The sequence below is a fragment of the Pteropus medius genome, unplaced genomic scaffold, assembly GCF_902729225.1.
Source record: "Pteropus medius unplaced genomic scaffold, Ma_sr-lr_union100, whole genome shotgun sequence".
Classification (NCBI taxonomy): Eukaryota; Metazoa; Chordata; class Mammalia; order Chiroptera; family Pteropodidae; genus Pteropus; species Pteropus medius.
In genome coordinates, this window is record NW_024349796.1 from 8,857,570 (window position 1) to 8,928,324 (window position 70,755).

The 70,755-nt window shown below is 38.8% G+C and overlaps 1 long non-coding RNA gene and 1 pseudogene across 1 annotated transcript; both read right to left on the reverse strand.

Moving 5' to 3' along the window:
• Positions 1 to 20,367: 20,367 nt before the first annotated feature.
• LOC120619312 (40S ribosomal protein S2-like) lies at positions 20,368 to 25,061 on the reverse strand (annotated as a pseudogene).
• A 5,648-nt stretch (positions 25,062 to 30,709) lies between these two features.
• On the reverse strand, positions 30,710 to 58,325 carry LOC120619153 (uncharacterized). Its single transcript, XR_005657380.1, has 3 exons — positions 57,400 to 58,325; positions 49,310 to 49,478; positions 30,710 to 34,358 (listed from the first exon to the last, which is right to left on the reverse strand). It is a non-coding gene; the product is annotated as an uncharacterized LOC120619153 (long non-coding RNA).
• Positions 58,326 to 70,755: the final 12,430 nt, after the last annotated feature.

A 70,755-nucleotide genomic window follows, 5' to 3' on the forward strand; every position in this document is an offset into this window, starting at 1 on the left:
TCTAGGTGGTTTCATAATGCAGTAATAAGTCTAATGTTAAATATATAAACATAATTGACCATTCTCTTCCATAACTGTCAAATTACTTAGAGCACGTAATGTTTTATGTAACAATGCAAAGAATGACTTCTTGAAGGCATCTGAAAGCAACAACCCATAGAAGCCTTTGCAGAAATAAAGGCAGACTTTGTCAGGATTACATGAGTCTAGATGCAGAAAAACTTGCTACACCTGACTGATTACAAGTAATCTGAGCAAATAACAGGTAATTGGGATCAATTTTTCTCTAAACAGACCAGCAGATACCCAAAAAGAAAGTAAATCTGACTCATAATTATAGGCTGTGTTTATCCGACTGTCCATAACAATAAGGATATTTATAACACTCAACTACAAAACTACAAACCAGTTATCATTAGGGTTAATTCTGGCCCTAGCAAATAATTTTCTATCTTGATCAGTTGTATTGATCAACCAAGAGTTGAAATTTAAGACCAATCAACACTTGATTCTTTTGTTAACAGGACTCACAATAGGAGTCATTGAAATTAGCGGAAGTTTTCTCTTAAATTCTTTCTCCTCCACTGACCCTTTTTATCAGAACAGCCAATACGACAAACCACAGAATAACCCAAGCTTGCCTCCTGCTTCTGCTTGAAATGTTTAATTAGAGTGCCCTAAAAACAGAAGCAGAAGCAAAAGAATCTGTACCATCCAAAAAGTGCCCTTAAGCTAACCGCTAAATTATTTAGAATTCATCAGAATATGAAAACCACAATACTTTAACAGAATAACTTCAAACCAGAGCCATCAAACTTGCAGAAAACCATTAAGTTAGACCTGGAATAAAGGCAAACAGAAAAGACCACTAAATTTCATTTAGTTTCTCTGGCAAAGTGAGTTAACTCAATAAACTTCAGCCTGACTTTTCTTTCATACTTCCTCACCTGGACATATTATTCTCAAGTTGCAAGAAGAAGATACAGCAAACTCCTAACAGTGCACATGTAACTGACATAGTATCTTCAATTGCATTCTCCAGAATTATACTGACCCACAAGATGCTTTCTAAATTACAAATTACTTAGGGCGAGGGGAAGCAGTGAAAAATTTATATCATGTAAGTTCAAAGAAAATTTTCTTTAACGATTTCCATCTGGCATACTGCATGTGACAGTAGCAATCCTCACTGCCTTGTATGATGTAACGCATCATGACTGGTGTGATCCAGGCAGAGCATCTCAAAGGGGCATCCTGCCAGGAATTGGCCCATGGGAAGTGACTTTTTTCATGGGTAATGAATGTATTAAAAATATATGCTATAGTTCATGTTCCTTGACATGACATAGCCTGGAGCTATGGCATGCATAGCATTTGTGTCAAATTATTTTATTTTTGTCACTTGGCTAGTAAGTAATTATATGAAAAGAAATAGTCCACTGTCATAGTTATATTACCATACGTAAATAAGTAGGACATGAAGCTTGGGCTGGGTGTGGAGTGGAAGGAGGGAGAATAATTAGAAAAATGGTGTCTTAAAAATGTTGTAAAATTCTTTTTAACTCTTTAGAGACCTTTTATATAATGTGTAAGATAAGTGGAATCAAATGAACCAAACTGTATGCCTCCATGACTCAAATTCATCAATAAATATTCATATTTTCAATTTGTCCATTGGTGGCTTAAAATGATGTTCATTATCTCACAATTTCCCTGGATCAGCGTAGCTGGGTGTTGTGGCTCTGAGCACCATTCAAGACTTCGGTCACCTCAAGATGCAAGCTGGTTTATGTGGTGGCTGGCAGGATGCAGATCCCAGCAAGGTGTCAGACTCCGGACTGTTTCTCATGAGTTGTTGGCTGAGGGCTCCCTCATGTCCTTGCCACACGGGCCTCTCCACAGAGCATCTCAAGCTCGGCAGTAAGCAAGAGAGTGCACAAGGGAGTGAATGCTAGCAACCCAAACAGAAGCAAAAGCCCACCACTTTTGCCTTTTTCTGTTCATTAGAAGCAAGTCATTAGGTCCAGCTCAGATTCTAGGGGATGGAGTGACATAAAAATGTGAACACCAGGAACTGGGGTTCGCTGGGAGTCATGTCAGAGGCTGCTTACCACATCCACAAACACCTTCATTTTTAAAATGAAAAGGTCAAATAATATTTCTATCTCTGTAAGTAATGCATATTAAATCACGACCCCTTGCTAGAGAGTCACACTCAAAAGGAAAATGGTTCATTTTACAATAAAGCCAATCAATGCAATGAGCAAAGTGTCTAAACTTATGTTAAAGGAAAAAGTAAATTTAGCAGTTGGTAGTATAAAACAGGTATCATGTTCGTAGGATTGTTCTTTCTGGTTCTTTTACCTCCATCATTCAGGTCACGATTCTTCTTTTCCCTGGCAAGATGGTGTCAAAATTAACATTCAGTGCTGAGAGAATCCGTGACCTTTCAGCATTTAATGGTTCTCAGCCACTCACCCATTGAAATGGGCAGTACAAGAGTCAAAAGCCCAGACTGACAAACAGCTACCTCCACTTATAACTAACAGAGCAGGATTTTTCTCTACTTATTTAATTAATATAAGCCAAATAATATACAGATAAACCACTAATATGTCCATATGATAAATACTAATTAATATCGAGTCCTTACTATGATCCGATCACTTAACTACTTAATACGTGCATTCACACATATACTTATTAATGTATGGGCATCTACATGTAAACTCAAGAAAATCCTATTAATTGATGGCTATTAATATTATTAATGCATTTATAGTACAATTAGATGTAAACTACTCAACTTTTTAAAGCCTATAATTTCTGCCATTCTTCTTCAATTAGCACTGAAACCCATCAAGTAATAAAAAATGTCACGAAAATTACATAGTAAATATAAAATGACTCTGGCTACTTTATACTCAGCTAGACTAGTTTACACACACTTTGAATTTGCTTCCTGGAATTGAATAAAATGGTATGCTTGGAGACTTGGTTATTTTATTTCTACTCAAGGAAATCGTTTTTAAATTCACAGAATTGCTTTTTCAACCCCAAGGTTATTTATTTTGCTCTCCTTTAAATACATACACATCTTACAGAATATGTAAATACTTTTTCATTTGCTTTTTCTGATGCAAAAATTTATATTGATATTATATAAAAATATACTATGTGTATCAAAATTTAAAAAAAAAACTTCTAAAACGTAAAATAAATGCTGTATCATCAGCTCTAAAAGTTGATTGAATGCCTACTACATTTAAGGTGCTCTGCTCACGCTGAAACGTGCCTTAAATTTTTCCAATTTTTAAAGTTCTGCACTTGGTTAAAAACTTCGATACTAATAAATTCACGTGTTGATTTTTTTAAGTAGCAGCAATATAAGAAAAACAAAAGTTAGCCTCCTATAGCTTACTGAGACTCTTACGGGCACAACCCATGACTTGCCTTAAAGACAGGCTAGCTAGTGATCGCCAGGCAACCATAGTATCACTCTTTCTCCTGCCTCTCATAACTGGTTATGTTACACACACACCTTTTCTTCACAAAAGGAGCCATTTTAGTCTGAACACCATCTATGTTTATAACAGAAACCAATTTCTACCACGACTTTCTTTCACAAAAATGAAAATAATATATATTATTGTATTTGACATCACCATTCACTTTCAGATTACTGAGACAAGAAATTCCTGTTCAGAATGGGGATAATCCTAGTTTTGTCCTGCTCTTCCCAGTGAAACCCCTGGAGATTCGCTTTAACAGATAAGCTTTAAAGCTCACATAACGTTAAAGCCCATGTTAAAGGACAAAAGCAGAAAAGATCATTTCAGAGAATGGAGAGAAATGGTTCTCCAGAGAAGTCGGAGATGTTTCTAGAGAATGCAGGATTAAGAGGATAAAGGAAACAGCTTTTCAAGATCTTCTGGGGAATTTTATTGCAGAAATATTTCACTTAAACACAGTCTCTGCTGAAATGAGTTAACAGTGAAAGAAGTTAGCCTCTCTGGGTTCTGACTGCCCATTTAATAACAATTAAAAAGAGTCGTCAATTAAAAAATTGAACTAGAAGTACAAACTGACTATTGAGTTTGTTCACAAACTAACAGTACTAGAAATTAGAATCAATTATTTACAAACTAGATGATTTTAAAATAGCATAATTTTAATGAAAAGCTCACTAGCCATTTAAAATGTCATTTTTACTCTTATTAACCATTCTCCTCATATGCATTTACATCTTTTCCAAAAAAAAAAAAAAGACTCTTCTGTTCCTATTTATTGAATGTATAGTTTCCATGAGTAGGAAAGGGGCCATCACTACTGTTTGGAGCTATATACAAAACCCTCTTAGGATTGATTCAAATTCCTAATCCCCTAGTCTTCAATTTCTGAGATTTCTGGATCAAAGTGTGATCACATACTTAGTTCCTGTAACTAATCTTCAGCAGTTCTAAAGTCCTTCCCTAAAAAGTTAAGATTCAGAGAAAAAGAAGGCTCTAATCCCAACAACTTGAGTAAGACATAAACACAAATGATGTCTTCATAATCAGGTACTCAGGGAATGCTGATGTTATCTCAATGGGACTTCATCACTTTCTGAAAGGCAGCAAACAAAAAAGGCTAGATGAGAAATTCCTTTATTTTATAGAGTGGATATCACATCTCTACCTGTATCTACTTACCAATATTCAATAATCAGAGGGTAGTAACAATACTTGACATTCATCTGGCAATTTGCAGTTTCACATACAATATCTCATCTGCTCCTTATAAGTTTATTTCTAAATAAACAATAGTTTATTGACAAATTATACATAATTACATATTTTAGTTCCTCTCCCTTCATTAAAACCTGTAAAACAAAGTACCACTATGTAGTTTAAAGTATATATATTTTCAAAGTATGCATTCCTTATTTACTAATCTTTTGATATTAACAGTAAAAATTTAAAAATGGCCACTTTCAACCTAGAGCAATTTTCTTCTGTGTTGGTATAAGTGGTCTTCCTTCTTCCAGCTGGAGATGTGAGTGAATTGCTTTAAGGATCTTAAAAATATTCCCATCAGAAGAATATACATCTAACTGATGTACAGGAGAACTCATGCCCCAAACTGCTTACTCTGATTTTTAATGATGAATTCCAAATTTTCTACATGTAGTTTCTTTTTTATTTTCCTCACTTGCATTTTGTAATTGGCTTCCCATCTGATTTACACTTCAAAATATACCAAGAATTCTCATCAGCTCATAGTTCAACTTTACTGTTTGAAGGGATCAAGCAGAAATTCTCTAGGTTCCTTAGTTTTTATAGATATGACTATTTCTACACTAACTCTATCCTGTTCAGAGGCACCTGATCACAGAGGCACCCTCTGTCTGGCACGTACGAAGTTTCCAGACTTCTAGGAGGCAAACAGGTATTCAGCAATAAACCACAGTTTAGGTACGGTGAGCCCCTCTTATCAGTCAGAGTGGAGGGATCTTTCCTGAAATCCAAGTTCCCAGATGCCAGTGAAGCGTGTGCCCTGCAAGCAGCTTTTTAAGGAGAGCTGTCTCAGACCAGCTATGTTAACTCTTTTCTGAACACGTTTGTCAACCGAGGGTCTGCCCCTTCTTTCTCTATTTCTGTCTAGAGAGTTGGTGGGCATAGATATAGAACCGTATTGACTAGCAATGCTCTAGAATCCAGTACCCTGGGTTTGAATGCTAACTCTTGACATGCATTTTTTATAGTATCATTTACTTAACTACTGTGGACATCCATTTCATGTAAAATGTAGAGGTAACAATCATACCATTTTCATATTGTTATTGTGATAATCCATACACAGTAATGTGCTTCTTAAGGACCTAGACACATCATTAGGCCATTTTATCATTGTACAAACAACAGAGGGTGAATGTACTTACATAAACCTAGATGGTATCACCTGTTACAGTATTTTCTCTACTTTTATACGACTGGCAGTGCAGTAGATTTGTTGACTCCACAAACATGTGACTGACGTGTGGCACTATGATGTCACAATGGCTACAGCATCACTAGGCAATAGGAATTTTTCAGCTCCATTATAAGCTTACAGGACCACTGTCGTGTACATGTCATTATGCTAGGCATGACTGTAAAGTGCTCTGAAGAGTGGAGAGTGCTCAATTATTTCAGCCACTAGTTTTTTACATATGCTAATGAGATACTCCAAAGCCCTGCAGAGGGTAGCAAGCCCCTGTGAGTTGCTCTTTCTTCAGCCACTGTCACTGCTCTGCCAGCCTGCACCACCAGGGCCAAAGCTGCAAAGGGGTCTATGGCAAGAGACAAAGTGACTAGGAAACTCATATAGAAATGTAAAGGGCTTAGAATAGCCAAGACAATTCTGAAAAAGAACATTGATGACTTACACTATCTGGTTTCAAAACTTACTGTAAAGCTACAGTAATCAAGACAGTGTGATATAGATCAATAGAACAAAATGGAAACTCCAGAAATAAGCCCTCACACATTTATGGTCAATTGATTTTCGATAAAGGTGTCAAGGCAATTCAATGGGAAAAAAGGGATAATCTTTTCAACAAATAGTGCTGGGATAACTGGATATTCAAATGGAAAAGGTGAACCTGGACTTTGACTTCGCACCATGCACAAAAATCAACCCGCAATGGATCACAGACTTAAGTATAAGAGGTAAAACTATAAAACTTCCAGAAAAAAAAAAATAAGGAAAAAATCTTTGCAACCTTGAGTTAAGCAGTGTTCTTAGATATGATACCAAAAGTATAACCCATAAAAGAAAAAGTTGATAAATTGAACTTCATCAAAATTAAAAACTCTTGCACTTCAAAAGATATAATTAAGAAAATAAAACATAAACACAGACTGAGAGAACAATTCCAAGAGGTGAATTATATGGCATGCAAATACTTCAATAAAATTCTTAAAAAAAAAAAAAAAAATCTTAATCAGTGCTCCTTAAACCAGGACTTACAAACACCCAGGGATACAAGACTAAACACAGTGCCACTCTAAAACATTCATTTACTCACTTCACTTTAATGTTTTTAATTCAAAACATTAAAAATTATTATTTCATGAAAACAAACATATTCGTTATAGAATGTGGTGAGAGATGAAAATGGCCCAGACGAGAGCAGAGGCGATTGATTCAGAGCATGTAATAACAAGGGAGTGGGCCTCATCACTAGGGTTTGGCAGAGAGTTAAAGGCTGGCAGGGAAGTGAGAAAGCTGTCATGACAAAAAGAGAAGGCTTCAGGTGTACTCCGATCTAGGAGCTTACTGCCACGAGGAAGCTGGGGCGGACTGACCAGAGGCAGACCATCTTACGTGACTGGTGTGGAGGGCACACAGTATTCGGCTTTCTCTGGTTGGTCCTGAATTGAAAGTTGGGGCAAAAAGAAGGAACTTGCCAGTCACTAACCAAGGCTTCACTATTGGGAGTTGTTTATTGCATGGCTTGAGGTTTGGCTTCTGGGACTGGTTGCTAAAAAATTACGGTTTAGCAGCCGGGTCTCTGATGTGGGTCAGAGTTCAACTGTCATATATGCTTCAGCCATTGACTATTTCTATAATAGGTCTCACAAGAGTAAAATGCAAAATCTGACAAGCAAAAGACAAAGGTCAGATGAACCACACTTTCCTCCTTTTCCCTCTGGAGACCCCCACCTCCATGCAAACATATCCCCAACAGTTGGCTATACCAGTTTGCCAGATAATCTGAAGGTGTCTTAGTTTCAAGATGACATTACCACTTCACCCAAATTTGGCATGTACATTTGATGGGGGACAACAGGTTATCTTTGGAGAAAGGCTTCCTCTTGTCCCTGGCTTCTTACATTTCCTCCCTCTAAACAATTCATCCAGCATAATGATGGAGGTCACATCTGTGTCTTGTGACTTCATACATTTCAGAAGCTTTATATTATTCTGCATGTCGTTTGGGTTATTATTCATAACAATGAGAATAAGAAGAGTTACACACAAACTTGCAAGCATTTGTTATTTACTCCTCATCTTGTGAGAAAATTATCATTATTATGCCATTTTACATAGAAGGGGAGTAAGACTTTGCAAGGTTAAATAATTTATTCAAGGTCACCAGGTGGCTAACCAATCAGGAATTCAACCCCAGCTTGACTGTATGACTGTAAAGCCAGATCAATAGCCAAATATTGGTTTCCTTAAGGAAAGTCTTTTTTCTTGATTCGAAAATAGTAAATATCTTCTCACCTCACCCCTTCGGTATGGCCCGGGAAGGCTCTAAAGTTCAGAGGTCAGCTCTTTTGTGTCCTTTGAGGCACATGCCGCACTTGGTAAAACATGTCTGGGGCAATTTTCCTCAAACTCTGAAGCAAAATTCCTGTGATGGTCTTGTGATCCCTGTTAGCAATGTCAGTGGCTCATGATTTCTCAACTCATAATCATTCCTCTAGAACCAGTATTGATTTATAAAGACACAGAGAAGAGTGTTACCATGTCTAATTTCATTGGATTCATTATTTGGCCTTGTGCCATTGCAAGGAACAACGTAAAAAGTTTTCAGAAACCCTAATTGTGAAGAAAAGAGGCCTTTTCTCTCTTAAACATTCTGCCTCTTAACTGTTTGCTTCAAGGGTCCCTCCATACCCACCCCCCATCCAGCCCAACCACACCAACCCACTAGTAAATAAAGGGACATGGCTCAGGATCCTGAGGGGTCCTCACTGTGACATCATCTGCAGACCTCAGCCACACTCACCGCTGGCACACATGAATCCATGAGTTATTGCTGAAGAGAACATGTATGGCCATGGCCTACTGTTCCTGCATGAGTACAGGTTACCTTCTTCGTTATACTTCTATCAGAAATCCCGCCTTTTTTCCAGGTCTAACTATACCACAAAACTCTAATTTGAGGAGTGTGTGGTCAGATGAATGATATTTGGTTTTATCTCAATTAATTCATCAATCTGGCCTCACGCACTCACTCTTACTGGCCACACTGGGCTGTGCCTCCTTGCTTTCACCCCCGCGGACTAAGGAATTCTTCCCGTGAGCATCATTCCAGGGCACTCACGGGACCCTCGCACATCCTGTGTGCAGGATCGATCACTCACCATCCTCCAAGGATGTTTTCTCTCTTGCTACATTAACTGTCCTCTATTGGGATTATGATAAAAAAGAAAAAAGAAAAAAATGTAGAAGAGCTGCGACACCTCAAAAATCTAAGGTGTCCTCAACAGAATGCACCCCTTGCAATCCAAAAATTTCATATTTTAAAATCAGTGCAATGACTTCCTACTCTCAGCTCCTTATCCTAGAAAATCCGCCACCAGTGTGATGTCATTAGTAGTGAGGGTGTTGAAATCATTTTAATAGTAATAATTAGAATGTCAGTCATACAGATGATTTACTTTCTGTTGTGAATTAGAACAGATTCAAGGTTATCTCCGAATAGTATCACTCTCTCACTCACTTGCTTTCCTGCCTGCTTTCTAAAATTGGAAGGAACAGTTGAAGTTCCAGGCAGAGACAATTAGACATAACCTGCAATTTATTTTTCCTTTGCCACATCCCTTGGTGGGCCATCACTAATGATATGCCATTAATAACTATAATAATTATAAATCATTATAGTGCTTTTGGTGCTGATTTTGTATTTGCTTCCATTTTCATTTTAGCTTTACCCATGGGTGAATTTTTATTAAGAAAAGAGATATAAAGAGAGAATAGCACTCCATCTGTATCATGGGTTTTCAAATGTCTTCTTTATAAAAGAAAAAGGAAAAATTTGTTTCAAAGGAAAACTTTTACAGAATCCCAATACATAAAACAGATAAATGTGGACTCATTCTAATTTGAACCTAAGCAGGGGGTCAGGCTGCCCCCTAAGTCTCCAGCCATGCCCCTTTGGTGACTCCTGCAGCACATTTCCAGAACCCAGGATCCCGCTGACCGTCATTTGAAAACCAGTGACCTCCACTGACCTGATGTATGAGCCACAATGATGCCGCTGACACTGACCAACAGTACAATGACCAAATCAAAAGGAGACCAAGTGACAATGCTGGTGATACTAGCCATAATGCTCTTTATGCGATGGGTTAGAATCCATAAATATTTTTAATTGGCCAAAAGCTTTCCTCAGTAATTGTACCTTCATGAAGAGAAATCTGCACTCCCATGTTTACTGCATTGTTAGTCCAAACAACCAATATATGGACGCCACCTAGATGGCCATCAACAGATGAACGGAGTAAAAAAAAAAGCGATATTTCACAATTACATATATATATAGAGAGAGTATTATGTATTACACATACACACACACACACACACACACACACACACACACGCACATGCACACACAATGTAATATCCAGCCTTAAAAAAGAAAGAAATCCTGTCATTTGCAATCACATAGATAAACCTAGACGACATTATGCTAAGTGAAATAAACCAGACACAGAAAGACAAATACTGCATAATTTCACTTACACGTCGAATCTAAAAACGTCAGACTCATAGAAGCAGAGAGCAGAAGGGTGATTGCAGGGGCAGGAGAAAATGGGGAGATGTTGGTCAAAGGTACAACAGCGTAATTGTCCATAGTGCTTGTTACTGTATTTCTGCATAACTTTTTAAGGGTCAACATCCAGATATGCCCATTTGAATTTGCTGTGGCAGGAAAAGGACATGTTGAAATAACCCATTTCCATCACTTGAGGTATTTATTCTTAGTCTACCCTATCTTTATTATCCTTTTATTCAAGGCTTTGATTCAATCATTATGAATTGATTCAACGAGCTACCAAAATAGAAAGAAGTTACATTTAAAGCAATTTATAAAACTAACCACATACCAAAATGTCTCAGGAAAGAAAATTTGTCAGAGAAGGATCTGTTCTAAAATAGAATCTTTAGCATTTAGAAGTTAGCAGATTAGAAAAACCGTACTGATTTCAGTATTCGTCATTATTCTTCTAAGATCTTTTTTTTCCTTCAAACTATATGTTCAAAAACTTGGAAACAATATACACATGCTTCTCAGTATGCTTCTTTCCTTCTGCAGTATATCTTTCCTGCAGGCACTATCTGGAATGCATATGCAAGCCCCACAGAAAGTAAAAGTGCAGCTATGCTTTGTATTTTTCGATTTTATAATACAACTGTTTTAATACACATAAGAGAAAAGAAGAAACGTATTTCTCTTTTTGTTAAAACCCTGCTTGGAAAGTGGGCAGGGATAGCAATCATAAATTATGAATAGCATTTTAAACGTTTTTAAAATGCAGATGGCGATTCTGTGAAGGTACACCCAAGCCTCCCTAAAGGGCATCTCGCTCAGACTAGGGCTCGTTACCCTTCTTCCACATTCACTTTTCAAATGGCGAAAGCAAGAATTATTCATGGTATGAAAGAAAATCTTTGAGAAGTGCCTTGTATTCTAATTTGATTCATCCTTGTTGGGGTTTATCTTCTTGACCCCAAAGAAAAATTCCACTTAAGAGGAAAGAGACTACCACCAGTTAGTAAACACCTACAAAGTAGATCCTGAATTTTGCTAGCCAAGTGATAACTCTCTCTCTCCATATATATGTATTTGTTCAATAAACTAATTAATATGCTAGGCTCTTAAGGGTGTCCCTCTCTCACTGGCTTCATGATAATACACTGGATGGAAAAGAAGGCACAAAACATGCAAGCTTAAGCTTTTTTCCTCTTCCTTCTGAGAAGCCAAAAGGCAAAACTTTTCCATCCTTGGAGTTACTGGAGAGATTCCTTTTTCCATTTTATTCATGTCACTCTCTGTTTGTTTTTGCTGATCCATAGACACATTACTAAACTCTACATGCACAGAGATAAAATTTAGACTAAGATGTAGACTATCTGTCTTGCTGTAATATTGGACGGTTAGCCTTTTCAATATTGGTATTTTAAATTATGTATTTATTTATATCCCTAGTCATCCAAAAAGAGTTTGAAATTTCTTACATTCCTAAGTCCTTTGTGTATCTGCTTTAATTAATCAAACTCAATACTTACCCAGGTACTGTGAGGTTTAAAACCATGAAGAACAGGGTGTCCCTGCCTTTCAGAAACTAAAAACTCAGTAGAATAAAGAAGTATGAACATAGATCACTCTGAGGAGTCAGACTCTGATAACTGATAGAAGAGGTCTACAGATTAAACATGCACTTCTAGAGTACCAGGAAGAAAAGAGTCTTTCTATCCGGAAGCCAACTAACATGCATGGCCCTTCTACTTCTGTAACCCTGAGAGTATTCGCCAGTAAAGTTTCATCTCGATGTCTCATATCTTCTACATAAGACTACAAATATTCGTGTTTGAAAGGATGGTTTTGAATCACCAAGATGAGGTTAAATTATTTAATTTTATTCCTTATGCTAAACTTAGGAAGTATGTAATACAGTTTTCAGTATTTCAGTATAATTACATTGAAATCAAATTATTCTTTTAGCTCAATTTTTACCTTACAGGTGCCCAGAAATGACATTTCTCCAGAATACCTAATTCTTCTACAACTCTGGGTAAAATGAATGTGGCTGTGTATTCCTATTTTTTCACTTTTTGCTTTATCCTTTGAATATCATATCTTTAAATAAGAATTCTCAATAAGATTATATACATTGCCTAATACAAGTCTGGCCATGTAAGAGGCATTCAATTTTTCCGATATGTACACAATTTTAAATATCTCAATAAGTATTCACTGAATATGCAAAATTCAGTGCAATTCAGATAATACTGAGAAGGACATGTATTATATCTCATTTATAAAGAAAAAATGAAACAACCTAAATATCCTTCAATAAGAGAGTAGCTGAATAAATTATGGCACATAAATACAAAATATAGGGCTTCGTTTAATAAAAATTGAGATACATTAATACATACTTATATGAGAATATATCTGCACTTTTTAACTTCTAGGCAAGATGGAGTAACAGAAATCAGTTTGCAATGCCCTTCTTCCCAAAAGAAAACAACTCAAAAAGCAAACAAAACATATGAAACAATAGTTTTCAAGGAATTGAACATAAGGCAATGAAGGATCCCTGATGGACAGGCAACAAATCCTACGACCTGACTACAGAACACTTCCAGGCCATGGTACAGGGAGAATCAAGATGGAGCCTATTAGTTCCCCTGAGATAAGAACACAAATCTGGGAGCCTGGGAGGCCAAGCAATCTAGAGTCTGTAAGGTAGAGTACCATTAACCAGCAAGATGCACAGAAGGATGGCTCTGAAGATTGCAGAGTGTCCCCCACCCCCTGCCAAGTCTTCATCAATACCAACATGATTGTCTATGTAGAAAATCCAATGATTCCACAAAAAAGTTACTAAAACTAATAGATCAGTTTAAGATGATTACGGGATCAACATACAAGGTCAACATACAAGAATCAAATTTGTTTTTATATACCATCAATAAACAATTAGAAACTGAAATTTATAGTTGAAAAAAACAGTACCATGCTCTTTGAACAAATGAGATTTATGTCAGGCACACAAGGCTGGTTCAATATTCAAAAATCAATTAAAGTCAATAAAGAACATGCAGCCAAAGTAAAAATCAAAATGTGGGACTAAATCAAACTAAAGTACTTCTGCGCAGCAAAAAAAATAATCAGCAAAATAAAAAACCTACATAATGAAAGAAAATATTTGCAAACCATGTATCATATAAGGAGTTAATATCCAAAATATATAAAAAACTCATAAAACTCAATAGCAAAAATAAAACCTGATTTAAATATGTGAAAATGACATAAACAGATAATTTTCCAAAGAAGACATACAAAGACATACAAATAGGAATGGGCAGATGAAAAGGGAAATGCAAATCAAAACCACAATGAGATACCACCTCACACCTATTAGGATGGCTATAATGAAAAAGACAAGAGATAAAAAGTGTTGACAAGGATGTGGAGAAAAGAGAACCCTTGTCCACTGTCAGTGAGAATGTAAATTGGTGTAGTGTAGCCACTATGGAAAATAGTATGGAGGTTCCTCAAAAAATTAAAAATAGAACTACCCTATGATCCAGCAGTTCCACGTCTGGGTGTACATCCAAAATAACTGAAATCAGGATCTCAAAGATTTATCTGCACTGCCATGTTCACTGCAACATTATCCACAATAGCCAAAATATGGAAACAACCCCAGAGCTCATTGACAGATGAATGAAGAAACACAGTATACACAAATAATGGTGTATTATTCAGCTTTAAAAATGAACAAAATCCTGCCATTTCTGACAATATTCATAAACCTGAAGGACACTATGCTAAGTGAAAAACGCAGGTCACAAAAGGACAAATACTGCATGATTCTATTTATATGAGGTATCTAATACTCAAACTCATAGAAGCATAGAATATAACAGGGGTTGCTCGAGGCTGGGAGGAGTGGAAAACAGAGATGAATATGTTGTAGAAACTGCTCTACGACACATGCCTACACTGAACAGCACAGCGCTGTGCACTTTGAAATCTGTTGAAGGTTAATCTCATGTTAAGTGATCTTACCACGTAAACAAGGGTGGAGTGGTGCAAGGAGGCATAGAGAAGCTCTGGGAGGCACTGGGTATGTCTGTTATTTTAATTGTGGTGATGTTTGCATGTGTCCAAACTCATCAAATTAAACATATTAAATATGTGTAACTCTTTGTATATCAATTATAACTTAATAAAGCTGCTTTAAAAAAACAAACTGATGAATTTAAGTGATCAGAATTACAAACATCAGCTCTTTGAAAGACACTGTTAAGACAATGAAGAGTCACAAACCAGAATAAAATTATTTGTAAATCACCTGTCTGATAAAAGACTTATACCTAGAATATGTAAAGACCTCCTAAAACTCAATACTAACGAAGGACTTAATTTTTTTAATGGGCAACAGATTTGAACGGACACATCAATAAAGAAAATATGTGAATGGCTATCAGCAAATGAAAAGATGTTCCACATCATTAGTCATTAAGAAAATTCAAGGTAGAACGACAATGAGTTACCAGTACACATCTATTATAATGGCTGAAATTGTTTAAAAGACGAACCACAATGAGTGTTGGCAAGGAGACAGAGAGAAGTGAAACTCTCATGCAATTCTAATAGGAATGGAAACTGGTACAACCACTTGGGAAAACAACTTGGCAGTTTCTTTAAAAACCGAGCTTATGCATACCACGTGATCTCGTCAGTCCACTTCTAGGTGTTCATCCAAGAGAAATGAAAGCCCTTGCAAAAGCTTGTACAAAATATTCACAACTTTAGGTTCAATAGCCAAAAACTAGAAACAACCCAAATGTCCATCAACAGGTAAATGGATAAACACTGTGTGCCATGTCTGTACAGTGGAATACTACTAAGGAAAGAAGGAAGGCAGGCAGGAAGGAAGGGAGGGAGGGACGGAGGCATAGAGGGAGAAGGAGGAAGGGAGAAAAGAAATGAAATGCTGATACACAGAATGACATGAATGAATATCAAAATAATTATGGTGAATGAAAAAGTCAAATGAAAAATTAGTATATACTGCATGATTCCCTTTATGTGAAATTCTAGAAAATACAAACTAATCTAAAGTGATAGAAAGCAGATCTGTGTTACTTTAGAAGGGGAAGAAAATGGACAAAGGGGAGGATTACAAAGACACATAAGGTGAATTTTTAGGTGGTGAGTATGTTTATTACCCTGACTGTGGTGATGATTTGACATAAATATGTCAAAACAGATTTAGATATGTGCAGTTATTGTATGTTAATTTTACCCCAATCAAGCTGTATAAAAAATAATAAAGATTAAAGCCCAAAAACAAAAACACAGCAGACAAGAGGCAAGAGTAGTAGAGTCAAGATAGAGAAAAAAAATGTGTTCTTCATCCAGAAAGATTTGGGGTCAAATGGCCGGTAAGCAAGTAGACCAATGACAGATAAAGAAAAGTGAAGCTCCAGGACGTCAGAAATTTCCTAAAGTCAAACAACTAATAGAAAACACACCTAGGACCACAACCCAAATTTCCCAGCAGCCAGTCTATTAATGTAGTTTTTACTCTATCTAGTTTCCAAGATAATTTATTGGCATAAAATTATAGTTCATTATGTTTCCTAGATTTAAAAAAAAAAAAAAAGGACCTGAAAGAAAAACAACACAGAATATGCAAAAGTCCTCTTGTCTGATACTACTACATCCAATAATTAGTTATTTGGAAAAGATATCAATATTCAGTAAATATACGAATTTCAGTTTAGCATCTTCAAAGTGGAGAACGGATTTTTTAGTCAACAGTGTTTCCCTACCTGTCTGCACTGTTCTAAGTGCTTTTCACAAATTAACTCAATTAACCACTATATAATGAGGAATTCAGCTGGCTTTTGTCCCTGGTTTCTGGGAGGTAACTTCTAAACCCTCTCCATTTCTCAAGTAAGAGGAGTGTCTTTATTCTTTATGTGGGCTAATATGGTGACTCAACAATTTATGCTAATACGGTGACTCATGGTGGACCCCTCAATAGGTTAATGCTAAGGATATGACTCAGGATGGGTACTGTCCAGGTCACAAAGATCAACTTTGAAATTAGAGGGTTGGGCTTTGGGCCAGGTGACAGCCCAATGTCCAGGAAGCTGAAAGGCCTAGAGACTGAGTCTAACTGTGTGGCCAGTTAATCAGTGATGCCTGCACAACGAAACCCCAGTTTAAACCTGGGCATCAAAGCAGCTCGGGTGAACTGTACCTGGCAGAAGTAACAGTGCCCAGTACCCCACAGGGAAGGACGATTGAAGCCTTGAATTTGGGCTTCTCCCAGACCCCATCTCTATCTCTCTCTTCAGCTGGTTCTCACGTGTATCTTTTTTGCTCTAATAAAACTGCAGTCATACGTATAGAACTTTCTGGAGTTCTGTGAGTCATTTTAGAGATCATGAAACTTGAGAGAATAATGGAAACACTCAATTTGTAGCCAGCTGCCCAGAGGTGAGGATGGCACGGACACCCCAAATGTGTGGCTGGTGTCTGAAGTGAGAGGAGCCTTCAGAAGGACTATGCCATTAACCCGTGAAGTTCAGCCTAACTCCAAATGGTGTCTAAAGTCACTGAAGCCACAGAACAACCTAAGGAGAGTAGGGCTATTTATTATCCCTATTCTACAGATGAGGAAACAGGCACTGGTAGTCACGCAGCTCCTAGTGAGTAGAGCAGAATTCGGCTCAGGCAGGTCTGGCTTCAGAGTCCATAGTTTTATCCTCCCCATGACAGGGCACCATGAAAAAAAAAATAAAATACAAAATCTCTCAGCATTTTTTTTCAATTCTCTATTTTTCTCTTTCCCACGTCTACTTGCAGAGCAATCTACTCTTAGCAACTAAATTATATTGCATCTATACACATCATTCCACTTAAATTTTCACGGAAACAATTATTCTCATCTTTTTGCATCTTTATTTCATCCGTTTATGTAATATTTAAATAACTTACATCATTTCAGGTGCAACTGACATAAACGGATTTGGAAACACAATACTCTCTGTACGCAGACGGTTCAAATGGGTTAGGCGAGTGCGTCACAGCTTCCAGAACACCGTCTTCTCACCGTGAGTGGGCACTGTGTCCAGGCAAGGGATTTATGCACAATGTGAATTATGGACAAAATGAAAAGCATTAGTGAAACAGGAGGCACTAGGTTAAGAGAAGCCCTAATGTGTATGGAGAAAAGTCTGAACAGACCACGACCTTCCACTGGTCCCTCCCACTGTCCTCACTCACGATGGTACTTGTGCCTCTGGTTCTTCTTATTCCCCTCTATCACCCGCTCCCAGATTCACATGCGCCAACATTGAGAGCCTTTTCTTTATTTATTTATGCACTATTCCATCATTAGGCACCACAGTTTGACCAACAGTATGCCAGATGCTTTCACATATATCGCCTTCATCAGACCCATCTGACAGGTGAGGCACTGCAGAGGTTAACTAGCTTGCTGAGTGTGCATCCTCTCATTTTCCATCTACCATTTACGTCCCTGAGATTGCTTACCTCTCTACCCACTGTGGACTGCAACCATTTCAGTGAGGTTGTCCCTAGCTCTCTGGACTCTGCAGCCTTCTAACCATTCACCAAACTGACCTTAGCCAACCCTAGGGAATATCTTGGGTTCAAAAGGGCAGGGATTCATCATCCCCCCTAGTCACCTCGAAAAGCCAACTGCCAGTTTTTAGCTACCGAGCATTTCTGGAGAAAGGTTCAATGTGCCCAAGTCATATGAATCATTTCCAGATGTCTCCAACGGAAAGAAATTATTTTTTTCTAGGAATTATCTTAAAGTTTTATAATTATCTTTTAACATAAGAATTTTTGCACATCTTATTTGCCTTTTTTTAGACAACAGTCCTCTTAAAGCTACTGTCTTATCCATTCAATCAGCAAATATTTAACTCATAAAGTTCTTGTCTATTAGTATATATGACCTTAATTAAATTACCTGTAGCTACGGATGAGAGAGCTCTTGCCAACCACTTTTTTACTTTATCAATATACTCAAAGGATCAGCAAGGTTATCTGGGAATTGTGCAAATATCCAACGCAGAAAACTGGGTAGTAAATTCTTTAAAGAGGGAGTCGGGTTCCCATTAGGATTTAAGAGGCATATTTGCATTATTTTATCAATAAACGGATAAAACCAGGTATGAATTTCTGTGTAATAACTTAAAGTCGAAATGAATTTAGTTGCACCTCTGCTTTCCAGAATCAATACAAGCAGAGTCGCTGGAGTGTTAGTGCTTTAGTTAAGCTTACTATTTCCCTGCCGATAGCCCATTTTTACATTTTCCATTCTTCTTAATTTATTCCTCAGGTGGTAAAATCAAACTGTTCTAAAACATAACCAGCCTTAAGTCCTCTGACAGAACAAAAAGCTACAATTAGACCATAACCAAGAAAACTTTCTAAATTTCAAGAGTGCTACTTAATCCCAGTAGCATAATGGCTAGTGACGACCTCAGAAAACACCTTGAGAGAATAATGGAAACCTTCTCTTCCTGTACACACTTGTGTTGATTAATTTATTTCTCTGAATCCAGAAGGATGGAATCCACCCTGTTTGAAAGCTCTCCATACATGCCCAGAGTTCCTGACAGTGACTCTCATGTTGACGAAATGGAGTAACTCTCTTTTACGTGATAAAACAGAGCTGCAGGAAGAGACTGTAGAATGAGGTCCAACCCTGACTTACATAACATTTATTTTAAGTTTCACTTATGAACTTCCCATCTTTATTAACCACAAAGGGGATATTTTAAAAGACATCTTGTTAAGTTCACAATCTACATTAATTCTAAGTTTATAATTTGGCACACGTGATCTTAGAATTCAATCATATTTGAATAAGGAATAACATTTTGGAGGCCAGAAAAGAAAGGAAGAGAAACAGGGAAGACTTTTTAAAGGGTTATGAAACTCCTTGGACAACACTGTTCACAGACTAACCTTTTATAGAATGTACAGATTAGGACGAAATGGAGTAATTATTTTCCATGAAACAAAGTTTTAATCCTCATGGGGAGAAAATCTTGACTAAAAGCAACTGATACCTTGCCAAATTCAATCTACTGAAAATATATCCATTAACTATTCTGCCTACCCCAACTTTACCTGGTCCTACCATCCATTAAAGCTGACTCGTAATGAGACCTGAGGTTCCTGATATAGAGGTTATTGGCTGTGTTAAAAATAAAAGTTAAAAACTCATAGGTACTATTTCATTTCATGGCTAAAGTGATGTTATTGACAATATCGTTATTCCGACACTAACGGTATCTCAATTTAATTAGTGATTGTGCTGATCTTTGAGCGGTGTGTGTGTGTGTGCGTGTCTAAAGCAGCATGCTTACATATGGATGTTAACTTAGTGAGGTAATCACTTCGCAATACACGCATATGTCAAATCATTATATTGTACACTTTACAATTATACAATGTTATATGTCAACTACATTTCAATAAAATCGGAAAAAATAAAGCAGCATGCTTGGTGGTGGTTTTATGATCTTAGTACTCCAGGAGAAAACTTAATTAAAAAAAAAACAAAACAGTTTTCGTTACTGTAATAGCCACCCTCCCTAAGGGCCCCTAACGATCTCTGCCTCCTGGAATTCATGCCCTTGTATAGTCTCTCACATTGCATGGAGCAGACGTTTATAACCAACAGGATGTTGCAGAGATAACAGTGCATGACCTCCAAGGCTTCCATCTTGCTCTCCTGGATCACTTGATCTGGAGGAAGCTAGCTGTCGTCTCATGAGGACACTTGAGCAACCCTACAGAAAGGTTCACATGACGAGGAACTGAGGCTTCCTGACAATAGCCATGTGAGTGTGCCATCTCGGAAGTGGGTCTTCCAGCCCAGCCGAGCCTTCAGATGACATCTGAACATCTTGACCACAACCTCACAAGAGACTCCAAGCCAGAATCACCCCGTTAAACCACTCTCAAAATCCTGACCCACAGAAATGGTGAGATAACCACGTGTTTTAAAGCAATGGGTTTGGGGCTAATTTGCTTGGCAGCACAGTTACCGACAGACAGATGGCCAGCCAGTGTAGAAGCACAATATTCAGCCAATGAGTAAATACTCCAGTCAGAAAATTATTGATGGTAGAGAGCCCTATGCCTTCCTGATTACTAGTATCGTCTATGTTTTAGCACTCTGTAGCAAAGAAACAAGTTTCTTATTTGTGCCTTAAACCTATAAATGTAAGTAGTGAATTTAGTTGTGAGGATAAAGTTAAAATGTTGCTAGTATTAAGTGTTTAAAAGGGGAAGGGGGGAAGACAGATACCGGATCAAACTTGAATTGTTCTTAGTCCAACTGTGGAGTGAAAACCTTCCAAAACATAATGCATTTGCAAAGAACATAAATCAAAAATAAATATTCTATTTGCACTTCAAAAGATATTTGATCTCTTATCTTAATTTTACCAGGTGAAGCCAATGATGAACTGTGCTTTCATCTTATTCCATGTAGCCTAATGAATAAAAAGCAATTACATGTTCCATAAACAAGAATTCTTCATACAAAAAGGATTATATTTATTAACTTTCTTTACTGAAGGTGTAATTGGAAAACTTCAGGTTTCAGAAAATTCTAAGAATAGTCTCTCCCCAAATCCCTAGGCCTGAAATTCAACTAAACACAAATTAGCCCTCACACTTCTAATTTGTCCTTTTTCCCCCCAAACGTCATCGTTTGTGGCCCAGTCTTCCAGACACCAGGCCTTTCTTATTCCAGAATCTACACCAGGAACAAGGTGGCAGAATAGGAGAGGCAGCTGAAGTTTCAGGGCCTGGTAACACCTACAAGGTGGCCACAGGCAGAGTCTGGGTCCCCTGCACAGAAACTCTGGAGTGAGTCTTCACGAGACAGTCAGTGAATTCTTGGCAGGAAAACATGGTGAGCATGGTCACTGTCCAAATGAGGAATGAGAAAGTTGTACATCTTGGAGACAGTATCCAAAGTGACCTTGGCAAGGCTGCCCAGGGTGGCTGCACAGCCCCTTGCCGAGGTGGAGTAATCATCAGTGTCACCATCAGCAGAAGCTTCTTGGGGACAGAGACCTAGAGGATGCCAGTGCCCCAGAGAGAGGGATGAGGCATGCCAGCAGAGAGTCACAGAGGCCAGTCACCTTGCAAGGGACAGTTATGGTTTGTGGACCTTGTTCCCCCAGTAGTCTCACCTCATGGGGATGATGGAGAGTTTGGCCAAGATGATGGCACTACAGATGGACACAGCTACCTCCTCGGAGCACTTACACCAAGGTAGGCATGTCCATTATAATCCCCAATGGTGACAAGTGTCTTGATACTGGTACCTGGGCCAGCCAAAGTCCATTTTGCATAGGCATAATCTTCAAAACCTTGTCCTTGAGGGACGCCTCCCAAGAAAAATTCTCAGGTTCCTCGATGGGCAGACAGAAGAGATAAGTCTCCTCTAGAGACCTGACCTTTCTGTCCTTGGCCAGGCGGTGATGGGGCCCACTTGTCCTCGGCCTTGCCTCTGTGAGCTCTGTGGCCTCAACCTCCAGGACCTGCTGTAGCACCAGTGTCATTTGGTGTCTCCTCCAAGGAGCAGGCCTCCCTCTACTTGATGCCCCTGTTGTCATCCCTTCCTACAGGATCCAAAGTCTTCAGCTGCCAGGGATAAGGCAACGCTGTCTTTTGCTCAGGTCTGTCATTCAGTACACTGGAGTCTAAAACAAAGCTAACAGAGGGAGTCTCTGTGCAAGGCTCTTCCTACCTGGTTTGCCCAACCTGAGCGCCTGCTTCTTATTTTTAAGAGACATGAAATCCACCCAATCCACTTGTCTTTCATTAAGTAAAGTACAAATTTGGGGGATTCAGTTGCTCTGTTTTTGTTCTCTCTCCCAGCTCCCTCTCCCTCTCTCCGCCCCGCATGGCTGCCCCCCACCCCATCTGCTTGTTCTACTGATCTTGAATTGGATTTAATTATGTATTTATTTAATAATCTGCATATTTGTGCTTAAAAACTCGAAAGGAGAAGAAATGGTGATTATAAGCTTTGAGATTACAATATTTAAACAGAGGAAACCAAAATTTTGCCTCATGGTTATTAGTTGCTGCTCCTGAGGTATGTGAAATAAAAACGGGCTTGTTGGAGTTTCTTCCTGTTGCTAGAAATACACGGAGGCCCTTGGGGAAGAAGTACTTGAATGTGGTTCATCAAATGTTGTGTTCTCATTTTTTCTAATTCTTTCATTTATCTATTTTCAAGCTGAAACTAATAAACTATCAGTAGCGGAAATAAGAAGCAGTCCCCAATTCAATCCTAATTCTCCAGAGATTAAAAAATAATACTAATAAGTCAGGATCAGATAGAATTTAGTCCTTATTTTTTATAGTCACAAGAAACAAATTAGCCACTTCTAAGGTAGTTTTAGATCAAATTTAAGACATGAGAAACCTTTTATATTTCCAACTATTTTATTCAGTTATTTTTCTGGGCAAAATTTCAAGACTTTGTAGCTTATATAAAACTTCCATGATGCCAATTTCATTTTCTTTTAGTTATTTAATTAACTTTTTAAAAAATTTGACACCAGTTCTTACTTGACAGATTCTATATATCATTCTCAGTCAATTCTTCATTTTCAAATATTCTTGGGATTACAGTAAGATTGCTTGATTTATAAAATAAAAATGCAGAATGCCCAGTTAGATTAGGATTTCAGATAAACAACCAATAATTTTTCAGTGTATGCTCCATGCAGTATTTGGAACATACTTCTAAAATGTTACTTAGGTGACTCGAAACAACAGAAATTCTCTCACAGTTGTGGAGGCTGGAAGTCTGAATCAAGGTGCCAGAAGCACCTCTGAATGCTCAAGGGGAGAGTCTTCGCTTGTCTCTTCTGGCTTCTGGTGACTCCAATCTCTACCTGTATTCACTCCTCTGTTGCTCAAATCTCCCTCTGCCATTCCAAGGACTTTAGTCAAGGGGTTCCGGGACCACCCAGTTAGCCCAACATGATCTCATCTCGAGATCCTTAACTTAATCATGTCTGCGAAAACCCTTTTTCAAATAAGGTGACACTTACAGGGTCCAGTACTAGAACATGACCATAACTTCTGGGGCCACCATACAACCTGCTACAGAGGAGAATGGCTGAAATGTCAAACACCAGCTCTGGTTGATAAATTCATGACTCAGGTGTAACATGCAATATAGCCAAGTCAGAAGTCAGATAAATGGAGGTTAAGTCTGTATAAGGTTCTTTTTACCTGTTTTTTCCACCATGGACACCAGATTCTTATTTGTTAGAAGCATATGAAATCCATCTAATTCATTCAGTCACTCATTCAATAGTGACTCCATTCTATACTTCTTATGTGCCTGAGTCTGAGAATCATGGGTAAGCCAGACTGCCCCTTTAAAGGATTACCTTCTAATGAGAAGAGACAATTGATCGATAAGTAAGCAAACACAATTGTCATATAATTTAATAAATGCTGTGAAAGAAATAGGGCCACATGATAACGAGTAACTGGGAACAAGACATGCTACTCAGAAAAGGTTCTCAAAATAGATGACATTTGTACTGAGTGCCAAGAGATGAGGGTGAACCAGCCAGGCAGAGACCCCAGCAAACACTTTCTAGGACAAATAAGAGTGGGCTCGAAGGCCTGAGGTTGGTAAGCAATCACTGCGCTCCAGAAAAAGGTAAAGGCCAGATTGACCACAACATAGAGGCCACACAAAGGCACACAAATGGACCCTTCAATATCTTTTGAAGTAGGATGTCCCTCTGAGGTACCACAGAGTCTAATTAGTCTTTGTAAAATATTACCTAATATGTAAATGTTACAGTTGAAAAGAGCTCTCATATATTTCATCGAAGCTTTACACCAACCCTAAAAATCTTATCAGCATTCATGTTTTGTAGATAAAAGTTTAATGAGGTTATATGAATTTCCAAGTTCACTCACCTCACAAACAGAAAAGTCTGGGCTTATACCAAGATCTTCTAATTCCAAGTTCGGCTCTCTTAAGACTCTCAACACCCTGCCTAGAGTCTAGATGCACCTAATGAGGCATCTTGCCACTCTACATTGTTTTTCGTAATTAAAGTAGGAAATGCTATGCAGTAATTACCTATATTTTCTATTTGTTTACAATCTTCTTAAATTGTATACTAAAGCATTAAAATATATATAAATAGCAAAAATATAAGTATATTCTTCAATTATTTCTAATCTTTATCTCTCTCCTACTTTGGCCACTCACTGTCACTACAATGCTGAGAATATGAAACTCTTCGATTCTTTCTTCCCACCTCTCTACTTTACTCCTCCCTTTAACATCCCCTCTGTCTTCACCGAGTCATTTCATCTCCTGGCTCCTTCCAGCTCTCTCGGACCAATAATTCCCATCTGGCTCCTTTTACTTTTCTGCTGAGCCTGGGTTACTTTTCCGCTGAGTCTGGGTCTCCCAGTTGGTCATTTTCATCACACGAGGTTCATTCATTACCACACTAGTTGTTCTCACCTCTTGACCCTTCGTAGTTCTCATTATGTTGATTCCTATGGTTCACTTTTTCTGATCCAACATTCCAAAAAATCCGTGTTGTTGCAAAAAATCACAGAACTATGACAAATTTATTCACCGTGAGTTCACAGCACCTCAGCTGGACCCTTCGCAGTCCTTTGATTCAGCTTATTTGACAAACGCCACGCATTTGTTGAACACTTTCATAATGACAATGACTGTGCTGATTTTAGGATGAAAAACAAATAAGATTCCTTGTTCTGGAAGAATTCGTAGTCTCATGTATCCACCCAACAATCCTTTGGAAACTTTTCTACCTTCAAGTCTACTCCTCACTTCTATGACATATTTTAGTATTCCATTTTACAAAAAAAAAAAAAAAAAAAATTGACATTGCTACCTGAGCATCTTCAAACTCTTCCACTCCATAATGTGGTGATGGACAGAGGATGGGGGTGTAGGGGCATAGAGAATGGGTGAAGGGTTAAAGAAGTACAAATTAGTAGTTGATAGTTGGTCACGGGGGTGGGGAGCACGGCAGAGGGAATGCAGTTAGCATTAATATGATGGCTAAGTGGAGGGCCAGGGGAGGGAGAGAGCTATTGGGGGGATTATTTTATGAACTATATAGATGTCTAACCAATGTACTGTATATTTGAAACTAATTTAAATAAATAAATAAAAATTTAAAATAAACTCTTCCACTCCATATGAAATTTTTGTATTAGTCAGGGCTCTCCAGAGAAACAGAAGCAGTAAAATAAGTAGACAAAGAAAGAAAGAGATTTAGTTTAAGAAACAGGTTCACACGATTGTGGGCTGGAAAGTCCAAACTCTGCAGGGCAGGCCGGCAAGCTGGAGACCTAGAGAAGAGCAGAAGGCAGAATTCCTTCTTCCTCGGGGAACCTCAGTCTTCCCTTTCAAGGCCTGCAACTGACTGGATGAGGCCCGCCCACTTTACAGAGGATAATCTGTTTTACTCAGAGTCTGCTTGATGAAATGTTCAAAACATTTCAAAGAATACCTTCACAGCAAAACCTAGAATAGTGTTTGACCAAATAGTTGGGTACCATAGCCTAGCCAACTTGACTCATAAAATTAACCAACCCAATCTCTATCTTAATAATTCTTTCTGACCCCATTTTAGTCTCCCGACAGGTTTTCTGCTTTCTTGCCATTGCTAACCCCACCAAATAAGCTCTTGATCTGCTCCCCTCTCTCTCTTCCAAGAATTTTTAACAACTATTCCTTCTCTTTTGTATCATCAGTCTCTCCATTTTCACTGGCTTTTGCCTCTAGGTAATCATCTTCAAATCTGCACTAGCTTTATTTTTTTATTTTATTTATTTTTTTATTATGGTGACATTGGTTAACAAAATTCCAGTAAGTTTCGGGTATACAATTCAACAGTAAGACATATATATATGTTGCATTGTGTGTTCACTGCCCATAATTAGATTTCTTTCTGTCACCACATATTTGACCCCTTTGACTCCATCTACCTCCCGCACAAACCTACCCTCTGGTAACCACTAGTTTATTGTCCATGTCCATGAGTCTCTGTTTGCATGTCCTGTTTGTACTAGCTTTAAATAAATGTTCCTCAGTATAATCCGCTCTCTAGCAATGACTAGTTGGTCTCCTGAACTTCGTCATCAAAGTTTTTGCGAATTTAGTCAATCTGCATTTGTCATTTTTACTAACCACCCATTCACTCCTCACTTTGCTCTCTGGCTTCCCCTGACTTTCTGAACCTCTTCCTGCTGGGCTGCTCTCAAGCCATCCTTTTGGAAATGCTGTTCCGTGGTCTGATTCTATGTCCCCACAGGTCTCCGAGCCTCATTTACACAAGGTTAATCAAGGGCAGAACCTGCCATCTAGGGACTTTGCATGTGGAAGGGGAAGGATAGGAAAAGGATAAATTACTCAGAACTTGAAACCCAACAAAGTTTGATGATATTGCACAAAATATAGCACCATTGGTACTAAATAATACTTGTTTTCAGGAATAGAGGCAATCTTTCAGTCACTTATTTAATCTTTCAAAGAGATTACAGAATATAAATTTTTCAGTATTTACAAATTGTAGTTATGACTATGAATTGAGTGTCTTTGCATATGAGGTTTTTCCAAAGCATACTTATAGATGATTAATTACCAGCTGAGTAACTCTGTCTTATCGTGAAGACTGGCTGGTTCAGAATAAGGAAAATCTACTCTGAAAATATCTTGCTTAAAAATATTTTTAATTAATGTAGTCACCCTAACTGTACAAAAATACACGAATGAACGAGAGTGTCTCAGTGGATAAGCCTATTACTACTGAAATCAATATAAGTAGAAAGAATAAGTATAAGTAGAAAGTATAAGTACAAAAAGAATACAGCCATTACCTCTCCTGAAAGACATAAGATCACAAACACTTAGAAAAGACTGGCTTACATAGGAAGATTCAAGAATTGCTGAAATTCCCAGAGATGCAGTTAATTTTTCTCTCAGTTTTGAAGTCAGTGGGATAATCAGAATGAGAAAAAGTTCATCCTCAAATCATCCCAAATTGTTCTATAAAGGGTAACTATGAGGTGAGACGACCCGATGGCGGGAAATAAGTATCCTGAGCTAACAAACATCTAAATGAGCTGTGGACATAAGGCAAAGGGATATTTATGAATGCTTCAGCAAAAGGAAATCATTTTACGTAACCCCATTCTGTTTGGGGGATGTGGCCTGAAATAGCTAGACCTTTGAAAATGAATAATTTATGAAAGCGCCAGTAAACTTTGAATAACCTAATTTAAAATTGAAGTCATTACTGAATAAAAGTAAACAAAATTTCACTTCAAATTCTTCTAATTTCAACATGAATTATCACATAGTTTTGATTTAAGATATTCTAAAATCCATTTTAGTTTATTGTACCAGTCTTGGATAAATCCCTGCTTATGCAGCCAAAGGACCTGATAGAAGTTATAGCTCAAAAAAGTTTAGTCTAAACAAACTAATCTAAGCCAAGAGCTGGTATAAACCCATCTATAAAATGAGTTTTATCATATATTGGTGCATTTTTTTCTAAGATGCATTCTGATTCTAGATTAAAAGAAAAGTTTTAAGTACAAACAAGAACGAAAGATGACAAATCACGAAAACAAACAATGGACTATTATTTCTATCTTTTGTGTCAAAAAGAACCTCCTTTATGTCATTGATGTTCTTACTTAAAAGCCTAATTAATATATTGGAATTCCATAAATAAAGCATTATTATCATTGATTTCAAATTTTCTCTAAATGGCCTATGTTGAACAAATGAATACGGCAGAGCTAGACGAACGCAGCCTTTTTATCTTTAGAAAATCATGCCAAAAACAACAATAATCAGTCAGCTTAGTGCTTTCGGTCCTTCTAAATGCATTTAAACATCTCATTTTAACATCTCACACTGGTTTAAGCATTTTTTGCATCAATGTTATCTCTACCCCTTGAACATTCTTACATTACACTTAAAATACTGTACAAAATTAAATTTGCTTACAGGTATAATTACTTACCTAGATTATTTAAATACCTTGAAGTACAAATTATTTTATTCTTCTCTTTATCCCCAGTATATAGCAAATTGTACACTCAAAATCATTTGTGATTGAGGAGCTATTCCTAGATTTTTAGGAGGGTGGGAAGGAGCGTGTCCCTGTGGGTGATTAAGTGGTTTCCAGACTACCTACTAGTTATTATGGGCTGGTGGCTTTGTGCTGTCTTTTTTAATTATGTGCACCTCCCATATTAAGATTATTAGTGCTGGGTAGCTTTTTATTAATGGTTTTTTTTTTCATCTTTAGGTATAAGTGACAAATAAAAATTGTATATATTTTTATATATATACAATTTGATATTTGGTATAAAACTTGATATTTTGATTTATGTAAATACTGTGAAATGATCACAATTAACTATAACAAAAGCTAATTAACGTATCCATCATCTCACTAAATTACCATTTTCGTGTGTCTGTGTGCGTGTGTGTTATGTTGTGAGAACACTTAAGATCTTCCCTTTTAGTAAATTTCAAGTGCATGATACAGTATCATTAACTACTGTCACCATGCAGTACATCAAGTCTCCAGAACTTACTCATCTTACTTAATAAAACTTTGTGCCCTTCGAGCTACACTTCCCTATTTCCCTCAACCCCCACCCCTGGTAACTACTCTTCTATTTTGTGTGTCTATGAGTTCTATTATTTTAGATTTCACATATAAGTGAGATCATGCAGTATTTGTCTTTCTGTGTCTGGCTTATTTCACTTAACATAATGTCTTCCAGGTTCACCTACATTGTAATAAATGGCAGGATTACCTTCTTTTTTAAGGATAAATAATATGTACACACACATGCACACATGCACACACACATACATATGTGTAAATATATGTACACATACCACATTTTCTTTATCTATATATCCACTGACAGACACAGGTCGCTTGCATATCTCGGCTGCTGTGAACAGTGCTGCAGTGAACAAGAGGGGGTAGATAGATATCTCTTCAAGATCCTGACTTAATTTCTTTTAGATATATACTCACAAGTGGGATCAAAACAGTATGGATAAAAACAGACATACAGACCAATGGAACAGAAATAAATTCACCTATTTACAGTCAACTTAACTTGGATAAGGGTACCAAGAACAGACAATGGAAAAAGGGTAGTCTCTTCAATAAATGATGTTGAGAAAACTGAAACTGGACCCTTAGATCACACTCTATATAAAAACCAACTCAAAATGGGTTAAAGACTTAAAGATAAGACCGAAAACTATGAAACTACTAGAAGAAAACAGGAGAAAAGCTTGACATTGGTCCCGGCAATGATTTTTTGGAGGATATGATACCTTCAGCACAGGCAACAAAAGCAAAAATAGACAAGTGGGGCTGCATCAAAATAAAACACTTCTGCTCGACATTAAAAAAAAAAAAAAAGGAACAAAGCGAAAAGGCAATCTATGGAACGGGAGAAAATATTTACCAACCATATATCTGATAAGGCGTTAACATTCAAAATATATATGGAACTCAAACTTAACAGCAAATTAAAAAATAATAATAATCTGATTTAAAAATGGGCAAAGGGCCTGAACAGACATTTCTCAAAAGAAGATATAAATGACCAACAGGCATATGAAAAAGGGTTCGAATAACCAGGGAAATGCAAATCAAAACCACAATGAGACACTGCCTCACTCCTGTTAGAGAAGCTTTTATCAAAAAGACATAAAGAGCTGGGGAGGATGTGGAGAAAAGGGAATCCTTGCGCACTGCTGGTAAGAATGTCAACTGGTACAGCTATTATAGAAACTGTTTCCTCAACAAATTAAAAACAGGGGTGGCTCCATAGTGTAGTAGTTATTAGCACGTCTGCTTTACACACAGAAGTTCCTGGGTCCGTGCCCCAGGTGGAGCCACAGACCATACACTGGGTGCACCTGGCCTCGGGTGCGCCTGGCCCCAGGTGCACACTGCGAGTGTGTGGGAGGAGACACCCTGCCTTCAGAGATCCAATTCTTAAGGGGAACAGCAACATCCATAGGTCAGGGGTGGGAAGTGGTGGGGGGGGAGGGGTGGGGGGGGAATAAAGAAGGGGAAAAAATTAAAAACAGATCTACCATATATTGTTGTTGAGTTGCTTCAGACTAAAGACTCATTTTCCTCAGAACTCCTGAGCTCAGTTCAAATCTCCCATTACCACTGGGAACGCAGCCAGGCTCTGCCTAGCACCACCCCACCTATGTACAGCTATGTGGCAATGTTCATTAACGATGAACAATTCATAAAGTGTAACCAAGTCATTTCAGCAGTGGTCCTCACCAATGGTCACCTATAACTACAAACGGTGGCTCCTCTGACCCTCCATGAGGCTTTCTGCTCATTATTCTGATGTCTCAGTAACAAGTCAACCCGACAGAATAGGGAGTAAATACTGAAAAAGGAGGAGATTGAAGCCTATTTTAAAGCTAGACTTCCCATCCAGGCCTTTGCTAAACCTGTGTTCAGACCTCTTCCCAACTTAGGACTGTCCCCTCTTCTCAGGTATAGGTGAGAACTACAAAGGTGAGGCCCTTATAACAGAGGGAAGAAAGGCCTGAGATGGGCCTCCTTACCACTGGAATTCAGACATAGAAGCTCTTGAGTGAAAGAATCTGGAAAAGAAAACCTTGGCCCATTGTAAACCCCAAGAATGCACTCTCACCAATGCACACTGCCTCTCCAAGGGCTTGAATGAGTCAGCTTTCCACTTCCACATCTTCTACCTGTGGAATTTCTTTTCACTTGAATTCTCCTCGGGGCCAAAATCTGATTAAATGAACACATAAGGTTTCTAGGAATTTGAAACTGAGTTCCCTCATCAAGAAGCTACTTACAGAGCAAACCAGTCAGCCCTCTCCAGTTTTCCCTGCCTGAAATAGATAGGGCAGTACCCTGGCAGGCAATTAATTGACCCAGACTCCCTTGCATTTTCTCTTCTGTGCAAAGACAAGACAAAAGTCCTCCTCCGGCAACGGGAGGCTGCATATCCATTTACCGCTCGCACAGCACATTCCACGTTAATGTACTCAGCTTTTTACACTTGACTACAGCTTAACATATTATTTACATCTCAAAGATCACCTTACTTTTTAAAACTTAATTGAAACTTTCACTTTTTTAAAGTAAAAGCAATGACTGCTGCTTAAGACTGACGGGAAAGTAGCCTTTTCAAGTTGACGCCTTAATGTCCCAGCGAAATGGCAGCTGGCAGGAAGGCACAGTAACACAGAGCCTCGCACGCTCATACTAATAACAAAACCACTCACACTGGCACTTGACTTCTTTTCCAGTCACTTGAACACACAGACTTTTCCCTACCTTGGCCTTTTTTTCCCCGTGAGCTTAGAACTCAAAAAACTATTTGTCTTTTGCTTCCTTCCTTATCTGTGTCAGTTGGTAGTCTTAGCAAGTCCGAAGCTTTTCCATACCCAAGAAAAGCTATTTTTAAACCTCCAAATAGAGTGTTTTTTCCAGTTTTACTGAGATATAATTGACATAACATTGTACTGGTTTAAGGTATACGACATAATGACTTGATGTATATGTATATATTGCAAAATGATTACCCGAATGAGTTAACACCCATCATCTCAGATAGTTAATAAATTTTTTTCTTGTGATGACAATTTTTAAGATCTGCTATCTTAGCAACTTTCAATCAAATAAATATACAGCATCATTAATTATAGTCAGTAGCTATCTTTTTAATATTTGTGAATATATCTCTACATGTTCATTTACATATCCACTTATTGTATTTTATTGAGTACATGCTACTATATGCCAGGCACTGTTCTAGGCCCTGGGGCTATAATAAGGAATAAAAATGGCAAAGTCCTTGTTCTCAGCTTTCGTGGAGTTTCTAGTCCAGAAGAAAAGTTTGTACAATCATTTCATGTAGTTTAAGTTCTATAAAGAAAATAAGTTAGAGAATGTGATGGAACATGATTGGGGACCACTTGTGTAGACTGCAGCTGATATCTGAATGACAAAATGAGCTAGTAGTGATAAGACTGGGAGCAGAACATTCCACATGGAAGATATGGGAAGTTCAAAGGGGCCCCAGTTCAGGAAGTAACCATGGCCTGACCGACGAACAGAAGGAAGGTCGCTGTAGGTAGAGAGGTTGGTGAGGAAGGTGGAACGGGATCAGCTGGAAGAAGAGGGAGAAATCAGAATGTGGAAATTCTTAAAGCCGTAACGAAGAGCTTGGATTTTATTCCACTGGAAATTGGGAACACATTATTGGAGAGGTCCACGTGAGACATGGAGGGGACTTGTCCAAGTGGAAAATGGAAAGGTGAAAAAAGTAGGGGAGATTTAAGATGTTTTTTAGACATAGAGCTGTCTAAACTTATGATGGATTGCATACAAAGAGTGAAGGTGGGGAAGAAATCAAGTAACCACTTACTTGAGATGACTAAGATATGGATTTAACTAAGAATGGATTTAGTTTGAGAAACTGGAGGTATGCTATACACTTGCTAAATGTGCGGTTCCTGTTAGACATTTGTTGGGGAGGAAGAAATTTTCCTCTACCGTTCTAGATTTGTTTGGCTAGTCTAATAATTAAATCTACGTGAGACAAATGAACAAGAGAAAATAATCAAATTTGATTATATATGTACATGTGGGAGTCATGCATACATGAAAGTCAGAGACCCCACATACATGAGAGGTTTAGAGACAGAAGGGTAACATGAGGGACATCTGACATCCTGAGCCAGGGAAGGAGGTCAGGTGCCCTGGAATTTCTGAGGACTAATGTTTTGGCAATAAAAGAATCAGCAAATCATTCAGGTATTTGGTGTGGGCTTTCAGGTGAAAAACAGATGCTCAAATTCAGAAAGTACTTAGAAATATATTTACAAGTAGAAGAGGTAAAAAGAGAAGGCATTCTGCAAACGATCTAAATTTTGCCTAACAAGATTATCAGAGTTCTTTCTCAAGTAAGACTTTAGGGTCCTTCATTTCTTTGGCTATCTCTATGCTTCCAGACAAAGAAACTAAAATAATAAAACATTTTTATCTGCTTTTATAATCTGAGTCTGTGTGACAATACCCAGAGGGAATTTCCATTCTTTCTGCCTTAAAAGTCATGATACTGCTTCTCTCTAGTTTACTTCTCTTGCTCCTTCACATTCAATTTCCTTCTCTGTGATGAGTTGTATCAAGTTATCTCTATCCCTGAGAGAAGGACAAAGGTTAATGCTAAAATAGTTGAATCTGTGAGTGAGAGAAGTCATCAAAGGTCTCGAACCAACCTTGGTAACTGTTTTTCCAAAATCAAAGAAGAAAGAGGAGGAAAGGCAATAACATGGAAGCTGATACACATCTGATCCTACCACTCCATCTACCTCAGGAGGAATGATACAGTCAGGTATTAGAACACTGGAACTCTAAAGTCACACTTATACTATAAGCTTAAAATAGAAGAGTGATATTCTGAAGCATGCAACAAAGAAAGTTTGACTGTGAAACTCCTGTTGGATTTGTGACAATAATGTTGTAATAACAAATTTTAAAAATTTATATAAAAACGACCATCCTCCAAAGTTCAGTTGCAAGCTACTTTTTACCTCAGTGCTCTATGTACTCTATGTGATGAATTCAAAACTAAAACTCCTCCGACCTTATTAATCCTCTGCAAATCTCCCTCCTGGTGAAACAGCGGCAGCAAATCACTGGTCTACCTAAAATACAAAGTACAGTTTAACTCTCATATCAAAGTCACTGAAAATGATTTTTCTGCTCAAAAATTAAATGAAAGTATATTGAAACAGCCCCTATTCCAGATCCCAGCACTAAATCTTCCCTTATAAAACATTAATGAGACACGTCCTCTCTTGGGAACAGGCTTCCCATAGGTAATCCAAGTTAGTTTTATGGATTTAGAAAATCAGAATCAGATTTTGATCATTATAATAGAAACAACTTGATTAAAAATGGAGTGAGAAAAAAGGAGTATATAGAGGAACAAAGCTAATGTCCCACTTAACTAAGATCATATATTTTTATAGAGTAAAATTTACACTTAAGGATGTATATTAGTGTCTTCATTTTAAAGTTTATGTTTACATAAAAGTCAAGACATATTTTCTATAAGATATTTTGCAAAGCCCCCCATTTTCCTAATATTCCCAGTTATAACCAGAAATAAGAAATTTTCTTTCTACTAAATACATGTCCTTTGGCAAACATCTCTGTATTTTCTCATTTTTCAGTTTCTATAATGAAATTCTTGTATTTACTTTTGGGCTAAGTATACCAGCCTTAAAATAATATTCAAGCATCTCAGAAGATGCCTTATTAGTCAAATGTGGCTGTAGGAATATGAAACAGAATACATACTCATTGATAACAAAGTAAAGTGACAATAATTTTGAAAGACCATTAATCTGCTGCTTCTTAATATTAACATATTAAAAACCAAGATGTTCAATAATCCACTGACACTAAGTAGATTATAAAATCACATATCTACATCCGTATTACTTTCATTAAAAAGGCGTGAAATCCTGCAAGGTGAAGACAGTCTTTAAAATTCACCTGTGATGACTTCAAACAGAATCATCTACCTATTAATTAATCATTTCTGAGTTGTTGTGTTTTTTTTATCTTAGTTAATTTTATTTCAAAATGTTACCTCAAAATTGAACCTAATTTTTCCTAAAAACTCATAAGAAAAATGAGAGAATTAAAATATATATATATCTATATATCTTCTAGAATTCTATTTTAATATATATCAAAATATACATATATTAAAATATATATACATATCTTCTAGAATCTGATTTGGCCATGAAAATATTTACGGAAAAAAGACCTGAGAACATGGGAAGAGCCAGTCCAAGGTCTCAAGGAGGCAGAGCATCTTATACATGAGGAGCCAGTAGAAACTTTGGGACACAGAGGGACCAGTTCTGACTCAACTCTGCTAGCTGAGTATAGAAGCAGAAATACTCTAGGAAATCGTCATAATTTCTATGAATACTTGCCCTATATTGTTGTCTCCTGAGACCATAACAAACTCTAAATAATCCCTGTGTCTGTGAGTTTGTTTGTTTTGTTTGTTCTTTTATTTTGTTCTTTATATTCCACATATGAGATCGGATGGTATTCCCACTACCTGATGTTTAAAAAAAAATCTTCACCCTTATTTTTAAGTTCTAATTCATTAGTCATTTCCTCCCAGGTATACTCCTACCTCTTTTCAAGCAAACTTAAATATTCTTTCCTTGGATTCCTATAGTACTTTGTTTATATGTCAATATTTACATATTTCAACGTATAGTATAGTTTTCCGAGGCCTCTGTCGGGAGGAACTATGTGTGACTCATCTACATGTATCCAGGACCTAGCACCACGCTTAGTATGTAGTATGTGTATAAAAAATAACTGTACATAAAGAAATAAATGAATGAAGGAATAAGCAGATTTCTCAGTTAATGACACAGCAAAAATTAAGAATGTAAAATAATTAAATTTAATCCCCTTCAGTTTATGCATGAGCAGATAGGTCCAGAGATTGTCCTAAGATTTCTTTTTCCTATGTCAGTCATCTTGATTTCAAAAAGAAAAAGCAGACCATTTATTAACATTAGGCTTTTATGTCCTCTTACTGGAATTTTCACTATAAACTAGTTTGAGTTATCTTACATGGAGCTTTCATTGTAGGTTAAAATGTAACCTATGTGATACAAACAAAGTGGCATAAAACCACTGTCACCCTCTCTTCTGGCATGCATTAGTGCTTTAATATTTTTCCAGAGTCCTGTCCTGAGTTACAGTCTAGGAGAAAAAAGAGAAGATGAGTCCAGGATTTAATGGCTCCTTCCCCTACTGGCTTGCCTCTGAACTTCCAGCTGCTTGAAGCAGTGAACAAGGGCCTTCCCCTGCTTTTCCAACTGTATAAATTTATATACTTATACTGATAACTTACAACAAAATTCGATATAGGAAAATCACCATTTAAAGTCCTCCCTAAAAATGGAATTTTCACAAAAATCTAGGTTTCAAATTTCCATTTCAAATATTTCCCTTTTGTTTAATTTTCCCATTCACTTATTCATTTATTAATACACTTAGGTGTTAGGTGCCTACTATGTGCCAAATAATGAACTAGATATTATTTACGAGGTAAAGCCTTCATGCTCCCATGTAGCCCAAAGGGGTGTACAACAAGGAGATTGATTATCACAGCTTAGTGTGAAGAGCGCTGCAATCAGGAACAGTGCCAAGCGAAGTCAGGAATGCAGGACGGAAAAATGCAGCACAGAAGGCTGAGACACGCAGAAAAACAAGTATTAAACATAAATCTCCTAGGCAAGGAGAACTAAGATGAGGCCAGAGAGGAAGGAAAATGTATTTGTAAATATTTATCTGATCATCCCCCAAATTTCATACTTCATTATGTGTACGATACAAAATATTGATTTTAAAACTCATTTGGAAGTCAATTTTTAGGAATGGTGAAGTAGTTTATTCTGACTAAGCTGCTACTGGCTCCTCATGTGTTATCTGAAAGATAACAACTGTATCTCTTGACAAAACAAATTTTTTAAAAAATCTGTTGAAGGTACCAGAGAACCACCATAATAGGCAGAAACTGTAGATTAGATAGATACCTGAAAACAACGAAACTACCTTCATTGAGTGAGGTCCACATTGCTTGGCTTTCCCCCTGGGGGCACCTCCTAGTCCACTTTTGATGCAGGGCAGAGAGGACTTGAGCAGAAATGTACAGTACTGGGCTGAGAAGTCAGTGAGTTGAGTTCAGCACTCTCAGAGTAGCTGAAATTTGAGGGAGAACATCCACAAAAGAAGGGAGAAGTCCCCTGAACCTGCATGTAAAGTCCCTAAAATTCTTAGCTAATCTCTGTAGCTGTGCTCATCAAGAAAAGCTCCAAGGAGCTCAGAAGAAAGAAACCGCTGGCAGTCTGAACGAGCTAAGCAAATTTGCTGCACATCACTGGGGAGTTGAAGTTTGGAGTCTGAGTCCTACTCTACAGGGTTGAGGGGACATTAAGGGCTTTCCAGGGATGTGTCTTAAGAAAGCATAAGACCAAGCATACCTCAGATCAAGGTGACAAGCCACTAACTAAACTGTTTTCTAGACCAAACACACAACACTCATGAGAGGAAAATAAGAGTCCAGTCTCTATAATGCATTATACAGAGCAATGTGTATATAATCAAAAATTACTTCCCATTAAAAAATGGGTAAAGGTGACCCATAATCAAGGGCAAAAAAAGCAATCAATAGAAACAGTCCCCGATGTGTTGTAATTAGCCAACTAAGACTTTAAAGAAGCTATGATAAATATGCTTAAGAACTTAAAGTAAAAAATAAGTCATAATAATCTCAACAGAGAAACTATGGGGAAAAAAGCCAAATGAAAACTCCAGAAATAAAAATTATAATATCAGAAATAAAAATTTCAATAGATGAATGTGAAAGCAGAGTGGAGAATTAAAAGTGAAGTAGGAGACATATCAATAGAAATCCATGCTAAGGAAAACAGAAAAAAAAAAAAGAATTGGAAAAGGGAGCAGAGTTTCAGTGACATAGAGGAAGATATCAAGAGTGTAACCCGATGCAACTGAACCCCCAAAAGAAGAGAGAGTGGGATAAAAACATTTTAAGAAATAATGGCTGAAATTTCCCACATTTGGGGAAAAAATTAACTTACAGATCCACAAGCTCAGAAAACTCCTGATACATACAACTATAAGGATCAACCCCCCAAACAGATTAGATGAAAACACCAGATAGAAGGGTACACACGAAATGAGTCTATTTTTATGAACTTCTAAAACAGGCAAAACTCACCGATGGTGACAAAAAGAACCATGTTTGCCTGTAGGAAGTGGGGAGAATAAAAGAAGAATAAAGGAACTTTCTGGGGTGATGGAAATGTTCTATATCTTGATTGTAATGATAGTTACACAAGAATATTCATTTATTGGGACTCATAAAATGTAGTCTAAAAAAACTCGTTTTTATCAAATTTCGTTCTGTTCTAAATGTGTGAATATAGACCATTCTGAGTGTCAAAACTGGCACCCTGAGATAACAGGGAAATTTTGCTTTTGCTGTAAGTTACTCCTGGAGGAAGCGTCTAACCACCCAGTTTGGAGCTAGCATCTTTCATCAGACTACACAATGGTTTCTACCAAACAACTTCCTATAGTAATGAAAAGTATCATTCACAAATCTCTAAAATAACTCAGAATACTTTGAGAATTCCTTACTTTGGCTCTCAGTAATATATTTAAAAAATCTGAATGATGGGTGGCAGCTGCTGTCTAGCAGAACATTCTGGCATCTCAAGTTGAAACTCAACTGTGTCCCTTTGAAAGGACTGCTTTCCTAATGCTTCCGCCATCACTGCATCTCCCTCTCAAACGAGCTTGCCCCATAACCTCTGATGAATAGAGTCTCTCTCAGTAATGCTGACCAACTGGCAACTGAATAAAGTGCATTCTCAAAATAGAGAACTAAAACCATATTCTAAAAATGACATACAGCTGGCCTAGCACATGCTGGCTTCACAGTAACTGCTTTTTCCAAATGGCCCAACTCAAGTCATGCTGGTACTGCAGCAGAACGAGGCGCAAGGAAGTTCACGAAGTTCATGGGCGCCTCATCACGACCTGTGGAGTTCTTCCAGTCCACAGCTCACGTTCTCACCTTCCACAGTCCAGAACACCCCTAATCTGCAGTTCTGAAAGAGAATTCTAAGACCCAGATGAGACCCTAGCCACCTCCCCACTCCGACTGATTAAAGAGTGAGCTGAACACCCATGAACACCTGAGTTAGGTATCCTAGAAACTTACCTGCTGCATCCGATTACTACAGAGTTACCTCAGTTCCAGTCTAAGCTGTCTCCCTTGGAATCCTACACAGCTGACTCTTGAACAGCATGGGTTTGAACTGTGCCAGTCCACTTATATGTGGATTTTTTTCAATAAATACTGTAAATTTGTTTTCTCTTCCTTATTGTAAGAATACACTATATAACACACAGAACATGCAAAATATGTGTTAATCAACCATTTATGTTACCGTAAGGCTTCCAGTCAATAGTAAGCTGTTAGAAGTTAAGTTCTGGGGAAATCAAGAGTTATATGCAAATTTTTGACCGTGCAGGAGGTTGGTGCCCCTAACCCTGCATTGTTTGAGGGTCAACTGTATTTGTGTATTTGTAGGCGCAAGGGCACGAAGGCACAAGGGAAGAGGGGGACATCCAAGAAATAGTCATAACAGTAACCCCCACCCCATTTTCAACATCTGACAGCTTCCTAACTGGAATCAGATCCATATTCTGTCTCTGAATTTCAGCCTGGGATCTTAAACCAATCATATATCAAATTCAGACCAATATGGAAAAAAAAAAAAGAAAGAAACATACAAATTAGAATCACAAAAGTGCATTTCTGGGCAGGGGAGACCTTCCTTATTCTTGTCATTTCTAAATGAAGATATGGAACAGTTATTGAAAGGGACAAGGCAACAGGAGAACTTCGGTTTCTACATATCTCCATTCCTCTATTACAGCATTTCCCATTTTATACTTTTTTATACCCACACAAACTCATGGAAGAGAATGTCAAGTGAGATTATCTTATTCTGGAACTGAGGCTAATCCCCAGAGCAGAGATGAAAAAATGACAAATACCTCGCATTCTAAACAGCCCCTGGTCAAGTAGATGGGCGACTCTCATTCTCACCACCATTACCAAGAAGGGTCCGGTCAGAATAGCCCCAACCAAGAAACAACCAAGAAACTGTCACTCCCAGGGAAAAGAAAGCCTGGGGAGAAAAGTCACCAGCCTCGTGGGGCCTCAGTGCTGGCAAAGAGGGAACAGCTGGATGGCTTCTCCCATCCCAGAACCCAGAGGGAACAGGTAAGAAGGGAACACTGGCGTCTACACTGGCGTCTCCTTCCGCAGCTCAAACTTGCTCAACTGCAGGACGCCTCCCCGATCGCTCTGGTGTTTCCTATTTGAATGTTTTGTTTCTTCTATGTGGTAAAACATACATGATGGAGAATGCACAGCCCTAACCGTTTCCAAGCACCTTTCTGCTGCGCTGAGTACATACATCCACACTGTTCTGTGACCATCGCCACCCGCGATCTCCAGGCAACATCGCTCACATTTTCAGACACATCTTGGGAGAGGGGGGTGTGAGTCTGTACAGTCCCTGTACCCCAGTAAAAGAAAGGAAGTGGTGCTTGTCATGAGTACCCTAACATTTAGCAGAGTATTTGGACAAAGGGATGAATGCCGAATTCTGGTCTAGAGTTTTCTGGAGGCGGCAGGCCTGTTGGAGTAGTGTTGACAGTGTATGCCTGGAAGGGTATGAGAACTGGAAGGGTCTGAGAGATGACCTTGGTGTTTGGTAGCTCTACATGAAGGAACGTGAGGACCAGTGCAAAGACAGGACTCATAAAAACAAGCAATGGTATTCACAACCAGAGAAAGTTTTTGAGAGAATAATGTTGGGGGTATCAGGACAGGACTGGCTACTCTTGTAGGGGTGTTCCTCGGAGACGGGAGGGCCAGGAGAAATCTACATGGAAGCCACATCCGCAAAGGCCACCAGCCTCACACTAAGTCTGAGTGACTCTGCTTCTCCAATGCCTCTTCGTACTCCAAGCAGTAAAACAGCTAGAGCTCAGAAGACATATGGAGAAGCGATGTCCCACTGCCTTGAAGTGAGTTTAAGCAAACTTTAAACTGATTTTGAGGGGAAAAAAAAAAAATTAATAGATCAAACTGATTCTTAAGTACTGAATTTGAGCTGTTCTAATAATAAAGATGACCAGAAAGTGGTGGAATCTTGATAAAAATTTCTAAAGAATGATTATCCAATTGAGAAAGGGGGTTTGACAGAGTGTGTTACAAGGAAAAATGCAAGACTTTATATTGATGCTCCAATAAACTGTGATTCCTCAATAAACAAGGGGGAATGTGCTGGATGAATGAGATAAGACTGGACAAGACAGCAGCGCCCAAGAAACAAATGAAAATTACGCACCAAGGCCAGACAACAGGAAGCCTCTGGGTGGTTTGAAATAGGTCACAGTGCTAGACTGACCATCATGCACAGCATTGCTGAGGAGGGGTGAGAGAAATGGAGAACCAGTCAGGAGGTGCGACTGCCATCCCAGTTAGAAATGATCAGAACCTGAGCCACAGCGATGGCCTAGCCAGCAGGAGGAAATAAATCAAGAGGCAGAAATGACAGGACGTGAGAACAAATCAAAAGTGGAAGCATAGAGAGACTATATGGTCTACAGAAAAGTCTAGGCTTTTGATTGGGTTGAGTGGATGGGTAATAGTGATCCATTTCTCTGACATAAGAAATACAGAACAAAGAGAAAGTTTGTGTTGGTGATCAGATGTTGTTCCATGAGTATAGGGATATGCACACAGTGGGCAAATGGTAGATATTCACTATTTATTAAACAAATACATTTAGTTGGGGCCAGTTTGGAATGAGATGCTTATGGGACAGCCAAGCGGGTATGGCTGGCAGAGAGCTGGACATGCCAGTCTTAGAGTTCAGGAAAAAAAAGATGATGTGGAAAAATAGACTTAAGATCATCAGCAAGTGGACATCTGCGGATGAAAAGCACCCAGATTAGAAAACTGGAGAACAACAGTGTTTCCAGAGATAGGCTGAAGAGAAGCTAATAAACTGAAGAAGTCAGAGAGAGTCCAGGAAAACCAGTGGACAGCAAGATCTCAGAACCTAAGGGACGATCAGGCTTCCAGGGAGGAGTGGTCAGTAGTGGTAAACACTACAGAAAGTCAAGTGAGATAAGAAGCAGAAATTTCTGATTGATGTAGTAACTGGACAGCCCTTGGTGATGTCCGCGAAGGTAGCTTCAGTGCAGTGTTGGGAGCAGATGCCAAAGTGCTATGAGTTGAGAAGTGAATGGGAGCTGGGGACATGGAGGCTCTCAGTGTTGACTGTTTTAAGAAGTTTCAGTTCAAAGGGGAACATGAAGACAGGGTGATAGCATAGTGGTTGTAGGACAAGGGGTCCCAAAGAGTGGGGAGAGAGTGTGGCACAAAAAGACAAGTCAAGGGAAAGGGTTGGCTTGGTGCTCTGCTCACTGGCGGCCACTGAGAGTGTTCATAAACTTGGGGTAGTACCCGCCAGCAGGGGAGAGACCAAGAGACATTAGAGAGAAGCGATAAAAAAACAGGAGAAAGTAGAGCAGAGACTCGAGGTTATGGGGTCAAGAATATGGGGTCAAGAACTACTGTCTCTGCACAGGTCACACAAAACCTGAGACACACGTCTTCAGTAGGATCTAAATCAGGGCCAGCAAAAGCTACCCTTAGCTGGGGGTGGCAGGGTGAGGGGTGCCATTCACAGGGCACTGCATTCTCTCCCATGGGTCAAGAACAGGGGTGCAGAACCCCTCAGTACACCGTTGGCAGCAGCCACAGCCCGTAGATGAGGGCTGGCCCATGAAATGAAACCTATCTGCCAGTCCTGACCCAAGCGATTAGAATCTGACATAGAAAGATGAAAGAGTTTTCTGTTCTAAACCACACAAAGCAAAAGAAGAGTGGAAAGTTTTACAACCAGAAGATTTCATTTCCTAAAGATGCCACAGACCTTAAAATTAGTTATTTACTAAATCTCTAAGAGCAGTGGAATAATTTTCCCTAGACTCAATTTATTCTTGATACAAAAACAGAAATCCAAAATTAGCAGCAGTCTTCCTAAGTTAGCCTCTTTTATAAATACATATTTAATACTTTTTCTCAATACATAAGGATCAGATACCAAGGTAAAGGTATTACACAACTCGTTTATTAAGGTAACTAGCTAATATAAGATGCTAACAGCTCAATTACAAATATTTGTTTTTATTCGTACAGAAAACAACTGGAAAATTCAGGCAAATGTAAATTATTCTATTTCTCAAAATAATTGGAAAACCAAATTGGAAAACTAAATGTTTTCTAAAGGCATCTGAAGTATTCACAAGTACAAATGATAACAATATGTCTCCTAGAATCCAGTTCCCCTGAAATCTGTGTACTTACTTTCTGAAGAGCCTGAACCCCACTAATAAATTTATGAAAATAGAGACTATTTTACTATCCAACTTTGTAGTAATGTTTTCAAATAATAACTGCTCCCAAACAGATATGATTTTCCAATTTCAGATGAAACTGTTATTTATCAAGCCTTAACTCTGTTCTCTCCAAGGGGGACAAAACCCACAGAGTATTCTAGGAGGTACTTTCACACACACTGAGCACAAACCACTTACCTCGGTATAAGAAAATCCCTAAATAGGGTTGATAAAACTTTAAATTTCCCATAGCTGAGTTTAATAGAATTTTTGAAGAATGGTAGCAGATAGTTTCTTCAGCCCTTCCCGTCCCTACTATAACTCTAGGAAATTTCTGCCAGTTAGAGAACACATAATATAGTAATCATAGCAGTCAGGCCGTCTCACTGCAACCCATCACATTTAAGTGGAAAAAACAAACTCCTGAGCGAGGCCTCTCAGGCCCTGCATGAGCTGGCCACTTCTCTAACCTGCTGCCATTCTACCACCCGCTCGCTGTCCACCTCACACCAGCCTTTCTGCTTTCTCTCAGGTAGGTCAAGCTCATTCATGCCTCAGGGCCTTTGCACCTGCAATATTCCTTCCTCCTAAAGCAGTCTCCCCTGAGGGCCTCACATGATGTGTTCTTTCTCATCGTTTGGGTCTGTATTCAAAAATCATCCTCTGACAGAGGTCCTCCCAGACTCCCCAAGCCACGAGACCCCCTCAGTCTATTTCTTTTCTTCATAGCTCTTACTGCTACGTGCTTGCTTCTTCTACCTGTCCTGGTGACATTAAGTTCCAGGAGAGCAAGGAGGGACTTGATAGGAGAACAGCTCCTGGCCCTCAGTGCATGCTTAATCAATGTGTGTTAGGTGCCTGAAAGGATTGCCACGTCAACAGAAAAATTAAGAAGTCCGATGGTTTCTGTAAAGACATACCCCTTTCGGGTCAGTTCCCTGATCTCTAGATTAGGTTCTAACCCTCTGAAATCACAGCAAACCCTCTCCCTCACGTCTCCTCCCCTGCTGGTGGACGTCGCCCACTAGTCACTGGGAAAGAATCCGTGCCCCTTTATGGCAATGTATTTGAATTCTGACACCATAAGAATTGTCCCTCTCCAAAAAGTAGTTGTGAATTGATTTGGGGGAAAATGAAGCAAGATGTGATAAAATATGATGTGGGGTTTTAGGCATCTTTGAAAGTTACATTTTATATAAAAGCTTTTCTTCCTTTTACAACAGAAATACTTCCGCATGAGAAATCTAGACAATATGTGAGCCAAAAGAAAAAAATAAAAACTGATCATAATTCCCTCAATCAGAGAGCGACTGTTAATTTTTGGTATTTTGAATTTCTAGTTTCACTTTCGATTTGTGTAGCTATAAACTTTTAAAACAAAATTTAGCTCTTACTCTGCATCACCTTTGTAAGGTACTTTTTAAAATAATCTAACACTACATAATGAGCATATTTTATGTCATCAACTAATCTTCCTTACCTTGATTTTACTACTTTATTCAACAATCATCCATTGAGCTTTAATGAATTACTGTCCTTGAGGAAGCAGCAGGGGGGTTCTCTGGGGTCAAATATTTTTGCTGCTGCGACCTCACAGAGAAATGGAAACCTCGGGTTAGTTCTTTTGGGAAGCAAAACAGCAAGAAGATCAAAATTTTGAAGAACTAAAAATTATTTTCTGTGAAATGAAGAGTTCCATAATGAGGCCTGACAGGACACAGGATGACTCAGTCCAGAACAGGCATCCAGGACTCGAAATGCGTATCGATTGCTTCTTCCCGTAAGCAGCCTGAGGTGACCTCTGATCATGGTTCTCCATTCACTTGACCAAGAAGATCCCACAAATCCTGCAAGTCAAGAAATTCAAATCTTCATGTTTGCTTTAAGAACACTCGTGAAATTGCCCAGGCCATCAAGGCTATGCAAATCCAAAAAGCCACCAAGTATCGGAGGATGTCACTTTGCAGAAGCAATAGTGCCATTATGTCATTACAACGGTGCAGTTGGTAGGTGAGCCCAGGCCAAACTGTGAGGCTGGACACACACGGTCGTGGCCCAAAAAGAGTGCTGAATCTTCACTGCACATACTTAAAAATGCAGGGAGGAATGCTGAACTTAAGGGTTTAGGTGTAGATTCTCTGATCATTGAGTATATTCAGGCAAACAAAGCTCCCAAGATGTGATGCAGACCTTACAGAGCTCGTGGGTGGATGAACCCCTGAATGAGTCTCCGTGCCATACTGAGACCATCCTCACTGAAAAAGGGCAGGTTGTCCCTAGACCAGAAGAGAAGGATGCACAGAAGAAAAAGATATCTCAGAAGAAACTGAAGAAACAAAAACTTATGGCCTGGGAGGAAATCAGCCTCAAATAAATGCTAATAAAAGTTAAAAAAAAAAAATTATTGATTAAAACAGAATTCATCCTACTAGAATAATGTTAAGACCGAAGACAAGATAAAAAAGACATGAAAGGGAGAGGGCAGGTATACATTCTGAAAAAAGAGTCAGCTGTCCAGAGCCCCAAAACAAGAGAAACACTGAGAGGTATGCCAGGCAGGCAGAACTCAGAGGGCCGAGTGACACTGAGAAAACAGCTTCAGCTTAAGTCACAGACGGCTTAAAACGGGGAATCGGTCCTCGTGATGCCAGACCAGCAAGAGCTGCAAGCGAAGGAAGGCTCTGCCTGGGTCTGCCGGTAGATGTGGGCAGACTAGGAAAATAATGGTACCCGGGTCTTGGGGAAGAGAAGGATCTGCAGATGCCAGGGGCACAGAGCAGCAAGGGCCTCCAAGACACTGCTGCATTCTTCGTCCACGAGCTGAGGTGCCATCAGTAAGAGAACCAAGAAAATAGATGAGAAGAAGAAAAACCTTACTGGTTGCTATAGCAGAAGGAGCAGCCTGATGAGGGACTGCCTCGCCTTCTGGCATCCAGTAGAGCTTGCTGGGTGTTATAAACTCGATCTCACAGGTGCTCAGGTTGGTCAGGGCGGAAAAGGAAAACAGGCACATGAACGTTACATGCATGGGAGGCAAGTGGTTCCCCTCTGCTCTCTGAGAGATGACCTAAGGAGAAGCTGCACCAGGGGAGTACATTCTGTGGTTCTGATTTTATGAAAAGGAAGTTTAAGCAAGTCCGAGAGAAGTTCGGCAAGAGAAATGGGGGCTTTAGCTCGATGCTTACAGCTCTCGGTCACATAGGTGTTGCAAAAGAGCGAGTGTTGGGGCTGCGGAAAAATCATTGTCCTTTAGGTACATGCCAAGTGAAGAGCATAAGAATATTCTTTCAATCACCAAGTAAAACACACTTTCCAATCCCTTCGGTGCCCGTCCCCTACCATCCACTCTCTGGCAAAGGCATTCTCTCCCACCCCTGATTACCCACATGTGAAACTTTCGAGAGTCGAATGTCTGGGTTACATGTTATCATTGTGTACATGTTGTAGAGGGAAAAAAAACTTTTCCCTTCTTCTCTTCTATTTTCTTTGGCTGGCCTAATAATTAAATTGATGTAAAATCAATTAACAGAATAAAAAAATTTAATTTCAGTCATACAGGAGCCCTAAAAATATGAGAGGGTCAAAGAAGTGACCTAAGCAGGCGGCTTTTATACCTTTCAGCCAAAGAAAGAATGAATATGAGAAGAACTGACAAAAGGAAGGGGTTTGGGCTGGGGGTAGCAAATTAGAGAGGAAGTAAGAGGTCTGCTTTCTACAGCCTCCTCGGCCCTGGATCTCCTGTCTCTGAGGGTGACAGGATGGCTTCTACTCTCCTGCTGTAAGGAAGACAACTTCACGTAGGAGATTCATTTCCTGCTTTCAGGGGGACGAAGGAGGACAAGTGTTCTTCTTGTACCTGCTGTTTCTTAAGGAACTTTAATTCAGAGTAGTCAATATGCCAGAGTGGCATATTTTGGGGTGGCATGTTCAATATCATCTCTCTGTATCCTTACCCTAAAGTTCTTGGAGGTCGGGACCCTCGTGTGACTCATAACGAAAGTCCCACAGCGGTGCAGACAACGAGAGACTGCTCACTGTGTGTTTGCTTGGTGACCATGAAACCTCTGCCTCCTGCGTGCGACAGCACAGGGCTCACTGCAGCCCCGCCACGGGATTCCGGGCAATGCTGCCCGTGTGCTCACCAGTCTGGTTAACACCTGACATAAATAAACAAATCTTAGTTCTCCAGGCTTCCCTTCCTCCCTGAGTCCCACCACAGGACTTTGTTACATGCTGGTCACCGCGTGTAGTGCCCAGACGGGAGTGTAGTGACCAAGAGCTGGCTTTGGAACCAGACAGGCTGGCTGTGAAACGCCCTGGGCCCTCCTAGCCCTGGGCCCTCCTAGCTGCGTGCTGTTCTCCTGACTGTGGGAGGTGCCAGGAAATGCAAAGGGAGCACTGACCACAGAGAGGCCTCTCTTGGGGATTAAAGGGTCCGCGTAAAGCTCCTGGGCCTGCCTACATTCTCCCTCCATCACTGATGCTGTCACAACTGTCTCCCCTTGCAGTCAGTGCCGCCATTCCCGAAGCTGGGCACTGCTGCCCCAAAGCCCTCACGCCCCCACTCTGTGGGGGTCTCACTTGGAGGCGAAAAGATCATCTCTGTGTGACTCTTAATGCAACCTTCCTTCCTGAGTTACACAAGCAGCTGGCATTGTCCCCAGTTACCTTTTAGGCTGCATAATGTGTTTACTCACAGGTTACCAAATAAGAGTCCCTGGGACCAGAACAGGGCCAGTGTGTGACTGCACCCTGAAATGGCTCCTTCCCTCACTTCTGGGGATTTGTTCTGGGATTGAGTATCCTGACTCATTTCTACGAAGAGGACGTGTCACCCACGAGACATGGCCAGCCCCAGTCCACCAGGCACATCCACTTTCACCCTCCACTTGGCCTCCCCTCCAACAATGGCCCCACCCTGTGCTCTGGTGTCCTGAACCCCATGTGCCTCTGAATCATAATGAACACTAAATAGCACCTGAGGGACCCTGTCAACTTAACTACCATAGATACTATGTGTCAAGAAGTATAGCGAAAAGCCAAGATGCCAGCCAAGGTCACCCTGCCTTTGAATTCAAATGAATAAACCAGAAACCCTTTTCCCTTACTGCAGGAAAGCCAGTGTCCCTACAGTCTCTCTGGGGAAACACTTACTTTTCTCCTAGGCGCACCTGGCCCCGACTTTCTGTATTCCCTTCATTCATCCTGATTTGGGAACATCTTGCCACACAGTATGTGACGATATTTTTGCACACTACATCACCTTATATTGGATACCACCCCCAATCTCTCCATTCCCCAAAATGCCACCGAGACAAGCGTGCATACAGAGAAGACTGGGACTATGTGACTAAAAAATTCAAGTAATGGAAGAGTTTACTTCAAATCACTGCCGATAATTTGAAGTCAACTAGTAAATCCTATTCTTGAAGTATTTTGGACAGCTTTCCACCTTGTTTTCCCCAACCCCCCTTCTGAAAGAAGTCCACCACGCTTTCCTCTGACCTGCTCCTCTTCCTCCGATTTCTCTTACCTCTTCAGCAGAGACCTTCACCATCTCATCGCTACACATTTTGCAGATCCCGACCTTGAGACTTTGCCTTCCATCCCCACAGTGCCCTATCTTGGCTTCACCCGTACACACGTCCTTCAGAGCACCAACAAGGCTGGTATTGAAATAGCATTCTGCTATCCTGCTATAACTGGAAAAGAAGAAAAGTTTACATTCTTTGGAAGAAAAAAAAATCTCTGTACCACCTTGACCTCGCCTGTAAAATGACCCTAAATCGGCCAGGGTAACAGGGAACCCAGCTCCGGAGTGGGAGGACAGAGGAAGGCACACCTGTGTGTGTGATGTCCCATGTAAGGAAATGTGGAAAAACAAGAGAGGAGGCACACCTGGACACGACAAAACACATGAATCCAAAGCTACACAGAACAGCATGAAACCTATGCTGGTAGAAGTAAGAGCCCATCTGGCCCACATGATCATTTCTCTCTTATTAAATAAGACGCCAAGTTACTTTCATCAGACTGGCATTTGGCCTATTCAGAAACAAGCACGAGACTCTCCGTAAGTTTGTTCCCGGATATGAACAATGGTGATTACTGTTGTTGTTTGTGGAACTTCCTTGCCAAAGAAGCTGAGTGAATGGCAGTAGGTGGGCATGAGCATGGCAGAGCAGAGCATGCCAGTATCTACTGCAGTCATTTGCCAGGATAACACAGGCTTGTCAGTTATGTTGTCATGGAGCAACTTATGTTGAATTTGAAAACAGTAAATGTCATACGAAAGCGTAAGTGATTTATATCTGAGACTAGAAGAGCACTTACAATCTGCAACATAATGAAATGAGATACAAACGGATTGCGTGTTTTGTGGTTATTGCCACAGAAGGGGAAAAAAACTTGAGAAAAGAAATAACTATTTGAGAGCAATCAGCTGCAAAGCACAATCCACTTCCCACCTCACCCCCTTACCTAACTCTTGGAACATTCAGTCAACCTATCAATCTGACTAGCTAATAATGCCTTGGTACTTCAAGTAACAAAAGCTACAGCACTCAAATCGAAAGCCAGCCTGCTCTCCATTGCACTTTAATGCCTGACGACACACCACCTGCCAAACTGCAGAGGCCTTGCTGAAGGCAAGGAGAAAAATAAAAAGAAAGCAGAACATTCAAGATGAGCTCCAAGCTATAGCCAAAATGACCGTGCACAGGGCGACCTCCCTTAAAACAGTTCATCTTCCACTTGCTTTGCTTGGCCCTTTGAAACCACATTTTTAAATTGAAGCCTGAAAATATTTTGTGCCCGTTACCAAGAACAAAACAAGTTCAGAGACAAGAAATCAGAGGAAACTGGTCACATGCCTCGCTTCTCTTACTCTTCATCCCCTGCCCACTCCTCCATCGTGGGGCTGATCTGACCCAGTGCTTTCAGTGACGTGACTTCAACGTCTCGCCCAGCTTCCCTCCCAACTGCTCACGGCTCAGTTCTTAGTCTTCCTGGGTGAATTCTAACTGGTTTCCATGCTATGAGGCCCTCTGACTGGCTTCTGGCACTTGGCTTCCGTATTTTATCCTTCCCGTCCTGTCTGCACTTCGATGCTGCCTGAGCTATCTCCTGTTCTGTCCTTTCACCTCAGAGTCCTTGTATTACCTTCACTACTTTCTCCCATCTTTACTGCTCCTGTTCCCACAGCACTTTTGTAAACACAGAACTGGTTCAAAATGGCCCTGTCCTGTTTAACAAGATACTGAGTTGTTCATCAGAGACAACCAATCAGACCCACAAGTCATGCAGCTAAAGCATGCCCAGACTGACCTCTAGCTCCACCTGGAACCGAAGGCCCCCAACACACACACACACACACACACACAGAACCAAAGGACCAGGACGTGACTGGAACCTGAACACGGGGACCCTTTCAGAAGTCAAGGGTCCACTGTCCAGGAAGATTGATGCTAAAGCCCCTTTACCATAAATGGCCAAGTTCTAAGGTCCTCCAGTTAAAACGTGGCCACCAGCCCTTCCACACACCTGTTCCCTAATACCTTAAAAACCCTTGGCCTGGTCCAGCAAGAAGGATGAATCTGAGGCACAACAAGGTCCCCCATCTTCTCGGGGGGCACCTTCTCCATCAATAAACCTTTCCTTACTCCAAATTAATATTTTGAGATTTGGCTTTTCAAAGCATGGGACATATGAACTATAGTTTGGTAACACTTTTACTGGGCTCCTTTAATTATATGTTCTTATAACACAGTCCACAAGTTTGTCTCCAAACTTGCAATACAAAAAGTCCGCTTCATTGATTCACAGCTGTTTTCCAGTCCGAATATCTGTCCTCACTTTCCACAGACCTTTTTGACACCAGGCTACCTCAGCTCAGACGGACGCTGATCAAACATAATTAAACATAATACAGAACAACTCTAAATTATTCTTGCCCACCAGAAAGAGGCATCGTACTCCTTCCTTAATAGAAACATGGCAGATCTCACATAAGAGCAAAGTGCATATTTCAGCTACTATATCTGAACTGTGATATCAATTATAGTTAACAGATGAGAGGATTTTCTTAGAAAAAGAAAGCCTGGGAGACTCCAACCTGAAGGTTCAAACCTGCTTTCTTTTCATTCTTCCCTAGCCAAGGCGTGATTGCAATTCCAGAAGTTTATGAAGTGGGTAGCCTTCGGCACATTCTTTTCCGTGTGCTTCCTTATCGAGATAATCTGGCAGACCACCATGTCTGTGTATTTCAGAGGTGAACCACCATACCTCAGTATCTCATGCGTATATTTTTATTTTTAAAATGTAAATGAGATCATTTCCCCTAAGGAACACAGAAATCTCTTTACAATATAAGACATCTACTCTGTTTGGCATATGCTGTTAAACTCCTCGGGGCCTTCAACATGAGAAATTAAAATACAAACTCCAGGGTTACATATAATGAGCTGCTACCCACAAGTCCTCATCGGTTCCCTTACCATATAGGAGCTTCTGCTAAGAGGCACATCAATTCCTTTATTTACCACTGAAATTCAGCCCTGATGGGTTTACATTTAAACCTGGCTAAGTGCAGCAGAGAATGTAAGATTAAAATAGTTTGTGACTCCTGGCAGTTGACTTTCTAAAGCTGAATGATATCACACCTATAAAAAGAGATAACTACTATGCAAATAAAAATGAATAAAGGACACTGATGGATGAGCTTTTCAGCAGAGATAAGTCCCGAATTCTTTCAGCAAAGAAATTACATAAAGGTGGGAAGCTAAGTCTCAAATCAGACACAACTGAGTTCAGATCCCAGTTCTGCTGCCATTGGCTGTGAGAACCTGGGCGAGTATTTTAACTTCTATGATCTTCTGTTCTTTTCATCTAGTGAAAAGGGATAATTTCTAATATCTTCAAAATTAAAGGCAAAAACATAAATTAAAAGCCTTGATAAATGCTAGTTCCTTTTCTCTCTTCCACTGACATGCTCATCAACCAATGCCCTTGCTGACCACTCGCCAGAATTCTGGTCTCTTTCTGTTTTTTTCAACCTACCCAGGCTGGTGCCTGCCCAGGACCTTTGCACTTGCTACTTCCTGTGCCCAGAGGGCTCATCCCCAAGATCTTCTAATGGTGAACCCCTCATCATTCACCCTTAGCCCAATTTCACTGCCTTAGACAAATTCTCTGTTCTTCACACACTCCCTGTCCCATCACCACTGTATCATCTTTGTGGTGCCTTCTGCCACATAGCTCATCTTATTGTTAGTTTCACTGTTTATTGATTGGTCTCCCTATGAAGGTACGTGCATGCATGCGCGTGGTCCTGCAATACACACACACACACACACACATAGGAGAGAACCTAAACACCTCATTCACTGCCAGATGGCACAGCGTTTAGCCTTGATGCTGAAAACGACGGAGAACCAGAGAGCGAATGAGAAGGTCATCATCTTAAAAAAAAGCATCCTGGTCACATTGTGAAAAATTGATCGGTTCTGGAAAAGGCAAAACTATCGAGACAGTAAAAAGACAAGCAGTTGCCAGGGTTTGAGGGAGGGACAGATGAAAAGGCAGAACACAGAGGACTGGGGGTGTAGGTGAAACTTTCTGTATGAGACTATAATGCTACATACATGCCATTATACATTTGTCAAAACCCATAGAATGTACAATACCAAGAGTGAACCCTAATGCAAATTGTGGACGCTGGGTGATAATGATGTGTCATTGGTGTTTCATTGATTATAACAAACGTACCACTCTGGCGGAGGCATGTGCTTGAATAGAAACAGGAGGTATATAAGAATAATATGGGAACTCTCTATACTTTCTGCTCAATTTTGCTGTGAACCTAAAACTGAAAAATAAAAATTATTTTTTAAGGTGGCAAAACTCTCTACAGGGTGATGAGACTATAACTATGGCATAATCCAGGCAACACTACAGCTAGAGCAGACTCCCTTACAGGCCATGTCCTGCTCGTGTATAAATGTCCCACTCAAAGCAGAACACGTTGACATGGACACAAAAGCACAATGCGATCACTCTGGCCTCTAGTATAATGGTTCTGTTACCTGTATTGATCCATCTCTTTTGCTTTTTATTACTTTTTTTGAAAAGCTTATATTAATTTGAATAGCCAGTTCCTACAGTAGGCTCTTAAGGAGTTTACAGTCAACTAAATCCCAAATATATTTTACATAAAAAACTGTCAACACAAATTTTCTCCATCTCATGTTTTCAAAAATCCTTCTTGGTTTCAGAACAACCTGCTAAGCTATTGTGATCTTTTTAATTTCTTTCATTCATTCAATGAAATTAATATCAGGCTAATCTCTCCCTCCAATATATTTCACGCACGTATTTCATAAACATGCCTTGTATATTTCTATGCCATTGCAACAAATGATTCTGTATAAGCACTGAGAGTAGAGGGACTTTCAGAGCCCTTTTCCTGTCATTTCAAGCTGTGTTCTACACACTAAGTTTCTGTGTAAGGAAGGGGCCCCTGGGAATTTTTGAATTTGGTTATAGAAAACACATGCGAAAGAGTTGATCAGTATAGGGTCAAGAGGTCCCTATGGGACAAATCTAGAGAACTCCATCCATTGTTATATCAATGCATTAATCCAATCTCTTTAGTTTAATTGTGGAATCACATTTCTCCATCTTGTCCACAAGGCTCTCAGGAAAGAACTCGTTGATTCTGGTGGCCATGATAAGATTAAGATTGCAGTATCAACTGGGAATACCTGCTACATGCCAGGTACGATTCCAGGTGGATACAGCATTAACTAAAAATGACAAAAACCCCTGCCCTCCTGGAGTCTACATTCTAGAGTAATAATATTCTAGTGGTACCTGAATATTCTAACCTTTTCCATTAACTTCAGTTTATTCTGCTTATCAGGCTTTCTTAGAGGATTTTCAGGTCAGGACACCCTTAAAAGTCTATGCTTCTTCTAGGTACTGGTCCTTAGTACCTTATCTCTTTCTAGTTTTACACATGCTCTTTTAATATTTTGAGCTTAACACACTGATTCTGAGATGGAGACATTTCTTCAGATGCCTCCCTATCTGCATACTACTCATGACTGCAGCTGGGGACAGACAGATTTGCCTCCAGCCCTGGGTCTTCCACTTATTGGCTGCTACTTGGGCAAATTACTCAATCTCTAACAGTTAATTCTCTTGTCTGCAAAATATGAATAATAAGACGTACTGAAGAGCATTGCTGTAAAGAGTAAATGAGCTAACTGATATAAACCATTCAGCAAAGTGACCAGCAGATTTAAAAAACCCTTAGCATTTATATATGTAAAATCCAATGCGTTTGGCAATACCATCAGATCTCTTTTTTTCCTGAAATTTTAAGTATGTGTTCTAACTTAGAGGTCACTTGTTCCAAGATATCATGCATTCCTATGGCCCAGGTACCCACTGTCTTACCTACAAGACTATGGGCTTCATGAGGACCAGGATTTGGTTTTCTGTCTTGTTCAAAACTGGATCCCCAACAACAAGTACAGTTCCTGATACTTAAAAACGACATGCAAATAGTCATTGAAAAAACTGACTCAATTTAGGAAACATAAGCGTCTTTGACTGTTCTCCCTACTCCACTAATACGACCTCAAGGATAACAAGGCACTCTCTCTCAATTCCCACCAATTATAAATCACTAACCGCATTTTCTTGTCCATCAAATTTAAGAAAGTTCTCCTCAATGAGGCTCTGCATTTTGAGCTATGATGTTGTCATGTTATTAGACAAAGAAATAAACTACATTCTTCTTAAAAGGTTAACATTCACTGAAACTATTTTTGTGGCTATTATGTTACATTTGTGGTAGATTCTTATGGCTGTTGTCACGGATATGTTTGAGCACAAAAATATGGGAGCATTTTATTTACACTAGTTTTGATTTCTACTTGACATATGTTAAAATTTAACAATGACAGTCTACTGAGTAAGCATGTTGGCTCGTGGGCCTAATATAAATATTAATAGTATAAATAGATTAAAAGGCTGGGGAGCTAATAGGAATTTACTGAGGATCTACTGTGTATATAGCACTGCAGTAGTTACTACAGTAACACAGAAAAAAGTATCTACTGAAAGGGTAAAATTTATATTAAAGCATACAAATGCCACTTCACCTAAATAAATTTGAGAAACCAAAGACTTCCTTCCTTGTTTGATTCGTTTCATACCACAACTTGGGCAACCTCTTCTAAGGAAAAGAGAGTAATAAGTGGCTTGTTTTGCGCAAAGCTGTCAATGACCATCTACACAGTCCAACTGTATCGTCTCTTCCCCTCGTCACCTAAATGTCAGTATCTCAAGATGTTAAATATGTCTTCCCTGTTGAATGCTTGTTAGAATCTCTCAAATTCGAAGACAGAGCTGCCAAACAGGACCACTCAGGGGACTGTGCAGGGTCCCTTCTGAACAAGCTGCCTCTATTTTCAGGACTCGGATTAACCCAAATACAATAAGAAATCCAAAACCCACTAAACAAGTAATGTCCCTTAAAATGATCCTTAAAGAGAGAAAAATTCCAAAAGCCTATATACATTAAATAATATTTCACAGATACACAACTGTAGATATAGTTCACAGACTATTATGTCTTAGATTAGGATATTAGGAGCTGATTGTTATTACATCATGACTGATTTTTTTCTGAATATTATTTCTTTGAGCAATTTGAGTAAATCTATAAAGGAGATTTTAGTAAACATTTTCAAAACAATAAAAATTCCATGTTTGATCATCATATCATACACTTTAAATATTATACAACTGCAATCAAAAATTAGACCTTGATAAAACTGGAAAAAATATGGAACATTCTGAAGATCATTAAAAAAAAATTCCATGATTGAAACACCACTGAAAAATACAAGCAACCTTATCTATAAAATAAATCATTAGAGGTAATCATTATGAGGTAAGTAAATGGCAAAGAGGTGACAAGTGTCATGTAATATTGAAACCGCTGGTGTCTAGAACAGCAAACTACAACCTGTGGGCCAGTGTGGCCTGATGTCTGTTCTTTGGGAACACAGCCACACGCTTCTTGCTCCCACAGCAAGAGTTGAGTAGATTCAACAAAGACCATATGATACACAAAACCAAGATATTTACTATCTGACCCTTTACCAAAAAAAGTTGACTTCTGCTCTAGAATATATTAGTTAATGCTCTGGCTAAAAAGCGGACGATCTCTTTAGTACTCAAATAAAATAAAAAAAAATAAATAAATAAAATAAAATAAATAATTAAAATAAAATAAAATAAAATGAAATAAAATAAAATAAAATAATAAAATAAAATAAAATAAAATAAAATAAAATGTAGTAATCTCCAGCTCCAAATCAAATCAAACAATTATATAGTATAAGTATAATATTCAAGCTTTAGAATTGTATGAAGACTTCAATAAAGACGCCAGTTAATAATCACAGTCACTATCTTCTGTGTTCCTACCCTGGTCCAGGCTTTCTGGGGGCCACTCTACACACAGCATTTGTAGTCTTCACAGCGACCCTCCAGGTAGCTAATAGATGTGTCCACTTCACAGATAAGGAAGCTGAAACCCAGAGAACTTACTGAAGGCCACGCAGATCCATCCAGCTACAAAGGCTACGTTCCAGGTATCTTCAAAGCTCATCAGGAACATCTTCAGTAAGCAATGCTAGGTGTGATCTGACATCACAAATATCTCCAACATGCTTCTGTACCCTGCACTGAAAAAGCACATTAAAAAGTACTTCTGGTTAAAAATAGAGGAGTAATGTCATTTCCGTTCCACTCTCCCTTTGAAACCAACTAAAAAATAAGACAATGAAATACCATAAATAGAAGATACAACTCCACAGCAAAATTAATGAAAAGGAGGCACCAAATGAAATGAAACTTCATTTTTATCTAAGTAGAAAAATAAGAGCAGATACAAGAAGCTACTGCCAAATAGTCCATGATTTATTTATCTGCTAATCTGGTTTTCTTCAAGTCCAGTTTCTGCAGAGACGGGGTTCACTTTCCCCATGATCTAATCAACTGAGTAGATCAGTATACATAGCTTGTTTAAACTGCCAAGAATGGTGGGGGAGATGGGTGAAAAAGGTGAAGGAGAATGAGAGGTACAAAATTCCAGTTCTAAAATTTAAAAAAGTCACAGGATGTAGTGTACAGACCAGAGAATATAGTCAATAATATCAGAATAATCTGTATGGTGACAAATGGTTACTAGACATCGTGGTGATATCATAAGGTATATAAATGTCGGATCACTATGCTGTGCACCCGAAATTAATATAATGTATTCCAACTATACTTGAATTAAAAAAAAAAAAAAAAACAGAAATAAATGGTTGATCTTAGCTTCTCTTATTCCCTTCCATAATCAGCTCTTGCTAACGTTCTACTTAAATCCTCAATTCCCACCCCCTTCAGCAGATGATGTCACCTCTTCTGCTTCATGAAAAAAAAGAACCAGTAGGAAAAAAATAGCTGTTTTCCCACTCTTTATTACAATTTTTATTATTATATTAAAATCACTAGGTTGCCATGTATCCAATACTCTAGTCAAATGGATCATCTGCTGTTCTATTTTTTTATATTAGCAGTACCTTAATAAGGTATACTATAGACGGAGTAAAATTCATGGATTTTGACAAATGTTTATACTCATGAAACCATCTTCCACATAAAGATATAGAACAATTCCATCACCCTAGAAACCTCTCATGCCCCCGTTCCAAACAATTTACCCCCGATAACTTGAGGCAACGACTATTCTGATTCCTATTGTTATAGATTGGCTTTGTCTGTTCTAGAACTTGATTTAAATGACATCATTCAATGACACCATCTTTTGTTTGGCTTAGTTGAGCATGTTTATGAGATTCATCCATAAACATTCCACTAGGATCAGCAGCTCATTTATTTTTGTTATATAGATATAATAAATTGTTTATCCATTCTCCTCTTGATGAGAATTTGGGCTATTATTAATAAAGCTAATACAAATATTCATGTGAGTCTTTTTGTGAACATATGTATTCATTTTTCTTGGGTAATATACCTAGAAGTTGAACTGCTGAGTAATAGGTAAGGTATTTACTTAACTTTATTAGGAACTGGCAGGCAGTTTGCCAAAGTGACAACTGCTATTCTTAAACTTACCACATATGCTTTTCTCAGTTCTGCATCCTTATCCATTCTCCTCTCACTTCCCAGAATGCCCTTCCAGTGCTTGTGTGTTGAACTCCACCATCCCTGTGGATGGAATTCCTTGGCCTCATCTCCCATGAAGTTTTTCTACCTCAACAGCCAAAATTTTTTTCTTTTTCCTTCTCTAACCTCTCAGCATTTTTTGTTACTTCTTCTAGGGCCTTTTGCTCTCAGCTTTTTCTATATCATCTCCTATGAATGCTCCTGTGTAGCACTGCGTCCCTCAGGCCTAGCTCACAGACAATGCTGAGCAAAGCAAGTACAGGCTAAAGATTGTTGAATGAATAGTTTTACATATATACTTTACCTCTTCCCTAAGATTATAAACTCCTTGCTAGCAGAAACCATGCCTTATTAATTATAATATCTAGAATTTCCTGGACTAAAATAATTAAACAAATATCTGATGTGTGCTCATAACAATTTATTAAAAATATATGAAAATTATAATTAGATTTGATGGCTATGCAAAATAATCAGTTAATTTATATTTTATCATATGATTCTAATAATCTGAGTTTCTCATTTGATTGAAAAGCCAACTTTTGGTTATAAGGTGAAAGTGGAGGCATATAAATGCTCTTCCCAAAATCTTTATTTCAAATTAGAGCTGATTTCATATAGCATTTTCATAATACACCTATATGCAGACATATTCAGAGTTTCTTAAACATTAATCAAAATTAATTAAGCACTTAGTTATTCCAATTGATTCTCATTTGATAGGAAATTTAATGTTTTGAAAAGGCTATTGTATTACAACTCAATTATTTCCTAGGATACAGCTGTATTAACATTCTCATTTTTAAATTGGTAGGCATTGTATTAAATGACAGTAAAATTAATGTATGATTGGGTGAAAGCTTCTAACTTTTAAAATATTTCTTTCAAGATAATCTTATAGGGTTATTTAAACTCATGAAGTACGTGCTTACTTTAAACAATGGAAGAAAAAATAAAAACTTCTAAAATGTGGCTTCATTATCTAGAATATCCATTCACCTCTGGAGCTCTGGGGGAATGGCTCAGGATTCTGCTAGATAAGTTATTAGATGTCCATCTGATATTTGATCTGCTATTCCAACACTTAGCACTAGTGAGAAATGTCATAACACAAAATGCATTTTATTGTCAGTGGAAATTTAAGAACTATCAACATGACATTGAATTCCAATATACTATTTAACTAGTTTAGGAGATGAATTTTCAAGTAGAAAGGGTAGAAAAAAGAAAAAAAATAATAAAATTTTAAAAAGCGATACATAGCAACTTTTCTAGGTAAGAGAAAAATGCAAAATTTAGATAACTAAATCTCTGGTAATTGTTTTGACAAAAATTATGTCTTAAAAAATTAAAAAGACTTGCTTAGTAAAGGCTGCTTGGGGCAGGTTATGTGATTGGTCTAATGCTTTTAAAAGCATGTTTTCATCATTTAAACCAAGGGTCTCCAAGCTTTTCCTCTAAAGGATCGGATAACTAAAGGCATTTTGCTTTGCAGGCCATAAAGTCTCCATTGCAACTACTCAACTCTGCCTTCAAGGCTCAGATGCAGCCAGGGACAACATGTAAATAAATGAGCATGGCTGTGTTTCAATAAAACTTTATTTGCAAAAGTAAGTCCAGCAGTGGCCTGGATTTGGCCTACAGGCTCTATAGCTTACTGACCCCTGATTTACATAAGAAAAGTAAAATCCAATAGGATTTTTCTTCAGTTTGAAACAAATTCTATCCTCTTCAGCACTGTATAAAGTCCTAATGATAAAAAAAAAAAAAGTCTACCTGTGTAACAGAGAGAAATGATTTTACCTTATCTTTCTTATCACCACAAATCAAAACACAATGAGATATCATAGTACCCCTATTAGAGTGGCTATTATCCAAAAGACAAGGGTTCAGGAAGATGTGGCAAAAAGGGGACTCTCTTACACTGTTGGTGGCAATGTGAATTAAATTGGTGTAGCCACTATGGAAGGCAGTATGGAGGTTCCTCAAAAAATTAAAAATAGAACTATCTTATGATCCAGCAATTCCACGTCTGGATATTTATCTGAAGAAAATGAAAACTCAGACTCAGAAAGATATCTGCACCCCCATGATCACAGTAGCAGTGTTTTCAATGGTCAAGATATGGAAACAACCTAAGTAACCATCCATATATGAATGGATAAAGAAAGTGTGGCATATTTACATATAAATATATATTATATGTAATATACATAATGGAACAGTATGCCATATATAATGGAATTATATATACACATTGTGGCAAAAATATACATATATATGTACTATATAATGGAATATTATTCAGCTATTAAAAAAACAAAAAAACAAGGAAATCCTACCATTTGCTATAACATGGATGAACCTAAGAGCATTATGCTAAGTGAAATTAGTCCAACAGATCTCAATTACATATGGAATCCAAAAAACCAACAAACCAAAACAAAAAACCACAAACTTACAGAAAAGGAGGTCAGACTGGTGGTTACCAGAGGTGGAGGGAGAATTGGAGGAAGGTGGTCACAGGTATGAACTTCCAGGTATAAGATAAAGAAGCAAGCACCACATGATGATGACAGTCAACGCTGCTGTGCAATATACGGGAAAGTCAAGAGTTCTCGACACAAGGAGAAAATTTTTTTTTTCTTTTCTCCTTTCCTTTTTATTGTATCTATATAAAAAGATGGACATCAGGCTGAACCTACAGCGGGAATCATTTCACAATATATGTAAATCAAAACATCGTGCTGTACGCCTTAAACAGTGATGTATGTCAATTATTTCTCAGTAAAAATGGAAAAACAGTTAAACTAAATTTGGATATATAGCAACAAATCTATGTGCTCAAAAGATTTGCTTTAACAAGTGTCTAATCTTTTGATATCTTTTCAAAGGTCTAAAGACCTATCTCAATTTTAATTCAACTCCCTTCTTCAGAAGAGAAAGACAAAGTCGATTTTTCTTTAAAACGTTTCAAACATTTTCAGCACTTTATTTCAGCTCTGTTAATAGCAGTGATTCCTAAAGATTACATATTGGCCACTCCATAAAGTTTTAACTTTTGATAAATTATGTTTCTTACCAAAGAAACTAGGAATATAATATGAAAATAATTGAAATATGAAATAGGAAGTTTACAGGTCATTCGGTTTGTCAGTACATGTCCACAAGCGTCACTGCAAAGCCAAAAGCCAGACACATTTATTTGAGAATTCAGAATTTTTTACATTTTAGAAAGTAACATGATACGTACACACACTATTTATTATGTAACACCCACAGCAGGGTCTAGAAAAGCACCACAGAATGAAACTCATTAAAATTATTGCAGCAAATGTATAAACATTCACACTAAGTGTGATAAACAAAACCCTACATAACCTCATGTCAGTTCAGGTCAGGTTTTATACTCCAATGCATATAGGTGCCAAACTTAATGAAAAACTTGCACTTTGCAGAGGATTTTAGATTTCAGAATTGCAGAAGAGGGACTATGAATCTTTCCTGCCATGTGATTTTCCCTACTAAAGTCTTTCACAACAGATTGAAACCAGTGTGAAACTGATGCAGAAAAATAGGATTTAGGCTAAACGTTATGTCTAATAACTTCTAACAAGACAGACTGAGAACATTTTTCTGTTCGAAATTCATTTCGTTTGGTGATTGTATCTAATAGTTGATAGTATCATACCCCTTTGGAGTATGTCGTGTAAAGACACACATGGATTTTTTTTTCGATAGACCTTCTGCCTGTATGCTCGCATGTGACAAAGTCTGGTTTCTAGGCTCCTCAAGCACATACCGACAACATCCTGCCCTGCCAGCTTCCTCCTGGCTGGGACTTTAACAAGTATCAGAAACGCCTATGCTCTCAAAATCCATTTCTTATTTGATAAAGGAATGAGAGTGACCACAGGTTTTATGTGTCCCCTCTGCCCCTTCCCGACATTTTATTTTTGGCAGTTTTCTGTGACAGGCAGTTTGTGGAACACCATGCTAAGAGATAGTCCCGTACCCAGCCGCCGAGCCTCTCAAACGCTACTTTAAATTTAGGCTGGATATACTCTCTTCAGGTTTTTTCTAATAAAAGACTTCTCTCCTGATCAAGCTTTATCCATGATTTATCACTGTCAGAAAAGATGAATAGCAAAACTATCACACAGAATGTTAAAACTCCATGTTTTAATACTTTTAGATTCATGTTCTATTATTCGTCATGGATGCTTTAATAAAGATGGTCAGTGACAGCAGTAAAATTCCTCTCCTGGTTCAAATTCTGGATTTTCTACTTAATTGATGACTTGAACAAACTTCTGGTGTCTTAGTGTCTCATGTATATCACAGGCTGGTTGTGAAGACTGCAATAGTTAACAATTTAAAGAAATTACATTAGTTAATACTCAGAACAGAGCTTGTGTATGGTAAGCACTCGATAAATGTTTTTACTATTAAAATGTATCTGGAACTGCCTAGAAAGCTCTATTCTGCATATAAAGCATAAAAAAGAAAAAAAAGTAAAATATACTAACAAAAAAACACATCTCAGAACACATAACCTCTGAGCAGTAACTGTGACTCCATTTCTTCTAAGGTATTATAAATTCATATGTGATTCCATACTAATGGAAGTCATAAATTACTTCTCTGTGCATGTACCCAGGGCTCAGCAATTTCTTTTCTCCTGAACCTAAAATAGAATGATTCAAAAAGTATTCTCTCTCTTTCCCTAAAATGGCCTTCCTTTTTGCAATTTCAAGCTTAATCTTTAGTTATTCTTTCAGATGAAAGCTGACATTTCTTCCAAGAAGCCTTCATAGATTTCTGTCCCATCTTTAATACCCTGTGTGTATTATCTCTGTGGCTGCTCTATATTGTTTAATAATTCTCTATATTTCTGTCTCTTCCACCAGCTTCTTAATGACAAAGAAAGCCTTATTCATTTGTCTTTCTAATGATTCTTATAATGTGAGGCAAAGCACTAAAAGATGGGATAAGAGATACAGGATAAGTCCAGGAACTGAATGAATGAATGAATGAATGAAGCAAACCAAGCAAAATACCAAAAATTTCTTACCATGTTGGTCTCATTTTATATACATTGCATATCTTATTTGAAAACACTTTTAAATAACTGAAAGAATATTTAAAACTCAAGTAATTGTGCCTGATCAGCAATGAAATCGGTCCAAATGGTCTCAGTTTACCTATATTTTCCTTTCAACAAATAAAAGCACTTCATAAAACAAACAAAAAAATTAGGAAAATGTCGTTTCCTCAGAGCTTCAACAAATACAGTAGGTCTTCTTAGTAAGCATGATGGCAAACAAAAATTATAGGAACAACATTTAGATATTTCATGAAGAAATTCCAAAGCCAGGATCAGAAGCATGGCATCTGCCTATTTGGGGCTAAAAATGGACTCTGTAATGATGTAATGTCCCCTACTGTTATATGAACTACAGTTGTCCCTTGAACAACATGAGTGTTAGGGGTACAGACACCCCACGCAGCTGAAAATCAGTGTATGGTTTCTGACTCTACATTTGGCCCTGCTCATCCACAGATTCGACCAGCCTCACATCTTTTTAGCTCTAATTGCATTTGGCCATTGCTTCCAGTACTCCTTGTCTTAATTGCAAAATTCTCCTGGGAAGAGTGGTTTGCAACCTTGGCTATACGTTGGAATCACCTGGGAGCTTAAAAACCATCTGCTGCTTGGACCAATTCTGCAGAGATTATGATTTTAATTATGAGCCTCTGGTGAGGCTGGTACAGCAGGAGTTTAAAAGCTCCTGGGGTGATTCTATTCATAGCCAGCTTGGAGAAACACTGCCTTAGATTGTATTTCCTGTGTATCAGGCCTGGTTATCTCAATCAAATCCTTATCAAGAACCTAGGACTATCCCCTCCCCATCGTCGTGCACTGCACCTTGAAGAGCGATCCTCGTAATAATTTTTGGTACTTTGGGGTAGGAAAACCTCATTAGGACACTGGCTCTTTACAGTAATAAAGCATTCGTGCTATTGGTGCGCTAATACTACTATTCTGTCCTTATTATTTCTACTGAAATTTTGTGTAAGAATGATTGGTTTTTGCCCTGCTACATCCTCAAACTTGCCCAAATGGAGCTTAGTCCCCATCAACAGATGTCTGCCCCACTACAACCCCGGCCCTCTAACTGTCCCTATGCTTGGAAATAGCGCATACCAAAAGGAACTTGTCTTGCACCTGATCAAGGTCTGGCCCTGGTTCCTAAGTCCCTACCTTGAACTGTTGAGTTTTAGTAACTGGGCAGAACTGAGATTCTGCTTTTTTTCCTTTCTGGATGAATCTTGAGTACAAGAAGCTATGTCCTGGCAGCTGGACTTTCTGACTCAGAAGCACCACTCCTTAGCTGGGTGCCATGAAATCAAACACCTGCCAATCTAAACCTTCATCTACCACCTGGATAGGTAATACTCAATGGCTGGACTGATGCTCTGGACCTTTAACTGAGAGACACATGCTCATCCTGTCTCCTTTTTGGACCTACATTTGAAAGCATATCCCTATGTCTCTCCCAAATAACCTATGTCTACTTATCTTGAATATGAGGCTTTCCCATGATTCTGTGAATCTGCCTGAATTATTTCCACTCTTCCCCATATTCTTATACTAAGGGTTACTTCTGGTAGGAAGTGGAGCGGTAAAAAAATTAATATTGTACCAAAAAAAATACCCCTATGAAATGATCACCTATAATATGCTCGCCTAAAATCTTTCTCAATGACGACATTGGTCCAGTGACCCTACTTATGAATGGACCCTAAGGAAACAACTAAACATACATACAACTGAATGTGTATGTATATATAAAGACACTCATTTAAGAACTGTTTGAAGCAGCATTCTTTCCGGAACTGGCCAGGACACAAGAACAACTTTTGTCAAGGACAGGGATGATTCTTCCATGCTGCTAAGTCCAAAAAGTTAAGCTGTCACCCTTTTTCACACAACTGTGAGAGTGGACCACTCACACCTTGCTGAAAATTTCTCACTGGCTTCGGTTCTTGATACTCTGGGTTCCCTCTTTACTCCCCAGCCACTCCTTCTTTGCCCTTTTGGCCAATTCCTTTCCATCAAGAATAAGAACAATGCTTATTACATGCATACCTGTTTGTGGGATATGGTACTGGAAAATCTATGACTTCTATTTCCTCTACCAAGAATAGGTAAGGTTACTTCTGGGTGAAGACAATGAAGTTGAGCGGGATCACAGCTGGGTCATATTTAATAGTTAAAGAATTGGTAAGGGAGTGAGGGAACAGGAAAAAGTCACAATAAAATCATTAGCCACCACACAGGAAAAATCCACAACCTCATGCAAACAAAGAAACAAAAAGGAAATAAACACATTCAGGTAAGACTCTAACTAGGCTCAAATTAGCATCTAACCCACCTCATTGTGGGAAAAGAAAGTGGACAACATTCTAAGAATTCTCGTCCAAACTGAGAACAAAGCAAATCGAGGAAGTAAGAGGCTGTCCTTAGAAAAATCCACGAAAAATCCTCAATAATGAAAAACCCTTTCCCACCAGCAGTACCTTCAAGAATTGCTACTCTCCAGCTCCGGCACCCAGTTCGGGGACCATTCACGGTGTTCACACTTAGTAATAAGATGAATATATAACTGGCAGGAGCAGCTTCAGCCTCTCAAGAGTGCAGAGCTCAGGTCCCCCAACAAAGTCCTCACCCACCCCCATTATCACTGGGCTACAGACGAGCCAAAGAACTAGTCTCACATGGGAGCAAACTAAGGGAGACAAATAAGACAGAGAAGACAGGAAGACTGCCAGGAAGAGTTTACACTTTGCAGAAGTTCTAACTGTGCTAATGCGATAAGCAGATACATTTTTTAAAAGAATGTTGAAGAAGGGGCATTGAAATGGTCTGCACCTTTTTTGAAAAATCTTAAACTGTCTAAATGTACATTCATGGATCTTTTGCTATAAAGCCAAAAGTTTTTGTTTGGGGTCTGGACTCTTTTTAAGCTCATGCTCTCCCGTTTCAACCTGCTTACTGTCATCAACCTGAGTCACTAGCCCTATTCTTGTCATTTACAGTTGATTTCAAAACTCACATGCACGGCCATGGCCTCACAGGCCCTTGACTTCTCAAGGATCTCCTATCTCAGCCATTTCCAAGGTCTATCACATTTGAAATCTTGATGTCACACATCCCACCCTTTTGACTTCATCTTTCTGCTTCACCTTCAGCCTCATTTTTGAAGCTTTCAGCTCACGGGTCACGCCACTTTCCCACACTCCACCATCTCCTATCTATCGTTTATGGCTTGAACAGCTTGGATTCCATGTTCTGGTGCCATTATCATGACCTTGCAATTATCTTTGACTCTCAGGCCTATTTATGCTTCCATCAAAAGTTTAAAATCAAACTATTGGCTTTCCTTACATTTGCAGTCCAGCAGCTAAATGATGCTGGGGAAAGATCACACCACAGGTTTGCCTAAATTCACTTAAATTTATAACCAAGACCCCAAATGGGTAGATCACTATCTAAATCCTATTATATTTTCCCACTGAATTGGAGTTTCCATATCATTTCTTCTTTCTCCTCGAATACCTGTATCAACTTGCTTTAAACTACCTAATGCTCCTTAATTTATTTGATTTCATCTTCCGTAACCCTTACACTTTTTGTACTTAATGGTATATTATGGAATAAAAATACATAACTAAGAATATACTTTACGGTAAAACCACCATAAACATTAGTGATGCCTAATTGTACTGAAATAACTGAATAAGGTATAAGCAAGTCCATCTGACCATTATACGCACAGACCTGATCATCTTTCAAACTATTCCAATTTTTTTTTTTGTAAAGTTCATAGTAACAATTTTAAAAAGAGAAGTGGATGGCTTTACCATGTTTTTTTAACACTGTAAACTCCATGAGCGGTCCTTCTGTGAGTACACATTACCATGTTGTATCACACTGAATGCTGTAAAGCCAGTGCTTCCAGTTGGCATTTTCTGGCGAATGAAGCACAGCTCACTAAAATATCCAAATGTAATAAACCTCTCAGATGACTTCTATTTCAGATGGCCTCGGCCCTTTTTGCATTAGATGGGGGTGAACTGCAAACTATAAACGCTCCTGTGCCAGAGGTTCTACAAGTGAGACAGGCTCAACATGGTCTTCTCCGGAGCCACTTTTCATAATCTAATGAGAGTTTTCCAAGCCGCCATAGATGCTGATCATTTCACGAGTAAATATAAAAGCAGAGTGTTTCAGAAAATTAGATGAAAGAAGCCTAGCTGGCAAAGTGCTGTTGCGTACGCCCTAGCGCCTGCGGGCCTGGAGACCGGGGCGTGCGGGCCGCGTGCTGCGGCGTCCAGGGGCGGCGCGGAGGCCGGAGAAGGACGCGCCCAGCGGGCCGCAGGGGCTGACGAAGCGGTCGGAGCGCGCCTGCCGCGCTCCTGAGGAAACCCGGGCGCAGCACGTCCGCGCGTTATCACCCGCACCGCGGTGCCGCCCTGTCAGTGACCTGACGACACGGGGGTGCCACCGGCTTCCAAACCGCACAACGTCGCGGTCCGGACGCATCTTCAGCTCCGCCCCGCAGCGAGGGCGGGAAACGTGGCCGGGCCGAATCCCGCGCTCGGCGGAGGGCGCAGCTTGTCGCCTACGTGAATAACCGAGATTCGCCTCAGTTTAGCTAACTGCGAAGGAGGCTGCATGTCCCTAACTCACCGGTTTCCAGAGTGAACACTTACAGTGGGCGCGGGCGGACCTCTGAGCATCGCGCCGGGGACGCGGTGGTGACCACGTGGTGGCCGCGGGTTCTGCAGGTCTCGCGGGCGCCGCATGCGCAGATGAACGAGCGCTGCGGAGCCTGCGTGCGCCGTCGGGAGGAGCGCTGCTGCGCCGCTGGTCGGACCCGCCAGGCGATGGGCCGGCTCGCCTGCAAAGTTCCGGGCGCTTTGCCCTCCACGCTGTTCAGGGGTCGACGGTGTTCCCCAAACCAGAAAACACCGTGCCTGGAAACCCTCAGGAATAGGGTCAAGTAAAAGTCATCATCTGCATCCCGCCCCACAATGCAGTTTCCGTCTTCTTAGCTGAACATGATTTTTTGGCTGGGAGATCTGAGGAGCTGGGGTACGGGAGGGCCGGGAATCGCCCAAAACTATTAATGGAATGTACTGCAAAATATTTTATTTACAATTAAGCATGAAACGTAAAACTCCACTGAAATGTAATCAGAATGAATAACATTTTATCAAGTCACACGGCCCAAATTTAAGTTCCGTTCAAGAACTAGTTTTCTTGAGAAACAGTACAAATTGGTGAGCGAACACTAATAGTGCCCACACCATGTACAGAAGGAACTGCCTTATATATTAAGCACTATAATCAAACTTGGGAGGTTCAGTAGTTTTTAGTAAATTTTAAATGGATAAAAAAGAAATCCAATGGCAAAAGAATTCAGATCATTTACTTAAATTTGACATAGTATCACCTTTTAAATTTTGATAAAATTAGTTTATTTCATTAGCTTTACTCATTTAAATGGCACACATTTATAACTCCCGAGAAACTCTTATAAACACTACCTAAAATAATACATATAAACCCAAACAGATCAATAACCTGTATTATTACCTATTATGCATTTACGAAATAAAATTATTTATACATCTATTATACATTTCCAATTTTCCCTTAGTTATTATTCCAACATAATATAGATACCATGCTGGGGTCGACATATATCCAAATGTGGCAGTGAATAGGCCAGGACATATAAGACATGGCATTTCAAAATTTCTAATCCACTTAAGTCAAATTCAGTCATTTCTCCCTTTATTTCTAAAGTTTATATGCTACGATTAACCAGTTAAATATTAAAACCCAATGAATAATAAAAATTCTGTCAAGCAATATTAAGGCCAAGGTAATTATATTTATTTTTTTATGTTTTCTTTCATTTTGACCAGCTTTTGTAATTGAATTTTAATATTATAAAATATAACGGTCACAATTTTATAAACTAAGTAGCTCAACAAGTAAGACTTAGATAAGTATCTGGCAAAGTGGTACTTTATTTCCGGCCATGTACGTATATCCTATCATCGTTTCTATTGTTGACACTGACAAAATGGAACTACTGTCATACAGTAAGAAACATGGCAACTAAATACCCACTCCCCACCTTCCAAAAAAAGAACAATGTCATCGCTTTAATTTTGTTAAGAGTCACAAAAAATTTTATTTAGGAAAAATATTTCCTTCAATGTTTATTAGATAATGAATTTTATTTAAATGAATAATTTACTTTTACTTTTCTATGTAGACCAATTAAAAAGATGCTTCTTTCTTTTCATAAGCAAACTATCTAATTCTGCATGGCAGATAAGAAACTAATACTTCCTTCTACCTTAAAAATTATGAAGTTTTCCTCATATGAATTAGTTATTTTTGTATGAATTGTTGTCATGCTGCTGTTAAAAAAAAAGTCAGTAAAGGATATGGACACATGGGGAACAAATCATAAACTATAATACTAGTTTATAATGAAATATATTAAACATTGTTTAAATATTAAACAGCAAAATACTCCTATATTAAATAAATAAAACTTGTCATGTGGAACTTTAGGCCAATGCCACCGAAACAGGAGATGGTCTAGTGCAAAGGGTGGCCATAAAAAAAAAAAAAGAAAA